Source organism: Thamnophis elegans, chromosome Z, assembly GCF_009769535.1.
Source record: "Thamnophis elegans isolate rThaEle1 chromosome Z, rThaEle1.pri, whole genome shotgun sequence".
Lineage (NCBI taxonomy): Eukaryota > Metazoa > Chordata > Lepidosauria > Squamata > Colubridae > Thamnophis > Thamnophis elegans.
Genome location: NC_045558.1, coordinates 112,297,996 through 112,362,256, shown reverse-complemented (window position 1 = coordinate 112,362,256; position 64,261 = coordinate 112,297,996). Strand labels below are relative to the sequence as shown.

The 64,261-nt window shown below is 38.2% G+C and overlaps 6 protein-coding genes across 6 annotated transcripts in view; all 6 read right to left on the bottom strand.

Moving 5' to 3' along the window:
• Positions 1-4,007: 4,007 nt before the first annotated feature.
• On the bottom strand, positions 4,008-4,922 carry LOC116520735 (olfactory receptor 14A16-like). Its single transcript, XM_032235063.1, has one exon. It carries the CDS (start codon positions 4,920-4,922, stop codon positions 4,008-4,010), a length of 915 nt encoding a protein of 304 aa, XP_032090954.1.
• Positions 4,923-18,969: 14,047 nt separating this feature from the next.
• LOC116523095 (olfactory receptor 14A16-like) lies at positions 18,970-19,884 on the bottom strand. Its single transcript, XM_032238277.1, has one exon. It carries the CDS (start codon positions 19,882-19,884, stop codon positions 18,970-18,972), a length of 915 nt encoding a protein of 304 aa, XP_032094168.1.
• A 13,113-nt stretch (positions 19,885-32,997) lies between these two features.
• Positions 32,998-36,216, bottom strand: LOC116522666 (olfactory receptor 5F1-like). Its single transcript, XM_032237682.1, has 2 exons — positions 36,203-36,216; positions 32,998-33,934 (listed from the first exon to the last, which is right to left on the bottom strand). Exons 1-2 carry the CDS (start codon positions 36,214-36,216, stop codon positions 32,998-33,000), a joined length of 951 nt encoding a protein of 316 aa, XP_032093573.1.
• Positions 36,217-39,100: 2,884 nt separating this feature from the next.
• On the bottom strand, positions 39,101-40,042 carry LOC116522954 (olfactory receptor 5F1-like). The gene has a single exon (XM_032238074.1). It carries the CDS (start codon positions 40,040-40,042, stop codon positions 39,101-39,103), a length of 942 nt encoding a protein of 313 aa, XP_032093965.1.
• Positions 40,043-49,080: 9,038 nt separating this feature from the next.
• LOC116521507 (olfactory receptor 14A16-like) lies at positions 49,081-50,016 on the bottom strand. Its single transcript, XM_032236172.1, has one exon. It carries the CDS (start codon positions 49,999-50,001, stop codon positions 49,081-49,083), a length of 921 nt encoding a protein of 306 aa, XP_032092063.1. The 5' UTR covers positions 50,002-50,016.
• Positions 50,017-62,482: 12,466 nt separating this feature from the next.
• LOC116521506 (olfactory receptor 14A16-like) overlaps positions 62,483-64,261 on the bottom strand; it is a 2,848-nt gene continuing 1,069 nt past the window's right edge. Inside the window, exon 2 of the mRNA XM_032236171.1 lies at positions 62,483-62,515. Within this exon, the coding sequence (XP_032092062.1) occupies positions 62,483-62,515 (33 nt within the window). The remainder of the gene's footprint in view (positions 62,516-64,261) is intronic.

Sequence of the window (64,261 nt, the reverse complement as noted above, 5' to 3'; positions counted from 1 at the left end):
CCAAAAACGTTGCACAGAAAAGAGAATTGTTTAGGCAGTCAGTTGGTGCAAAATATCAAATTTAGAGAATAAATGATTAATTAAGGAGGGAAATGCAATCAAGGCCCATGTACTTTTAGAAAAGCAAAAGCTTTTCATCCAAACTAGCCATATTACGGTCCAGCATTAGAGGGAAGGTATTTTATACAAGAATGGAAGAGAAAACCAACCCACATCATTTAAGGCTGCTCCGGATTTAAGATACTTCCCTCTTTTGCATTATGCCCTAAGCCTCACTTCACTAAACATCAGGAATTATCAACCTGTGGAATGCCAGTGCTGGCAAACATCCATATTTATCATCTGTAGAGTGCATTAAAAGTAATTTAGAATGCAGGACGTTTACTAAGCAACATATAGAGTTCTATGGTTCTTCTTTTTTGAGATTTTGGATTTGCCTTCATATCAACAGTCACTTTCTACCTTAATTCCATATTCATAGAAATAAAAAACCAGAAATTTCAGAACTGTGAACAAAATATAAATCGTATTAAAATAATTTATCTGTATCTCCACCGTTTAGAAAGGGCATGTTTGATATTTTTATTTCACATGCTATAGGTGATTGGATTGAGCAAGGGTGGAAGGAGGGAATATAGAGCAGTCAACCCAAAATTTAAGTAAGATTGTGTGTTAGGGGGAGGCCTCCCATAGACAAAACATCCACTTAATAATAACATAGACACAACTGTAAGGTGTGGGATACATGTGGATAAGGCTTTTTGTCTACCTTGATCAGAAGGGATTCTTAAAACTGCCTTGATACAATAATGAAAGTAAAACAGCCTAGTGAAGCAATGATACTGGGTATAACAATTCCAACCTCAACCTCAAGTAGATTTAAACCAGAGCAGAATAGTTTTAGCAATTTTGGAATTTCACAGAAGAATTGGTTGATCACATTAGAACAAAACAGAATGGAAAAGGTGCCAATGGTATGCAACAGTCCATACAGAAGTCCAGCAAACCACGTTACAATTATTTTTTCAGTGCTGGCTTTCCAATTCATCACGGTCTCATAGTGCAAATCAAAAAGGGTGAAAGCAGAAAAGAAGTATCTGGAAATCCATAGAAATGTAGTGGAATGCCAATGGTTAAACCCAAAAACCAGTGACATTTATGTGGGTAGCCAAAAAAGCAAAATAATTATTGCGCTGTTGAATTCCAATCCCTATTTCTTTGAAGAGTGCATTTGACTGCCTGATCAGACTGCAAATACATACCTAAAACAGGTCTCATAGAATGTGATGCAATATAAGCCTACAGATTCTTATAAAATAACTATAATAGATTACATAATCTATAATAAATCCACAGAATTTGGTAAAAGCTCACTGAACCAGATACACAGCAAATAAGATTTAGGAAGTGAGTTTATATATATATATATACATATACTTGAAGTGCATCCTTAATTTTAGGTAGAAATATTTTTGTGAGTAAATTGTTGAGAATTGATAATTGCAAATTTTTTTTCTTTTCCCTGTGTACAACTTCCACAGGAAAGCCAATTCAAATTCCATTACGCAAAATATCAAGAAACAAATTTCAGCATTTTTAATATTTCATAATATGAAATATTCAGAAGCAGTCACAGTAAGAATATATCTAGGAATAGATTGGTAGACTGAACCCTTTATACATCTGGCAATTCAGTAGTTTTGGCTGGGTTGAAAGGATCAAAGACATAGCTGGAAAATTAAGGGACAAATGTACATCCCATTGGAAGATCACAGCATGTTATAGAATGTACAAGGTTCTAATACTCTTCTAAGTTAGTAGAAAGAAAAGCTACACTTATTATTTGGCAAGGATGAACACAAGAATGGTTACATTGAAAGAAACACCAGTTGATTAATATTTTGATGCCACTCAATTGGTTAATACATACACTAAAGTCTTATATTTATATATGAAAGGGGTCGAAGGTAACCTTTTATGCATGTCACAGAAGTCTTGAATATCTCAAGAATGTTTCAGTTCCATCAGGTCTTATTGGTTCTGATCAACTTCATTTCTTTCTTGTTACAATTTTGGATTTAACCTTTATCTTGCTCATGTTTTACTAACCTTGCTTAAACACAACATCCCTTAACAGGATGCTTGGAAACAGTTGAAAACTATGCAGCATCAATGTCAAAAATGATCTTGACACCAAAGAAATGAGGAAAGCATTAAAAAAATCAAAAGGTATCCAAGCTGTTTCTCATCTGTATAAAAAGAAGAGAAAGGAAAACACAGCCAGGCTTCCAAGATTATAAAAGTATAATTCCAGTTAGATTTCTCCATATTAGGAAAAGTCTTAAAGTTTAGAATCCTTTAAAGCTAATTTTTCATTTTTCCCCATGTACTCGCTGAATAAAGGGGATGGGGAATTTTCACATAGTTTCAAAGCTCTTCATATTTGAAAAAGTCTATAACTTTTGGTTACTATCCAAGAGACTTGGAGATCCTCAGATGAAACTGGCATTAAAAAGACTCTTGAAGGGTATGTGCTCATTTCTATATGCCACACAAAAATATGAATATGAAGTATATGGATTACACAGTGATTCCCACACAAATTAAATAAAAGTTGAAAGAGTTTATTGAATAAAGCAGATCTAAGTAATAACAACTGCAGAGTATACTATAAACAGGAAATTACATAAATAGGGCACATAAACAAGAAAAGAACCATAAATGCAGGCAGTGGTGAGATACAAATACTTTAACAACTGGTTTGCCAAGATCCAGAGGTGGGTTGCTCCCAGTTTTATTACCGATTCTCAACCCACGTGTTGCGTGCATGTGTGCTATTCAATGTAAATTGTTCTTTGTGCATATGCAGAACAATTTACAGTGAACTGCACATGCACAATCACTAAAAACCAAAATGGTGGTGGCCCAGCAACAGCGAGGAACCAGTTTGGGGTGTGGCAGGCCTGGCTCGCTGCTGGTTCTGCCACCCAAGTCAGAATTCAACTACTGGTTTGACCAAACTGGGCTGAAACAGGAGCAATCCACCTCTGCCAGGGTGAGGTTGGCTGTTGTGAGAGGTATGGCCCATCCACATCCTCCAAATTCGCTGCAAACGTGGAATGAGCCTCCTGCGATGGCCAACCTGACCCTGGGTGAACTGGTTGTTAAATTTTCACTCTTTGCCAAAAGGCTGTTTCCTAGGGTGCTTTTCTGCACATTGGTATTGCAGCTGTTTTAGCATCTGGATGAGGCTCATTTCAGAGACGAGGTTTCCAAGGAATGAGGAGGGGGGTTACCATAGAGACAAGGAGTTAATGCTCCCAAGAGCTTGTGCAGAAAGGTGAAGAATTAGGGGAAGTGAATGGAGGGTTGTAGCTGTGTGCAGGGAGTATTGGTCAGTCTGTTTGTAAAAGTGAGAGGAGCAAAGAATTACGTTGGCAGAATGATTGAAACTGGTTCCAGGGGGGGATGCTAATTTAACAACTGTTTCACCTGAAATGATGCAAACCAGCTGAATCCCACCACTGAATACAGGTGCATAAATATAGATGAAAATTTTATATCCCTTTATTTTAAAGGTCTCATTCTCAAAGGAAGGTACTGATATTGCCTAGATGATGCCACTAAGCATATGGCACCTTCCAAAATATACTTCTATATACATTTATTTATATTCCTTTTGTCAGGTATTATACAATAAAGCATGTCTTATCTTTTCCAATTTGTATCAATTTAGTGTTAATGAAATCTTAAATGATATTCTATTTTGGTTTTGAATTATACATCTTGCTTTTTCATTTCTGGTGATTCCCAAAAAGTTATTGTAGTAGTACCAGCTTACTCATCCTGCCCACCCTGTTTCTCATTTTCCCAAAGGAGTTCAAAGGGAAAGAAAGAATGCTCTGGTGTGCATGTGTTAAAAACAGTTTAATGTAGAATTTAATGAATCAAGATTAAAACCAGATGTCAGTGAGGTCTGCTTTACTGGAATTGGTTAAAAGAATTTATTAAAACCTCCAAAGTTGAGAAAGGACACATTTGATATTCTTGTTTCTCATGCTATAGATGATTGGATTGAATAGAGGTGGAAGGAGGGCATACAGAACAGTCAATCCAATATCTAAATAAGATAGAGTGTAAGCGGAAGGTCTCAGATAGGAAATGCATCCACTTAATAGAAACATAAACACTACCGTAAGATGGGGAATACAAGTGGATAAGGCTTTTTGCCTTCCTTTTTCAGAAGGAATTCTTAACACTGTCTTGAATATCACTGCATAAGATACAAGTATAAAAGTAAAGCAACCTAGTCCAGCAATGATACTGGCCACAATAATTCCAAACTCAAGTAGATTAAATCCAGAGCATGATAGATTTAGCAACTGTGGAACATCACAGAAGAATTTGTTGACCACATTTGAACAAAAAAGTATGGAAAAACTGCCACTAGTATGCAACGTTCCATAAAGAATACCTGTAACCCACACTAGAAGAATTATTTTAGCACAGTGTTTCCAATTCATCACCATCTCATAATGTAATGGATTGCAAATGGCAACATACCGATCATATGCCATAACTGTAAGGAGGGATAAATCAGAAGCTTCAAAGCAGAAAAAGAGAAATACCTGAGCTGCACAACCAAAGTAAGAGATTTGTCTGGTGTTCAAGAGAGAATTTATCATGGATTTGGGGACAATGGCTGATACAATAGCCATGTCCTGTAGAGCTAAATTTGTAAGAAAGAAATACATGGGGCTGTGCAGTCGATTGTCAAAAGCAACTGCAGAGATGATCAGAAGATTTGTTGTTACAGTTGCCAGATATAACACAAAGAACAAGAAGAAATGCAAAAACTGCAGATGCCGATTATTTGAGAATTCCAGAAGCAAAAAATAAGGCACTGTAGTTTGGTTCTCCATCTTTTATTTATAACAAGGCTGCATTACTTCAAGGAAAGAAAGGAGGGAAATTCAGTTAGATAAAATTTTGGAGGTGGCATTTTGATATGTCATGAGAATAAAAAACATCAAGAAACATAAAACATGATTGCAATAAACAGACATTCTGAAAACATGGATGTAGGATGGGGATAGCAGATTACAATGTTTCCCATTTTTACCCCTCTGCACTTCATGACCAATCATCAACCTCACATTTTTTCTACTTTCCTCTTTTCAGTTGTGTTATCCCATGTAGTGATCAAAACCTTTGGCCAGGAATACAACAAAGTTGGTTTAGGTCTATTTTCATCAATGGAAGATTACTCTGAATAATCTGACCCATCATAATGTGTCTGCACTCCTACAGGATTGCAATAGTTGGAAAATTGGAGAAATCCAATGGATGATGCTTTGTGCTTCTGGGAGAAAGTGAGTATAAATCTACACAAGAAATATAAAAATGATTTGCTATATCGCTTACTTGGAAATCTTGAGAACAAACATTTCCCTTTTTGTATAATCTCTCTTTGTGTGTTAAAAAGGGATGGCAATGCTTTTATCTCACTTTCCTTACCAGATATTAGGCTAAAATAATATCACAAAAAGCTTTTAAACTAATACTTAAATACAAGATTATTAAACCTATATTTAATAGCATAGTATTAAATAGAAAATGATAGAGATAAAGCTACAACCTAACTGCTATTTTGATATCCACTTGGTGATAAGCACACAATTATATCACTGTTAAATATATTTAATCAAAGGAGCTCAAATATCAGCAGAATAAATTGATAAATCCCCTTGTCCAAGAATCAGAAGCTAATGAAAACTCATTTTGAAAAGGCAGTTTCCAATCCAATATAAAGCAAACACATTATTCTAGGATTTAGACAGAAAATGAGACACAACCTATTGCACCTTTTTACTCTGATATCTCACCATTTTTAACAATGTCGAAAGCCATGTTACCATATGTTCAACAATAATACTTAACTTGTTTAAAAACACAGACATAAAAAGACATTTTACTATGCATTTGTTTTTTTCATATACAAATAGATGATGAGGTGACTTTGCCAATGCTAATGCATCCATGTGGGATCAGTTCAAGCATGAAGATTTGCTCCAAATTTCTGCAAATTATAACTGCTTTTTATTCTTCATAATTATCATGTGGAAAATGTTAGGGTTAGGGTTAGTTATAACAATAACAATAGTTATTCAAATCCATTTTCAACAATGAAAGAATATAGGAAATATTGGTTATCATCACAATCCCTTAAATAAAAGTTCAGTATTTTTAAAATGTGAACCTAAGTTTTCAATGATTGAAAAATGTTTAAAAAGAAACAATAAAAAAGACATTTAGAAATATTACCATCCACTTCATTTCTCCATGTCCATGGAAATTGTGAAATGACTTTTAGATGACAATTTTCCTATTAGTAAACAGTTTACCTATTCAATTTCATTTCAAAATCATTTACACATATGAAGATGTGATATATATTTTTTGCAAATTATAGAGTAAAACATAACATTAATACAAAAATAGATAAATCTCCAGATTGGAGTCTGATTCATAAAAACTTAGAATTATGTATAAGGCTCCTATTTTTACCAAAAAATGTTAAAAATTGTCTTTCCTAAATAGCTTTTCTACCAGAACACTACCTTATGCAATTATTTGATTCAATTACCTTTATTATGGAAGAGTTATAAAGCTAACTTTGTTATTACACACAAAAAATATTGAAATACTGTAAATACCATTTTGCTCCTTTTCTGTTCAACTTTCAATTCATGTGATTTATTTGAGCCTGTAGATTATTTATCCTATGCTTTAAAAGAGTGTTAAATATCTCACCATTAAGTCAATGCTATCACACTAATTTTCATGTAGTGGAACATCTACAGTATCTACAAAGAATTCTATTCCAAATGTTTATTAACAACTGTTTTGTTTCCCTCAAGAGACTTATTTGCAAAACTGACTTCTGCATGCTTCTTAACATAGTTAGCAAACAAAAATAAAACTGATTTCTCTGTGCTTATTAATGCAATTGTTAATTAAGAACGCAAAAGATTCCCCTCAAATGCTCCAGGACTAGTTATAATATTGCATAATTATATGTCAGCTTGTTAACAGAATTGGGGCTACAGTCATACAAGTAGAACAAATTGTGAGCGAGAAACATGAATCAGGTGAGAAGAGTTCCCTGAACTACGTTTCATCACTTCTGATTCTCTTTCACCTCCAGCTTTCTGCTATTCTACGTTGGTACACATGTTTGTGTATTGGGGGGGGGGAGCTTGAACTAGGTAAGCGCACATAATTAATGCAAGGGTAAAAAATTTAACTCTTTCTGCAATTAAAAAAGGGCGAAAGCAGTATCAGGAAATCTATAGAAACGTAGTGAAATGCCAATGGTTAAACCCCAAAACCAGTGACATTTATGTGGGTATCCAAAAAGCAAGATAATTATTGCACTGTTGAATTCCAATTCATATTTCTTCGAAGAGTGCATTTGACTGCCTGATCAGACTGAAAATACATACCTAAAACAGGTCTCATAGAATGTGATGCAATATAAGCCTACAGATTCTTCTAAAATAACTATAATTTCATAATCTATAATAAATCCACAGAATTTGGTAAAAAGCTCACTGAACAAGATACACAGCAAATAAGATTTAGGAAGCAAATATATATAATCTAATCCCAGTAAGGGTATGGCTAATCCCAGTAAGGTATGGCTAGCTGATGAGAGCTAAATAGCTTGAAATAGATCTATACTAGTCTCCCTTTATTTATTTATCAACACAAATACAACACAAATGTAACAGAGGCAACAGTAAAAATATTGGGTTTCTGTCTGGATGGTCTCTTGTGACGAGCCGATGGACAGAGAATGGAAGCAGTTGACTTCCTCCCATGTTTGGGCATACCAGGGGTTGTGACTTTAAATACATACCTATTACCCTGGCTCAGCTGATAAGGAAAAGGACCTTGTGGCTTAATGGTTAACACATCTGCCTAAGATGCAATACAGCACAGGTTCTAATCCCAGTAAGAGTATAGCTAGCTGATGAGAGCTAAATAGCTTGAAATAGATCTATACTAGTCTCCCTTTATTTATTTATCAGTACAAATACAAGATATATATATATATATATATATATATATATATATATATATATATGTATGTATGTATGTATGTATGTATGTATGTATGTATGTATGTATGTTATATTTATGCTGATAAATAAATAAAGGGAGACTAGTATAGATCTATTTCAAGCTATTTAGCTCTCATCAGCTAGCCATACCCATGTTGGGAATCGAACCTGTGCTCTATTGCCTCTTAGGCAGATGTGTTAACCATTGAGCTACAGAGCTCGACTCCTTATCAGCCAGCCAGGGTGAGAGGTATATATTTAAAGTCACAACCCCTGGTATGCCCAAATATGGGAGGAAGGTCACACTTCCACTCTCTGTCTTCGGCTCATCACAAGAGACCATCCAGGCAGAAACCCAATATTTTTTTACTGTTGCCCTTTTGTTACATTTGTTATATTTATGCTGATAAATAAATAAAGGGAGACTAGTATAGATCTATTTCAAGCTATTTAGCTCTCATCAGCTAGCCATACCCATGTTGGGAATCGAACCTGTGCTCTATTTCCTCTTAGGCAGATGTGTTAACCATTGAGCTACAGAGCTCGACTCCTTATCAGCCAGCCAGGGTGAGAGGTATATATTTAAAGTCACAACCCCTGGTATGCCCAAATATGGAAGGAAGGTCACACTTCCACTCTCTGTCTTCGGCTCGTCACAAGAGACCATCCAGACAGAAACCCAATATTTTTTTACTGTTGCCTTTTTGTTACATTTGTTATATTTATGCTGATAAATATAACAAATGTAACAAAACAACACAACACCAGGTGTTGTGACTTTAAATATATACCTCTCACCCTGGCTGGCTGATAAGGAGTCGAGCTCTGTAGCTCAATGATTAACACATCTGCCTAAGAGGCAATAGAGCACAGGTTATATATATATATATATATATATATATATATATATATATATATATATATATATATATATATATATATATATATATATATATACTTAAAGTCACAAGTCTCCCTTTATTTATTTATCAGCATAAATATAACAAATATAAAAATATATGCACCTTTTAATAAAAATATATGCATAAATCTGAAATGTGCACGTTACATCTTTGAAGAAGCTTTATTATTGCAATACTTGTTATAGCATATGGGTACATCATTATTTCTAATCACAATCATCAGTTTGTCCTCTATAAAAAGCAAGATGCAAGAATAATTAAACTATCCATTTGATAACATGCTAATAAAACAAGCTGCCCACATAGATGGCTTGTGAAATTTAATAAATAAATAAATCACATAAATAAGCAAGTTTCACAGAGAAACCCCACACTAGGAAACTTCATCTATTTACATATATTACGCATCATTCTGCTTAATATCATAATTAGAGGAAGGAATACATTCAGGGCGCTTTGCATTACTTCTTGTAATTCCTTGTCCCCAACCAAGGAATTTACAAAAAGCAGCTTTGACATCTTTGTTCTTCATGCTGTAGATTACTGGATTCATTAGTGAAGGAATTATAGTATATAGCACAGAAAAAGATTCCTGCAAACTGGGCAGAAAGTTTGGCATCAGGTAAGCAAAGTGAGCTAAGAAGCTATTTCCAAGAAATAGGAAAACCACAATGAGGTGGGGGATGCATTTGAAAAGGCCTTTTCCCTTCTCTCAACTGAGGACATTCTTAGCACAGTGGAAAAGATCTGCACATAGCTGAAGATAATGAATGCAAGGCAGCCAATTGCTATGCACGAACCAAAGATAAGTGCCCAGGTTTCTCTGAGATAAAAATCAGAACAAACAAGTTTGATTAATTGTGGAACTTCACAGTATAAGTGATTGATGATGTTAGAGCAGAAAGGCATTGAAAAAATATTCCCTAAGTGTAGCAAAGTATGTAGAAATCCAACTACCCAGCCCCCTCCAGCCATTTGTAGGCAAGTGGACCACTTCATTATGGATGCAAAGTGCAGTGGGTGACAGATGGCAATGTATCTATCATAGGCCATGATAGTGAGAAGGAAGACGTTGGTTGTAAGGAAAAAAAGAATGAAAAACATTTGCGTCCCACATTCAGAGTATGATATCCACGTGGAGTTCATAAATGTGTTAAATACTGTTTTTGGAATTATGATTGATGAACCACCAAGATCACCAATGGATAAATTGATCAGAAAAAATACATAGGGGTGTGCAGATTACTATTGATTGCTACTAAAAGAATAATCAGAAAATTTTCCATCAAAATAAAAAGATACATAATCAGGAAAAGAATGATACATAAAATCTGAATGTTCTGACTTCCAGAGATTCCAAGAAGTCCAAAATTGTTATACTTGTTGTATTAGACAGGACTTTGTATTCTTTCCTGTATGAAAACAAAAAGTATGTGCTCATAATGTAATGTAATTATACAGTGTAATATTTATGTACTATACTGTAGTATATCATATAATATTGATCAGGTAAGATATCTTATGACCATCAATAGTTTAACTACATTTGAGACAGCATGATGTGTCATTTTGATATTATATACATATATGCATGCATGCATATATACATACGATAATATCAATTACAAAACAATATAAATTTTATAGTTAAATGTTTATGTACATGTGTTTATCAAAACTAACTATATGGTTACCCATCTCTTGGATGTGACTCTCGGCAGCTTAAACATTTCCAAACTCTATCTGGAGAAACTGTGGGATCTTCTGTAAGCAAAGTACATTCTTTATCTCTGTGTTCATCCTGTTTCCCTTGCCACTCATTACACTCTCATCTATATTTTAAATATATCTTTACACTAGTAGTAATTCAATCTTTTCACACCTCTACTACATGTCAGTTCTCTTTCTTTTCACTGAGCTGGACGAGTGGGGGTATTTACAGCGAACAGGGGGGCCTCCTGCCACTCCTCAGCCCCCCCGGGCTTTTGGTCCCCCCCAGACTTATAGGAGAGGGGGAATACAAGACAACCCCTGTATACCATCTTCTGCTGGCTTTTCAAGCAACATTGGTCTCTTGTTATTCTGGGCTCTGACTATCTGTCTCTCCTCAACTATATGCCTGGGGCATTTGGACTGGCTTTTCCAGCCCCAACTATTGCCATCATTACCTTCTCCAGCTGGACCTTTAAACAACAAGCCCTTATCTAACCACAATACCAGGACTCTTGGCCTCTCTGGACTGCACCCCCTCATTGAACTCATTGAACTCTTACCAGAACTTTTATCAGACTTACAGAAGAGAAGGTTAAGATTATTAAGACCTTTATATAAGCCTTATGCGTTCTTTGCACATCGCGCAATTTTTAATTTTTAAATTTTTAATTTTAATTGGTATGATGAGTGTATGAGATTGCATGTGATTGAGTGAATGCTCCCACTTTTTACTACCCTATATTGTTGTATTTATGTGTTCTTAATTATCACGTGGGGACTGTCTGAGTGAACGAATGAGTGTGTCTGATTCGGAGGGCCTGTCAGGGAATGCGGGAGCTATAGGTGTGGTTGGGGGGACCACGGACACGGGAGTGGGCCGGAGCATTATGGTCGTAACGGGAAGGGGCAGATATGGCGGGGACTTTAGGGCTGGCCATTACCGGGGAAGGAGGGTTCGCTACGTCACAGAGATCCCTCCTTCCGGCCCTATGAGTCCCACTCCGAGGCCAGATGGCGTGAGTAGTCAGGACCCTGATCTCCGGCTGTTGTCGCTAAATGCCAGGTCTGTTGTTCACAAGGCTCCCCTCGTCCGGGACTTAATTTTAGACGAGGGGGCAGACCTGGCATGTATTACTGAAACCTGGCTGGGCCCGGAGGGAGGAGTCCCCCTCGTAGAGATGTGCCCAGAAGGATTTCAGGTGCTTCATCAGCCGAGAGCTCAGGGAAGGGGTGGGGGTGTGGCTATTGTTATTCGGGAGTCTTTAGTACCTCGTAGGATCCCTGCTCCGGAGCTTGTCGGGTGTGAGTCCCTACTGGTGAAGCTGGACCTCAAGGGTCAAGTGGGCCTGCTGCTAATGTACCTGCCTCCCAACAGCGTTGCAGCAGCCCTCCCCTCGCTCCTCGAGTCGGTAGCCGAGCTGGCAATTGAGTTCCCCAGGCTTATGGTCCTGGGGGATTTCAATTTGCCTACGCTCGGTGAACACTCTGATGGGGCGCAGGAGTTCATGGCTTCCATGACAGCCATGGGCTTGACCCAGATAATTCGGGGCCCAACTCACTCTGCGGGTCACACGCTCGACCTCGTATTTCTTTCGGAGCAGTGGATTTGTGATCTTGGTCTGAGGGGTAATGAGATCATACCCCTGTCGTGGTCAGACCACTGCCTACTGAGGCTTGACTTCCGAAGACCAAACCCCCACTGTAGGGAGGAGGAACCGACTAAGTGGTTCCGCCCCAGGCAACTTATGGACCCTTTGAGGTTCCAGACGGAGCTTGGGGTTATTCCTGATACTCTCGCCCACAGTCCGGTAGAGACTCTGGTTGCTGCCTGGCATTCGGCAGCATCGGAGACCCTCGACCGGATTGCGCCACTACGGCCCCTCTGAGGCGGTGGATCCCGGAGGCCTCCTTGGTTCACCGAGGAGCTCCGGGAGAGGAAGCGCCGGAGGAGACGCCTAGAGCACCAGTGGAGGTCCGATAAATCCGAATCGAACCGAGCACTCTTAACAACCTGCACCAAGGATTACATCAGGATGTTACCCCCGGGGACGTGGACAAGGCCATGAGGGCTGTGAGTGCCTCCACCTGTGTACTGGACCCGTGTCCCTCCTGGCTGGTTGCTAACAGCAGGGAGGTGACACGGGGCTGGATCCAAGCGGTTATTACCGCCTCGCTTCGGGAGGGGCACTTCCCCGCTGCACTTAAAACGGCGGTGGTGAGACCCCTCCTGAAGAAACCATCTTTGGATCCAGCCGTACTTAACAACTATCGTCCAGTCTCCAACCTCCCCTTTATTGGGAAGGTTGTTGAGAAGGTGGTGGCCTACCAGCTCCAGCGGTCCTTGGAGGAAGCCGACTACCTGGACCCCTTCCAGTCCGGCTTCAGACCTGGTTACAGCACAGAAACCGCTTTGGTCGCATTGACCGATGATCTCTGGAGAGCCAGGGATGGAGGCCACGCCTCCATCTTGGTTCTCCTTGACCTCTCGGCGGCTTTCGATACCATCGACCATGGTATCCTTCTGCGATGACTGCGGGAGGTGGGGGTGGGAGGCACTGTTTTGCAGTGGTTCTCCTCCTACCTCTCGGACAGGTCGCAGTCGGTGTTGGTCGGAGGACAGAGATCGACCATGAGGCCCCTAACATATGGGGGTGCCGCAAGGGTCGGTCCTGTCCCCCGTACTATTTAACATCTACATGAAACCGCTGGGCGAGATCATTCGGAGGCACGGGATAAGATACCACCAATATGCGGACGATACGCAGCTGTATCTGTCCGCCCCGTGCCAACTCAATGAAGCGGTGGACGTGATGAACCAGGGACTTGAAGCTGTTAGGGACTGGATGAGGGCTAACAAGCTTGTACTCAACCCAGAAAAGACCGAGTGGCTGTTGTGTTTCCCTCCCAAAAATTTGGTTGGTGTTCCATCGCTCAGGCTGGGGGGCCAAATTTTACACCCCTCAGACAGGGTTCGCAACTTGGGAGTCCTCCTGGATCCGCAGCTGACCTTTGATTACCACCTGTCGGCTGTGACCAGGGGGGCATTTGCCCAGGTTCGCCTGGTGCGCCAGTTGCGACCCTACCTGAACCGGGAGGCTCTCACAACAGTCACTCGCGCCCTCGTGACCTCTAGACTGGAATACTGCAATGTGCTCTACATGGGGCTGCCCTTGAAGAGCATCCGGCGGCTTCAGCTAGTCCAGAATGCGGCCGCGCGAGTGATTGTGGGTGCACCTCGGTTCGCCCACATAACACCTATCCTCCGCGAGCTGCACTGGCTACCTGTTGATCTCCGTGTGCGCTTCAAGGTGCTTCTTACTACCTACAAAGCCCTTCATGGTAGTGAATCTGCGTACTTGGGAGACCGCCTCCTGCCAATCACCTCCTCTCGACCCATAAGATCTCACAGATTAGGCCTCCTCCGAGTGCCATCTGCCAGCCAGTGCCGGCTGGCAACTACGCAGAGGAGAGCCTTTTCAGTAGCAGCTCCGACCCTCTGGAACGATCTCCCCGTGGAGATTCGTACCCTCACCACCCTTCAGACCTTCCGCACAGCCCTCAAGATCTGGCTATCCCGCCAGGCCTGGGGGTAAGACCATAGTCCGCCCCCACCCGAATGTTGTATGAATGTTGCTTGGTTTTAATTATATATTGTGTTTTTGTGTTATTGTATGTCTTCCCCTCCCATACAAGTTGTTAGCCGCCCTGAGTCCCCTCAGGGAAAAGGGCGGCCTATAAATAAACTCAACTGACAACTGACAACTAACTGATCTATCAGTTCTTTTCTCAATTCACACCTTGCCTTTTCGAAGATGGATTCTTCTACCAAGAGGAGATACACTACTGTTCAACTATGGTTATTTTATTTTGCTCTACATTAGTATTCAAAATGCTTTAAAAATGATAATGGAGATACAATCGTCCCTTGTTAAGAAAATATAGAAATATTCATTCATTATATTTTTCAATTTACAGTGTGTTCTTTCAATCCAATATTGTAGATGTTTTATAGATAGGAAAAACTGGGTGTTAAAGCCATATCCAAAATTATATCTTTTAAACAAGAATTTCTTTAAAATGCAGAATTAAGCATTTTAAAGCATTTCCAAATTTCTCGGGGAAATATATGGTAGTAAACCATAATAAGGTCATGAAACTACAAATATGAATTTAATGAAATGTCAGTGCATTAAATATATCTCTGGGGTGTCATGTTTTAAGTTGGCTTCAACTAAACATACTGTAATTAACATGGCAGCAGAAGGAACTAAGTAGAAATGCCAATATTTGAGGACAACTGATTGAAAATAATGTAACAATGATACCTATAATAATATACAGTGTAATTGAAATTATTACTTAAGAGTTATTTTAAAATGGAAAAAGTCAATAGAAAAATTTAAACAGTTAAACAGAGAAGCACCAGGGAAATATAAATTTTGAAGATACAGATAAAATTATTATCTAGGTTAAATTATACTTAGTTAAATGTATAAACAGTTTAAATATTTCATATTATCTCATTCGGTCTTCAAATGTAACAAATAAAATTTTACCTCATGTCTTCCATTGCCTTTTTCTCTTTTGAAATTATTTCTATTTCTTACACATCTAATATATCCTCACAATGAACTTGGTGTTCAGAGATTTTCTTTCATTTCTCCAATACCTCAACACTAATAAGTCACAGTTAAAATGAGAGATAATGAGATTTTTAATTACAATGCAGCATACTCAGCAATTAAATTACAGGATGATCTTTCATCACTACATTTATTGCCTGTACTTATTATGCTGCAAAAGTTCCAAATTATTCTTATTTGGCTTTTCTAAAGTCACCTATGCACAAGGGACTCATTGCACAATAGTAAGTTTTGAATGTTGATGTAATTTTTCAGGTTCAGTCCTAATAATTTCCCCCTTCATAATAAAGTCTGAAGGCAAGTAAGGTAAATGGAAGATATGAATGATATTTGCTTATACTCCATTGATTAAAAGCTGAAGGGAAAGCATTCAAGAAAAGTAGAAAATTGTAATTTACATCAATTTGATTTAATAATAAATAATATATAAATCCTTTATTTACAGACTCAAACTTTATTTTTCTCTCTTAAGATTTCTTTATTCTTATAATGTTTTTAAGCTATCTATTTTGTCCATCATTTTTTCATACCTACTAATGGGCAACTTAAAACAAAAATCTTTAAATCTGCATTTGAAGTACTGCTTGCCATGTTTCATTTCATTTCATATCATTTATTAAATTTATAGGCCGCCCAATCCCGGAGGACTCCGGGTGGCTTACAATGAAAGAAGAAAAAAAGAAAAGCAAAATAAGTAAAAAAATAGTTTAAAATACACAACACACATACGTTCTAATCGGGGCTGGACCTTAACACTATGGTCAACAGACCCAGGCCTGCCAGAACAGCCAGGTTTTAACCGCTTTCCTGAAGGCCATGAGAGTGGGTAAGGTCCGGATCTCTGGGGTAGCTGATTCCACAGGGTCAGAGCAGCCACAGAGAAGGCTCTCCTCCGGGGACCCGCCAGCCGACACTGACCGGCTGACGGTATCCGAAGGAGGCCCACCCTGTGGTATCTTATCGGTTGTTGGGAGGTGTATGGCAGTAGGCGGTCTCGCAGATAGGCTGGTCCTAAGCCATGTAGGGCTTTAAAGGTAATAACCAGCCCCTTGAATTGCGTCCGGAGACCAATTGGCAGCCAGTGCAGCTCGTGGAGGACAGGTGTAATATGGGTGTATCTCGGTATACCCAATATCGCACGTGCAGCTGCATTCTGGACTAGCTGTAGTCTCCAAACGCTTTTCAAGGGTAGCTCCATGTAGAGCACAATTTTGTAATTTTGATTTTTACCATTATTTCATTTGCAAGTTTGCAAGGTAGTAGTAATACTAGATCCCACAAAAAATGTATTCTTTCTTGGGAAATCAGAAGAATGGTTAGGTTTGTATTGTTATTTTTTTGTGAAAATGGCACTTGACTTCAATTACATTTGATTTTTCAACAGGAGATAGTAGAACAGGGGTCACCAACCTTTTGGACTTCAGGGACCACTAAATTCATAATTTTAAATCCCGTGGACCATTAATATGCATTTTTTTAAAGTTAAATAGTATTTAGTGCAATATAAAATGCAAATAATTTTTTTTCAGACCTCCAAAATTTTCTCATAGACCACCAGTTGGTGACTGCTGCAGTAGAATGTCATGTCTAATGCAACATGTGCAACAGATTTTGTATTTGTTGGATTTTCTGGAAATCAATAAGTTTTATCCTGGTGGAAAATCTGTTTTTTTTCTGCTGCTGTTCAGTCAAGATCTGCATACCACTATATATCTTTCTAATTACTTTATCTAAATAGTAGTCCTCAACTTATGACCATTCATTTAGTGCCCATTCAAAATTATAATAGCATAAATGAAAGGACTTATTACCTTACTTAAAGTTATGGCAACTGCAGTTCTCCTTCATGTTCCCTTGATCCCAATTTGGTCTTTCCTGATCACAATCTGCCTTCCTTTACAGCTGACCACAGGGATATTTCAGCTTCCACCATGTGCCTATTTCAAACAACAAATAGGCAAAATGTGGAAGTTACATATTTTGACTTTTATAAAGAACCAGTTGATCTAAGATTCAAGAGTGAAATTCATAGGCATGAATCACACCTTACTGCCTCCATACTCAGGCATTCTGAGTTAGTGTTTGAGCTGCTAAGAATCATGTCCCTGAATTGGAGATATTTTTATCTATGAAAAGGGGTACTTCGGCAACCTTAAAGTACAAATTACCAATTCAAGAAGAGGAAAAAGTCTTTATTAAAGGAAGGGAGACCTAATAGGATATAAATAAATGACACATATAATTCGGTGTATGTGGTACATCTGAAAACAAGTGATCATACAATAAAAGACACTGGTTACTGTGAGAATTGAAGAGAAAACATTGATTCTAGAGAAGCTTCCATAAGTAGCAAATTGATAGGTTACATTAGTTTTTCCCAATTGGGTTTATATATTTCTTTAAAAAATGTCTGCATTCAAGGGCTTTCAGAATATGCTCTGTATTGTGTAGTTGCTGAAATAGCAAATTCTCACATAGCAAAGAAATTGGCTTGGTTAAGAAGAGAAAAATATACTTTCCTACAGTTAAAAAAAAGAGGTTGTCTGCCATATTAAAAATGCTAATGTCCCTTTTTAAAATGCTAAGAATGAAGGCAAAAATTTAAGGCAACAATCTGAGCTTGTTTCTAGCCAAGAAAAGAGCAGTAACCAAGTCTTGTATATATAGGCTGCAGCCTTCTATCATTCTTTGGAATGTTGTTGCAACTAGTTGTCATTAACAGGAATGTTTATTCTGTTGGTAGGCCAATAACCCAGTAGAACATCTGTTTTGTTCTCCATTCCAGAGGGCCAGGACGTTCAACTATTATTATGCACAGATTTTCCCAATGACCAGCTCTACACTATGTTGCTTCACAACTTCTCCATTATTGACAAGGCAAAATAATCATTCAGTGGCACTCAGCTACAATAGACATCATTTTAGAAAACTTACAGTGACTACTTTTGTTTCTATCATCAAAGGAGTAGAGTAGAAATGTGGGAATGGGATGGGCATGACCACCTCAATGTCACTCATGTCAGGGGCGCCTGAAGAGGTCTGAGTACTCTGCCAGTGAAAATGGGCTCCTGGGCTCCAACTTTGGCTGGGACAGCCTCCTGCAACCCTCTGCTAGTAAAAATGGAGCTTTGGAGAGCCACCTGCAGCCCTCATGAGCTCTGTTTTGGGCTTTGATGGCAAATATTTTTGGCTGCTGCTGGTGGCACTGTGGGCCAGTTCTTTGCTGTTTCCAGGGCGGCCCTGCTAGCCCTATGTAAATACCCCATGGGCTGGATGCAGGTCCTGGGCTTTGAGTTTGACTCCCTTGGCTTAGATCCTACATAGTATTGGAGAATGTGAGAAAGAGCAATGATATCAGGACCAGAGAGAACAAATACCACATCCTAAGTAGAATGAACTGCACACACAAAAACAATCTAGGTAACATTCTTTAAATTCTATAGATTTTTTAAAAAACAGCTATATCAGAATTAAACTGGAAAACTAGTAAAAACTGAAGCCAAAGACAAAGAATGTTCAATGCCAAATAATCAATTTAAAAAAAAAAGTAGATGAAGAAAAATGTCAGAATTTCCATAGTTTAGAAAGGGCAAGCTTGATATTCTTATTTCTCATGCTATAGATGATTGGATTGAACAGGGGTGGAAGAAGGGAATATAGGATAGTAAATAATAAATCTAAGTAAGTTGGGTTGCTAGAGTGGGGTCTCAGGTAGGCCAAGCATGAAGTTACCAAAAGAATACAAAAGATTATTAGGTGTGGAAGACAAGTGGAAAAGGCTTTCTGCCTTCCTTTCACAGAAGGGATTCTCAACACTGCCTTGAAGATCATGATATAAGAAACAGTGATCAAAATAAAACAACCTAATGCTCCAATGAAACTAGCCACAAGAACTCCATCCTCAACCAGATTGAATCCAGAGCAAGATAGCTTTAGCAAGTGTGGAATTTCACAGAAAAACTGGTTGACAACATTAGAACAGAAAGGAATGGAAAAAGTGCCAGTGGTGTGCAACATTCCATAGAGTACACTGGTAACTCCCACCGAAATCATTATTTTGGTGCAGGCTCTCCAATTCATCACCATCTCATAGTGCAGTGGGCGGCAAATGGCAACATACCGATCATATGCCATGACTGTTAGAAGAATGAAATCAGAAACTGCAAAGGTGACAAAGAGGAAAAGTTGAGCAACACAACCAAGGTAAGAAATGTGTCTTCTGTCAATCAGATAATTTATCATGGATTTGGGGACAATGACTGAAACACTGCCCAGGTCTTGCACAGCCAAATTCATTAGAAAGAAATACATGGGATTGTGTAGGCAATGGTCAAAAACTACTACAAAAATGATGAGAAGATTTGTTGTTGCTGTTGCCAGGTATAATATGAAGAATAAGAAGAAATATAGAAGCTGTAAATGCCGATTTTGTGAGAATTCCAGGAGCAGAAAGTAAGGAACAGTGGTTTGATTCTTCATATTTAACTTACAACATAACTGCAAGAAAGCACAAATAAGAAATATTATTAGAGAAACACTATGCATGTATATTTTGAATGTCCCTTGATCAAAAAAAGACAATATATTTCTAAAATATATACATAAGATGCACCTGCACTCACTCATTCACTCATAAAGAGATACAGTGACAGAGGCAGACAGAGAGTAGCAGTATAGTTTTTGGGAAAGATAAGAGGTTCATTTGTAAAGAAATCTGTTAAACAATTTGCATTTTTTCTCCCAGTTTACTTCATTTATTCATGTTTTTATATGGCTGACATTTTGTCTTTAAAGTATGTATGTAGCAGGTGATATGAGGAATAAAAATGAAATATTAAAAAATCCTCTCTTGCAAGCATCTTTACTTTTAGGAAAGAGTAAGATTAGGTTGAAGTTGGCTTTCTCCCATTTCTACCTGCCAGCTTTCCAAGCATTAAATGAAGACTCTAAGATCCGATTAACCTATTGTCATTTCTTTATTACAATGGTTCTATTTAACTTTCTATTTAACTACTAAAGTTTGACCTATGAAAAAAATGTAATGACAAAAGAACTTGTTTATTTGGACCAAAAATTAAGGAATATAATGATTGATCTTCAGACAGAGAGTTTGTGAAAGATACTTTAATTGGGAACTGCGCAGGGATCAGGGAATTGAATTCAATAGTATAAATCACTACCCCTGTTCTTGGATATGGTTTTTCAATTTGTGATTGCCATTCATACATTTCTCAGTGATTCTGTTTATTACTTAGGGTATTTTATTGCAGTATAATAATGTGCAGCCTTAATGGTGTATTTTAAAGATAATTCCTTGCCAAATCATTCATTGGTAAGTGTTGAACTAGAGGTATGCTTTCTTGATTTTTTTCCCACAGGCACTATATAATTCTGATTTTCTATTTCTCTAAAAAAAATTACAACCCTCCCATCAAATATAATAAAATAATGGAGTTTTTGGCCCATAATTTTTAGCTAAAAATTAATTTCACATACCCTGCTACAACCATAACTTTTTAAAGATCAGTATTCTTTTGAATGTTACTCAACCATTTGTCAAAAACTAGACAAACAATGGGTCATTTTTCTTTACATTTACAATGTAGGCTTCCACTAGCTCTGCACACCTAATGTCTATCAGAAGTGTCCCAGCGAAGCCATCTCCTCCCTTTTGACTGACCAATGGAATTGCCTGGGACTTTGCTGGAGGAAAGGTACTTTTCTTATTGAATTCCTTGATATCTTCAAAAATGGCAGAGCTTTTAATGTACTGCCTTCACTGGTAAACTTATTAAAAATTCAAGGTTTTTTGGTTACATTTTCTAATGAAAAGAGCAGAAAATAGTCCATGTTGAATTGATTAGTGAAAGTTCAGGATGGTTTATGACATTTTGTATTATGTCATAAAGTGTTTTATTAAAATGTCACATTTTAAAATAATTATTTTTATAAAATTTGCCAAATTTCCGTTCCATGGGAACTGAATGATTTTTGGATACATTCTGTAAGTTAGCCCATTTGAGATACCTTAGTTGAAACTGTTTTGCTTACAGTGTACAGTTTTGCCCAAATAGAGGTTATGGGAATAAGAATTTTAATAGTATATAAATGAAGAAGGAATTTCAGAAATACCACCATATGTTGTCCCTTAAATCTAAATAGACCTAAAAATAAAGTCAGAGATATTAACTTAGCTATTAGGGATCAGATTTTCCAATAGTTTCTACATTTCTACACCCTACAAATGTATTTTTTTTAGATATCAGCATAAGAGAGATATATTATCATTTAAAATATACTTTAGTTTTATTGCTTAGGAAGCATATAAAATCACATATAATATATTAAATCAGTAGGTTATGTTATTCTTTTTTAAAAATTCTCTTCCCAATGTTAACATTATAGAATTGAGATAACAAATAGTCAAGTCAGAAATATTTAAGTAAATGACAATTTGCTCCTGGAAGCAGGATATGTCTTTTCTATTAAATGTTCAGTATAAAAATAACTTACTACGTTTCTTCATAGAATTTTCAGCTTTGATGAACGCTTTTTAGACTGTGAAGTAAATCTTCAGTATTGGATAAGAAATGTCCAATGTTTGTTGGTCACAGATGTACTGATATATCATCAGTAGGAAAGATCAAATGTATATTTAGCAAGCTTATTGATCATTTTATTGTTTCCCTCAGGACTTCATTACACAGAATAAGAGCGCACAATCAAAATTATACAAAATATTAACATAAACATCTTGCTAATTTAATTAGCAATTAGCAGCTTCTGTTATCCAAGTTCCAATATGAATTGTGAGAAGTTCTGTGTGAGATATGTTCTACAATATGTCTCATTGTCTAGGGTTCTATTTTAAAGTTTTCTTTTAAGATATTCCATCCTTGTCAGTCTTTTGAGGTAGACTAGATTAGGAAACATCCTCTACATGAAGATCAGATTTACAATGTACTTTACAAATGGAAAGGAATAGTTTTACATACTTCTTGCACCTAATATAAAAAATCATCATAATCAAGATTTTTCAGAGTCTGATTAAGAGATTGCATGAATTACTTCATTTATAATTTAAGAAATTGACTTCTGATGTGAATAATTATTTCCCATTTAGATGTAGTTTGTCTTCCCTTTTAATTAAAATATATGCATAATTCTGAAATGCATGTATTGTATATCTGAATAAGTTTTATTATTGCAATTGTTCTTTGTAGCGTATAGACACACCATTATTTTTAAACCAAACCCATCAATTAGTTTTCTATTGAAAGCATGGTACTTTCAACAGAGCAAATTTATATTAATAAAAGCAAAACAAATTTATGTTAATAATACAAACTGCCCACAGATGAATTTTTTTCATTTATTGATTTATTTAAATCAATCAATAAAAAATAAAACACAAAAGAGTAAAACAAGGAAACAAAATAAAACAAAACAAAAGCATACTTTCAATCCTAAAACAACAGCAACAACAAAAAATATACACAAAACAAAGAAAAGTGATCAATTTAATTTATATGTGTATGTATACACACCCACACACACATGCACACACAAACACACAGAGTATATACACCCACCCACCCACCCCCAGCACACTGCTCAGCCTCCTGCTCCATTGTGGCTGTGAGCAAGCAGAAGAAATGGGAAAGTGGCTATGTGGGCTCCTGTTGTACATGGTTGCCAGTGCTGCCACCATGAGACAGGTGTTGGGATGTGGATGGCCTGGATGTGAGGTCTCTGAGATAAGCCGATGCAAGGAAAATGGGGCAGCCCCACCACCACTCTGCCTTCCTTTGAGGTCGTGGCACCACGGGCAACCAGACAGAATGGGTGGGTGGCCAGCTGTTCAGGCTCTTTAGAGCTTATTTGGGGATAGGACCTATATTAGGCACATGTTAGGGATTATTTTCAGGGTAGGGCTTATATTCAAAGAAACAGGGTACTTTTAATTCTCTGAAATAATATTTCTGTCTGCCCTTCCATTTAAAGAACACATAAAAGCTAGCTCAGCTTGAGTAAGCTTTTGAAATGAAAACATTCTTGTTTTAAACTCTTCTCCATTGAAGTTGCATTAAATATTTGGAAAAGGAATTAAAACTGAAAAATAAAGATCCTCTTTTAAAAGTCTCTTCAAACATGAAACTCCCAGGCTTATTAAGGTGTATTATATAGTACTTTGGAAAACAGATCTTCAGTAAGAATTAAGTAATACTAAAGTTAAAATCCTATAGTCACTTACTTGGCAGTAACCCATCAAATGTAGTGACAGCTACTTACCAAACAAAGAAACATATCAGGACTATTCTATAATTTATAATATACTATAATACTATTCATGATGTTGGCTTGCTTAAATTTAAATGAGTTCTGCAAATTCGGTTTTTTTTTTTTTATAATATCTTTCATATATTGCAGAAAACCTGCACTCTTCCTGAATTTCTATTATATCTAGACAGGTATAGTTGTTTTGCAAACTCAATATTCCCTGGGGTTACATGGAAAAAAAATCCTATTTTAGAGAAGGAAACAATTGGGGTTGTTATCACTAGTGTTTCCTTGGTGAAAACAGTGAATGAAAATAAGTAATCATTGATATTTATGACTTTGAGAGCAAATACTTTGACAAGGTTAAGAGATTTATCAATAACTGTAAACATAATAAATTAGTCACAGATAATAAATAAACTACAGCTTACATAAAGCCATAAATATACATAATCAAATTCTTATAAGCTTACTAAAAGAATAAATAAAAAAACTAAGAATGTTTAAAGTTTAAAAGTGGGGATGAAATTTATGACCTTATACTGCAAAGCCTTTCTTCTTCAGTTATGCAGAATAAACCTGAGGTGACCATCGTTCATTTTATCTTCAGGAAACTGACATGGGGATAAAGTGTCAGCAGATATTTCTCATACTCAAGCAGGCAGCATCATCAGGGCATCACAAAGGATAGTTTTGATTTCTGTGCAAAGTTTCATCACAAGGTAAGCTGAACCAGCAGTTCAGAAACTCATCTGAATAAGTCAGGGCTTATACTTTTTTAGTTGAAGATTGAAGACAAGGAACAAGAAATGCTGGTAGGATTTTAGATTATGTTAATAGTTTACAAATCTCTTTTCAGATCTCTGAAATTTTTTATACTTTATTAGTTTTTGCAATTTAGAAAACAGAATCTAAAAGTGATACTGAGTTTGTAAATAAATATATTTACATTCTTATAATTGTTTGCATTTGCGTTGATCCAACTCAACTTCTGCAATTAAATTAAAATTTTATTACAGGGCTTGCATTGAATGTAGAGAAGCTTTCAATGGTTAAAAGACATTAACCATTAAGAGAAAGAAGAGGAAAAGCAGGACTTATCATCTCCATAATTATCTTCTGCATAATTATACAGTCACATTATTTTTTATCCCTTTTGATCATTTTACAGTGGAATTACCTAACCAAAAGTGGAAAAATAGTATTAAACAATGAAAGCTAATTCTACTTCATAGTACCTTATTGAAATCAATGGGACTTTATTCATGATGAAGCTTAGTTGAATTGAAATCAATCTCAGTTATTGTCAAATTTGGCCATTAAAAATTTAGGATAAGAAACTTTTATTCATTTTAATAGATACAAACTAATAAATTTAATCCTGGAATGACATCTGATTAAACTGTAAATGACATTGGAAATACAGACATTTATTCAATCATGAATAATAATAATAGTCAATGAACTTCTGTGCATCTATGTATTTCCTTACAGTGTAGGCAAATACAACACCCTTGGCAATTGTTGAAGAATTACATCACCCTCACCCAAACTTCTTTGTGTAATCATTCCCTTCTGCACAGATGCCATTAGCATTGCCTCATTATTCCATGTGGGAGTTATTTTAAAATGTTGACGTTATTCTACATGGTCTCATGAAATTTGCAACATGATGACATAGACAAAAGTTCTGTATGTATTTATTTGGACTCATATGTTGCTCCATCTAACCAACTCTGATACAGACATCAAAGGTAACCTTAGAGTACATATTCTGAAAATGGTGTGTTACAGTTAGAAAACACAACTCTTTTGCTCACTTTTGGTTTTAACTATGGTCTATTAGTGTAGGGGGTACTTGGAGAAATGAGAAAAAATATCTGGATGTTAAGGTCACCAAGTTAGCCATCATATGTCTATCATTCACTGCTGCTCAAAACTGGCTTTCCTAAGTGTACAGCTATGGAGTCACATTGAATTCACAATAAGAAATGTGTTGCTTATACTTTGTTGAGTGAAGGCTGAAGGGGAGCATGTAAGGAAATATGGAGCATGCAAAAAAAATCTAGAAGTAAATCTACCATTTTGTATGCATTAATTTGATTCAGTTTAGGGAAAACTTTCCCTATTTTAGGGAAAAAATATAACTATTCAAGCTACAGCTAAAATTCTGTTTTTCTTTTAAAAACTTTCTAATCCTTCATTCTATTGGTTTGAATATTTTTAAAAGTATCATTTTTTTCCACCAGCATATATTTCTTGATACATATGATTTTAAAACAGTTCTCTGCTATTTTTAAAATTACTTGCATTAGGCTATTGAATTTGTTTTGCCAGTTCTCCTGATGGTAGTTCTTTACAAAAGTCTGAGAAAAACAGTTTCCCACCCCCCTCGGGGAGATCAGAGACCTGCTTAAATTTGTGTTGTTAAAATTCTTGTGAAGATGGCACTTGCAGTGATGTGCAATTAAACACTGAACACTTATAACATTTACATTATATGCTCTCCTTGTCTACCTGGGAAAGAAAATATAACAGATCAGATGAAAATTTGGGAGGTCAGTGAAAAAAGAATTATCACATATAATCGAGTAAAAGAAAAGGTAAGGCAAATGTGGGTTTATGGAGTTATACTGAATTTAAAAAAAACATTTAAAAAACATTGATTTTAATATGGTGTAAGCCATTTTTATAGTTATATCTTCTCAAAACATATACTGTACTTTAAGCATATTAGAAAAAAGTAAATAGAGAATAAAAAGCTCTTATTGTTCCTTTTAGGTGGAGTTAGTCTTTCCAATGTGAAAGAAATGATATATAATTTAGTTTTCATCTTTCTACAGGGGTGGCATAATATCATGACTAACACTACAAGCATACCATATTTTGTACTTGCTGGATTTTCTGGAAATCAAGAGGTTCAAATTTTATACAGCACTGTCTTCTTGATAACATATCTCTTTGTCCTGGCGGGAAATCTTCTGATTATTTTTTTGATACTGTTCAATCGCTACCTGCATACCCCAATGTATTTCTTTTTAATCAATTTAGCTATTGGTGATCTCGGTGTCACCTCTGCCATTATGCCCAAATCTATAGTTAATGCTTTCATGAATTCCAAACTGATTTTGTATTTTGATTGTATGGCACAAGTGTTTTTTTATGTTTCTTTCCTATCATCAAATTTATTCTTTCTCACTATCATGGCTTATGACAGATACATTGCTATCTGTCACCCATTACACTTTGCATCCATAATGAAGTGGTCCACTTGCTTCCAAATGGCAGGAGGGGCCTGGGTGGTTGGATTTCTGCATTCAGCTTTACACACAGGGAATATTTTTTCAATGCCTTTCTGCTCCAATATTATCAACCAGTTCTTCTGTGAAGTTCCACAGTTAATCAAGCTCTTTTGTTCTGATTCTTATCTCAGTGAAACCTGGGTTCTTGTCTTTAGTTCATGCTTAGGGGTTGGCTGCCTCTCATTCATTTTGTTGACCTATGTGCAAATCTTTACTACAGTGATGAGTATGCCATCAGTTGAGAAAAAAGAAAAGGCCTTCTCCACTTGTATCCCACACCTCATTGTCGTTTCCCTATTCATTGGTAGTAGTCTCTTGGCTCACCTGATATTACCTGCTAAATCTCCATCCAGACTGGACCAAGTATTTACCACACTATATACTATGGTGCCTTCACTGATGAATCCAATAATCTACAGCATGAGGAACAAAGACGTGAAAGCTGCCTTTTTGAAATTGCTTGGTTGGAGATTATTTTGCAAACAATGTTAATTCTCATTTGTTTGTCATGTTAATTTTGAAGTTCAGTTTATGTTAACTGATTAGGCATTTCCTGTTGAATGTATATTTTTGGTTTATTTGATGTATTATAAATTATGATCTGTTGCATCTGCCAAAATAAATGTTTTACAATATTGAGCCTCCCACAAAATCAATTCTATTGGGATCATGAAGATATATTTCAATAAATTATTTTAATTGGTTATAGTTTCACAATTGACTTCCTAAATAAATTTTGGAAATATAAAATTGTAATCAGGAACAAATTAATGCAACTAATTAATGTTTAAGGGAAATGTGTTTTAAATCAAACATTACATCTTTGGTTTTAAAGTCTGATTTTAACTTTTTATGTTTTAACTGTATATGTAACGGTAAGATGTCCAGAGTTACCCTATGGTAAAGTGGGTGTTCAATAAATTTTATAATAATTTAAATAAATGTAATGTGGGGCAATAAAAAAAAAAGAATTAGTTACTTTATGGGATAATTGTGTGCAAAAGATATTTAAGGCTAGTGATGTGGAAAAGATTTCTGACTTAACCAAAGATTGGCAAAGATATATGTTTGTTTCTTTGAGTATGAGTACATAATCAGGAATATCAGGAATAGCTACCAATATATACAGGTCTCCTAAACGATTTCAGCTCTTGACATCAAAGATGGGCTTTCTTCTTATTGCTTTTTTCTAAGGAATATTTTTGCAAATTTGTGCCCTTCTAAAAATATTAGTTTCCCATATCAGGATAGCTGCTTCTGTGGCATATGATGAGATGTCAACAAGCAAGAAATTGCCTTGCAATGCAAATTGTGGCTTGCATCACATCATTTCTGCAATCTTGCTTTTTTTAAAACCACTCCCTGAGATCAATGCTGAATCAAAGTAATGATTTTGTCATTACTGAACACTTCAAAATTAGAAAGATATCTGCCATTGTTTTCATTTATTACCCATACAGGCAGATTTGCCACAGTAGTGGCATCCACATCCATACTATAATATTGCTAGTATGAAAACCTAACACTCAGTCCAAAAGCTGAGCCTTTTTTCAAATAGTTTTAAATGTTGTCTTTCTTTCCAAAATAGATAAATGTCATAGATATTTGTCTTTTATAGCTGTGATACATGCATATGTTAAGTATTATAGAATAATTGCTTGAATGAGATAGTAGAGTCACTCCCTTTCATTCTACTATGCACAGCTACATTTATGGGAATTGATGAAAAAGCAGAACTGCTTACAGCAAAATGTTCAACTTTCCTGTCTAACTTTCAATCTTTCTCAGAGCTATTTGTTGGCAACTACCTGCTAGTCTCTCTTTCCCCTCTTTTTTCCATCTCTTCTTTTTACTGAGAGAGTGATAGGAAGGCATTCACTAAGGTTTCTTTTTATGTGCCAAAAACCTATCTTTAACTCTTTTTAGACCTAACCCTCAGCTGCCCCTCTGGGCAGATGTGGTGTGATGTATCTTCCTGTGTGTCTCTTGCTTAGTATTACCCAGTGTATGTCTTCCCTGAAGGCCTCATGCCCCAGTCTGCAGGGAACTGGCTCCCTCTATGTGTTTATTCTTTGGGTTTGCATGAAACATGCCCTTATTTCTAGGTTTTCATTCATCTTCTCCTGGAAAAGCCTGCAGCTGATGTCGTCATCCTCTTCTCCCACTGGCATCAGGAATGTGCACGTCCAAATGCCAATTGCCAGCAGATCCATAGTGACGTCTCTTTCCAACCACAAAATTGCCACAATCAGTCCAAAGACATTTACTTGATGTCTCAAAACAGCTTGGAATAAAATTAGGCAATCTCTCTTTTTCTTTTATCTATTTCTTTCTGTTTTTTTTCAGCTTAAACCAGCAGCAACCCTCAGCAACCGAGGAAAGGAGTTTTCTCTCAGGCCTTTAAGCCTAAGCCCATGCATGCAAGGTTTGACCAGTCAAAATGCTATCTCTATTTTCTTCCACCACAGTCCTTGCTAGTTGCCAGATCATCTCTCCTCCCTTGTCACATCTGTCTACTGAACCTATTCTCTACATTTTGTTTTCATTTTATTTGCTAACTCATATCAGTACATTAGCAGCCAACTTGGAAACAATACATATATACGACACAACACACATATATAAGGAAAGATCTTTTTATTTCTACTGAAATTGTATTCATTTCCAGTAAAGTATTGTTGTAGTGTTTTTCTGGATTGAGGCAAATAACCAATATTCACACACATTGGGACACTTTTAAATTATTTGTTTATGTGTCAGAATAAGGAAAAAAGAATCAAATTTCACTGTGTTGTTATTCAACAACTGTTTTGTCAAACCATTGGCAATGGTATGTGTGGTCTGTATTAGGAGGACATAAAATATTCTAATAAATAGAAAACAATGTCAAATCTTGGGCATTTAGCAGTGCACCCCCAAAGCGATGACACATTTTCTCTCAAAAAAAGTATAAAACATTACATTCATTAGTTGGGTTCTTGAGGTTCACTCAGCAATATATACATAAACACACACACATACACACACACACACACACACATGCACACATGCAGACACACACATGCATGGGCAAATCTGTGAAAAAGATGGAAATATTTGGAAAAGGCAAATGTTACACCTATTATAGTATATCAGGAGGTCACTGTGCCTCAGACAGGCGGGTGTGAGTCCCTGTTTGTGAAATGGGGCCTTGGAGTTCAGGTGTTACGTACCTGTCTCCCTGCTATGTTTCATCGGCCCTGCCAGAGCTGTTGCATTTGTTGCCTGGATTGGCGGTTGATCCTGGGGGATTTCAATCTGCCTTCCATTGGCGAGACATCCGAGTCAGCTTGGGAGTGCGTGGCTTCCATGACGGCTATGGACCTAACTCAGTTAATTCAAGACCCCACCCATAATGAGGGACACATGCTCGACCTGGTTTTTGTCTCTGGGCAGTGGATGAATTATTTAGATTTAGGGGATATTTCTATCCAACCCTTGTCATGGTCGGATCATTTCCTCATCAGGCTTGACTTCCATACTGCTACCCCTCACTGCAGGGAGGCGGAACCAACTAGATGGTTCTGCCCCAGGCGCTTGATGGACCCTGAAATGTTCCTGATGGAGCTTGGGACTTTTCCTGAATCCCTTGCTCACAACTCGACCGAAACCCTAGTGGAAGCCTGGGATAGGGAGGCCACTGGGGCCTTGGATCATGTTGTGCCTCTGTGGCCTCTGACCCGGTGTCGATCCTGGGTAGCTCCCTGGTTTACCGAGGAGGTTCTGGAGATGAAATGCCAGAAAAGAAGCCTAGAGAATGGTTGGAGGGCCAGCTGTCTTAATCTGATCAAACACTAGTCAGAATTCATATTAAATCCTACTTAGTGGCAATAAAAGTGGCAAAATGGCAACATTTTTCTGCTCTTATCACGTCCACAGATAATTGCCCAGCTGCCCTGTTTAGGGTGACCCGCTCCTTACTTAACCAAGGAACTGGGAAAGACCCCTTGCAGGATAGGGCTGAAGAAATTGTTCAGTATCTGCAGGATAAAATCACTCAGATCCGGCTGGATTCTGACTGGGTAGATTTGGGTGAGTCAACGGGAATGAATCTTGTGGAGACCATCTGGGATGAGTTTGACCCTGTGACCCCTGAGGGCATGGACCCGTGTCCCTCTTGGTTAGTCTTGGCTTCCCGGGAGGTGACACGAGGCTGGCTCCAGGCGATTACCAACGCTTCGTTGAGAGAGGGGTTCTTTCCCACTGCCTTGAAGGAGACAGTGGTGAGGCCCTTCCTTAAGAAGCCTTCCCTGGACCCAGCTTCTTTAGCCAACTATCGTCCGGTCTCTAACCTTCGCTTTGTAGCGAAGGTTGCCAAGAGTGCGGTAGCACGTCAGCTTCCCCAGTACCTGGATGAAGCTGTCTACCTGGATCCATTTCAGTCGGGTTTCAGGTCCGGATGCAGCACAGAGACGGCATTGGTCATGTTGGTCAATGATCTCTGGCAGGCCCGGGACAGGGGCTACTCCTCTGTCCTGGTCCTATTAGACCTCTCAGCAGCTTTCAATACCATCGACCATGGTATCCTATTGTGACGACTTGGGGGTTGGGAGTGGGGGGCACCATTTTGTGGTGGTTCTCCTCCTACCTATTGGATCAGTCACAGTTCGTGTTGACGGGAGGACAGGGATTGACCCCGAGATGTGTCACTTGTGAGGTGCCCCAGGGGTCGGTTCTCTCACCCCCGTGTTCAACATCTATATGAAACCGCTTGGCGAGATCATCCATGGTTTTGGGGTACGGTATCATCAATATGCTGATGATACCCAACTTTCCATCTCTACCCCAAACCACCCAAACGATGCCCTCAACGTGACATCCCGATGCCTAGAGGCTGTGTGGATCTGGATGGAGACGAACAGGCTCAAGCTCAATCCCTCCAAGACTGAGTGACTGTGGTTTCCATCATCCCAATTTGTGCATCTTGTTCCATCTTTGAGGATAGGGGGAGAAATTTTAGCCCCCTCAGAGAGGGCCCGCAATCTGGGAGTCCTCCTGGATACATGGCTTAATTTAGAAGAACACCTGATGGCTGTGACCAGAGGGGCCTTTTACCAGGTTCGCCTGGTATGTCAGTTGTGCCCCTTCCTGGATTGGGATGCTCTGTGCACAGTCACTCATGCCCTCGTCCTTTCTCGCCTGGACTACTGTAATGCTCTCTACATGGGGTTGCCCTTGAAGAGCATCCTGAGGTATCAACGGGTCCAGAATGCGGCTGCACCAGTTATCATGGGGGCACCTAGGTGCTCCCATGTTGCGCCTCTTTTAGGCTGTCTGCACTGATTGCCGGTTGTCTTCTGGATGTGATTCAAGGTACTAATTATGACCTTTAAAGTGTTCCTTGGCTTAGGCCCATGATACCTGCGAGACCACCTACTGCCACTGGTAGCCTCCCACCGTCCAGTGCGATCCCACAGAGTTGGCCTTCTCAGGGTGCGGTCGGCCAGACAGTGTTGGCTAGCGACCCCCAGGGGGAGAACCTTCTCTGTGGGAGCTCCTTCCCTTTGGAATGAGCTGCCCCTGAAGCTTCATATAATCCCCGACCTCTGGTCCTTCTGAGGTGCCCTAAAAAGTTGGCTTTTCCAGCAAGCCGGCCTGGCCTGAACAAAATAAAATAAATGATTGATTATTGTTAATTTTAATCGAATTTTTTTAAATGTTATTGTTAATCTTAATTGGGTTTGTTTTTGGATACTCTATTTTTTTTTTAACTTTTGTAATATGTGTTTTTTTTAATGTTGTACACCACCCTGAGTCCTTGGGAGAAGGGCGGCATATAAATCCAATAAACCAAACCAAACCAAATCATTAGCTGTAACAATAAATACCATATGTAATCTATTGTGAAGTTAGTTTCTTTTATTATTTAAACTGCATTATTACAAAACAATTAAAGGTAAAGCATGATTTTTTTACATCAATTATTTCAATGATTTTGTATGGATCTTGATTCACCTGTAATTACTTCTAACTATAATTTGCTCTTTCCAAGAGCTTTCCAAAGAGCCCCCTGTACTTCCTTGTTTCGTAAGCTATAGATCAGGGGATTAAGCAGTGGTGTAATGATGGCATATAGTACTGAAACAAGGGGATCTTCTTCTGTAGAGTGAGCAGATGAAGGACGTATATAAGTATAGATGATGGTGCCATAAAATATGCTCACCACAGTGATATGTGATCCACAGGTGGAAAAGGATTTCATCCTACCATGAGCAGTGCGAATTTTGAGGACAGAGAAGACAATAAATGTATAGGAAAGAAGGATCAGGCTGACTGACACAATCATAATGCCACCAGACAAGGTGAAAGTCACCATCTGGCTGATGAAGATGTCAGAGCAAGATAAGCGCAGTAAGGGAGGAATGTCACAGAAAAAGTGTTTGATTTTATTGGAATGACAGAAATGTAGGGAAAAGACCATGGCTGTAGTAATAGTGGAATTCAAGAGACCAATACTCCAGGAGGCTGCCAGCAAACGTAGACGTATTGTTTGGTTGACTAGAATAGTGTAGTGCAAGGGTTGGCAGATAGCTACATAACGATCATATGCCATGGCTGAGAGAAGGACACATTCTGTAGCCCCTAAAGCACCAAAGAAATACAATTGTAGTGCACAACCTATGTAGGAGATGGTTTTGTCCCCTAACAAGAGATCCCACAGCATTTTAGGAAGAGTAGTGGAAATGTAGCAGATCTCAACAAAAGAGAGATTTCCAAGGAGAAAGTACATTGGACTTTGGAGTTGTTGATCTATCCTAATCAATGTAATGATGATTAGATTCCCAGTTAAAGTAAACAAATATAGAATCAGACCTATGACAAAGAGAAGAGTCTGGTTGTTTGGGTCCATAGAGAAACCCATTAAAAGAAACTCTGTGACACTTGTCTGGTTCTGATTTTCTGTCAATCTGATGTCCATCTTTTATCAGGTTATTTCAGCTTTTTGGACTTGAAGAGTTCTCAGATGTTTTACCAACCAATGCTGGTACTCCCCCAAAAGTGACAGTGGCAAAAAAGACTGTGTTGATTAATAATTCATTTATAAATCAGTTTTGTGCATTGCTTCTTATCCTCAGAGCAGCTTCACATGTAAGCAGCAGATCTAGATCAGGATAAAAAGTCAGCTGTAGTGAGCTGGCAGGCCACTGGCCAATTAACACTTAAACATTGCAACCCCCTGCTTTGCAGATTTCTTGTCAAGAGGTTAAACTGATCAAGAAAATTGTTCCTGTTCTTGATGAATGAGTCACAGCTACTAACAGAAACCAGTAAACCCTAAACAATATGAAGTAATGTTAGAAAACCTATTCATTTCAATTTCTTTCAATTTGTCATTTTCTTTCAATTTGTCATTTTTGGGGATATGTTGCAACTGATTCAATGAATTTGAAAGTTTTATTCTACATTACATATTAATACTTATCTGTGTTTTCTTTATTGGTAAATTTGCAAGCCATACACATTCAAAAGCTTTCCTAGATAACTCTATTTATGATAATGTCTAGAAAGCTAATGGGGGGGGGGGTAATTGACTATCCGGAGAAGGATATTCCAAAGAGAGAGACAGAGACAGAAAAACAGTGCTCATAAACTTCTTACCTCCTAAAAGTGAGAAACTGCTGGCAGATTCCTCCAGAACCTAAATGTTGGGCAGGAGGATATGGAATATTTAATCTTTAATTGTATAAACACAGCATCTTAGTGTCATACAGTAATTCTAAAAAGTCTCAGAAACAGTAAACAGAGCTAGATCCATTTCCCCTCTTTTGATTTATTGTAGAAGTATAACAGAATAACAGAGTTATGAGGGACCTCCGAGATATTCCAGCCCAACCCCTGCTCAAGCGGAATATCCAATATTCATTTAAGGCAAATGGTTGTCCAGTTTCTTCTTAAAAATCTCCAATATTGGAGCACTCACAACTTCTGAAGGCCAATTGTTCAACTGACTAATTCTTCTAACTGTCAGGAATTTTCTCTTTAAATTCTAGGTTGGTTTTCTCTTTCATTAGTTTCCATCCATTGCTTCTTGTCCTGGCTCCAGGTGCTTTGGGCAATCTTATAATTTTATTATGAAAAGTTATGATGATAAATGTTTGGAATAGGTAAATGGGGTCCACCACTCCTTAAGATCCAGGTCCCAGGGCTTGAAAAACCAAGTCTATTCTGAAAAGAATTATATCAGATAGAGATAAAATACAACAATTCCAGCGGCATTTCATTATGGTCTACTTCTGTTCCATTAAACCAGTGTTTCTCAACCTTGGCCACTTGAAGAATGAAGCATGGCTGGCTGGGGAATTCTGGGAGTTGAAGTCCGGAGCTCTTCAAGTGACCAAGGTTGAGAAACACTGCATTAAACATTATAATTCCCAGGTTATTTTTTGAAGCAGTTCTGGGACAGAAGAGAAGGCTTTAAGAGGAGCTAGCTGTAATGCTTTCAGTAAGGGAGGCCAGGATCAAAGTATAGGCTACCTTATAATGTAATTACAAAGATAAAAGATGTATGAAAATGTTAGATTTCTTTTAAAAACAACAAGAAATAAATATAACAAGAAATAATATGACAGACAAAAATCATTTTCAGCATTGGCAATGGCTAGAATGATTGTTATACATAATGAAAATTGGCATCAGAGCCATAGAGAGCTGCAGTGGGAATTGTTCCACGGAATTCCCATTGAATGGGAGATGTAGAAAAGGAAGAAGTTACCATCCAGAACAAGAACCCCAATATTTCCCTTAATAAAAGAAGTATCTATAATGCAGGCATTTTGCATTAGAAAGGCACACAAATGAACAAAGTATGTGAACAGTTTCTGTTGATTCCAAGATTTGAATTTCTTTTGCAGATCCAGCATCTTAATTAAAGACTTCTTAAACATAATAGTGGAGAATGTAGGTAGCTCAGGGTTGAATTATTGGTTTGTTGTGATTAAGTAATACTTGAAACTCTTCCTCAAGTGTTTCTTGCCTTGGTATGCAAATTTGCTTGATGCTGTTTCCCTCACTGTGGCTTTGCCTGCTGGTAGCCCTAAAAATGGAAGAAGCAGAATAATACTGCTAATTGGTTATCAGCTTTTTTCAAATGACTGTCCAGCTGCACTTAGATTTTCCTTTCTGATCCATTTTCCATAAATGTAATTCTACTTAGTATATTACAACATCCTTACTACTTGTCAGTGGCCATCATTGATATATTAGTTTACAACTCATGGTTTGACAGCACATTACTGTTGTGATCTGAACCTTATCTAATACGTATTACAATAAAGACATTTGACCCTCATATTGATGGATCAAATATTAAGAAGTAGGTTCTCAGATTCATACTTGTATTAAAGATCAGTTCAAGATCAAAAGGTTTAAACCTACTGTGCTGTGCCATCTTTACTTAATGACTGTAACCTGTACAGGTTTCTCTAAATCAAAAATACATTTGGGAATACTTTATTTTCTGTATTTTACACTGCATACTTCTGTTTTATTTCCTCTGAAAGAAAGTAGATTGATCATAGAAACTCAAAGCAGTCAACCTTTTTACATTCAATTTACTGAGATAGTTATTTCTTACTGCATTTATACTTTGTAATAAGAATTATGAGTGGTTAAAATCATATTGTATATTACCTTGCGTTAAATCCCATTGACTTCAGTGTGACTCATTTTTAAGTAGAGATGTCAAGACTTATAAAATGTACTCGGCTTTCCTTTATTTCACACTATCCTTCACGCCTCACTTAGATTTTTTTTTGTTTGCATTTCTACTGTATTTCTTTTATATCTATAATTATGCTGTAGTTGTTTTTCAGTGTCAATTTCCCTGGGGCTACATTAAGTAATTAACATTTTTTAAAAGCCATTCTTATTATCCTTGTTTCTTAATAAAAACAAGGAGTGGAAATAAATAACTCACTAGTGTATATTCAAAACTTTGAGAGCATCTGCATTTACAAAGCTTTTAGACTTACCAGTATTAGCTGTACAACTCATACTAAGATAGATAACATCAGCATGGCATCATAAAGGGAAATCTGTTGTCTCCATGCATATGGCTTCATTACAAACCAAGCTGAACTAGCAAGTCATTAATCCAACTCAGTTGAAGACTTAATTTATGGTTATGTGGTTTTAAAGAAAGTAGATCAGGCAGAATGATCAAAAATGCTGGTAGGGTCTCAGATTATGTAATGGTTTCCAGATCTGTTTTCTGAAGTTTTATATTTTATTCAGTTCCAATATTATAGTAATCAAACTTTAAAAGATGACACAGATTTATCAGTTTTACAAAATATTACATTCTTGTGTTACAATTACTGCTTTGATGCAATTACAAAGTTTGAGTTAAATCTAGATACGTTTTCAGTTTTGTCTTTTGATTTAAAAAAAAAAGTAGAAACAGGATTTATCTTCTCCATAATTAATTACAGTCAAAGTTTATATTGTATTACCTCTGAATTCTATGACCAAGAATTGAAGTGAAGTAGGATTATATTTCACTGGTTTGTGGGGAAACTAGGAGGCAGGAGATAAAATACATCATTATATACCATATTATATTTCAAAGACAGATAGTTAAATTTTAATCTTAGCATCTGCTTTCAATAGAAGACTAAAATTAAGATTTGAATCAAAAAGGATGTTATATGAAGATGTTTTTCAGCATTGTGGTACCTATAATAAATATTTATATGTGTATATTTAATAAATGGGCAGAACACATTATTTCTAAATGGATAAAAATGATTTCACATTTTCAGTCACTTTCAAAAATCATAGATGAGCCAATGCACTCATAAACCCACTCAATCTCTGGAAGGATGTGCCAATTAGATATTACATGTAAGTTAGTTGAGTTAGCTGTTCACGGTCTAGATTTTAGGGGAAGTCACATTGATCAGTTTTTCCTTCATCAGATGGAATTATGGTGACAACATATAGATCAGTAAGTTTCATTGCAGACCATATGAGCATGCAGCTGGTCTTTCCTCTCCAATTTATTTATGCATGGTCCAGGTTCTCATATCCAAACAGAGGTATCAGAATATACACACTAATCATAATTCACAGTGCTGTTCTTTCTTGTTCGGTGCATACCATCAGTCTGACACAATGATAATTCTCTAAACACCAGATAGAAAGTATAATCAGACTCTAAGCTCTAGATCATGCCTTCATCTCAAGTTAGAATAGAGATAGCATATTTGGCCTTCAAAATCTAAACAATCAAAAACCAAACAAAATGTTCAGTTTCCTATGTCATGCTGCTTCAGAACCAATTATGGCTTCTTTTCTTTCCTCTAGAATCTCTCCCAGCCTAAAACCAATTTCTTATTTATTATTCATCAAACACCAAAAACATATCCCAACTCTACTACAGATAGCCTGTAAAATATGCTATTTCACAGAATACATTGACTATTAATAATTTTATTTCATTCTTATTTCAGAGTTACCTGAAGCATTAATCACTACTAATTTCATGCTTTTTCTATCATAATGTTTTTCCCCTGTGGATACTACTGAATTAGAATTATGATTCTGGCGCAATCAAGATAAATTTCTGCACCAAAAAGCATAATCTTGGTGAGCTGTCAATATGCTAATGTATTACTAATAAAGGTAGGCATTATATTCTTGCATGCTTCCAGAAGTTAAACTGTTTCTGGAAGTTTTATATTTAAGCCTAGGCCTAAGGCTGAGACACACATACACACAAACACACACACACATGCACACACAAACTAAAAGTTTCACTTTTGAAAATATATTTTTTTCATTCAAATTTTATTTCCCTTGCATCATTCATACACTACAGTTCAGCAGATAGTTCATTAAGAAATAGGAGTGGAAGTAATTACGAATTTTATAGGAATATACTTACTGACAAACCAATTTCCTTTCCTTCTTTTCCTATTGTATCTATTAACGTATACCAAAACACTATTTTTTTTACTCTCAAGTACTGATTTAGAAAGATATAGGTGAAAAGGAAAACAAGCAGTCAAACTCTCTGTTATTCATGGACATTTTACAATGGATTACATCAATTCCTTTGATTGCTGCAAGAATTTTTAGAGTTGAAAATTTTGTTTCTTTCCAAGCACATTCAAAAATGCTGCTTGCATTTCCTTATTTTTGAAACTGTAGATCAGAGGATTTAGCAAAGGAGTGAGTACTGTATAGATCAGAGAGATTAAACAGTCTTGTTCCATTGAGCGACTAGAGGATGGATGCATGTAAGTAAAGATAGCACTGCTGTAGAAGATGCTAACTACGGTAAGGTGGGATCCACAAGTGGAGAATGTTTTGATTTTGCCCTGAGTTGTCTGGATTTTCAGCACTGCAGATACTATAAAAAAGTAGGAGAGGACAATGAAGGAGACAGTGGTTACCATAATGCTTCCTGAGACAATGAATGTCACCAGCTCAGCAAGGGAAATGTCAGAACAGGATAAACCCAAAAGTGGTGGAATGTCACAAAAGAAATGCACTATTTTATTGGAACTACAAAAGTTGAGGGAGAAAACAAAGGCAGTATTGGTAATGGCATTAAGATTTCCAATGGCCCATGAGCATGCCACCAGACAATAGCAGAGAGGCTGACTCATAAGTAAAGTGTAGCGTAATGGTTGGCAGATAGCTGCATAACGATCATATGCCATGACAGAAAGGAGGGCACCTTCTGTGGCAGCAGTAGTCAGAAAGAAGTACATTTGGAGAAAGCATCCAGTAAAGGAAATGGACTTAGTTTCTGAGAGCAGATCCCACAACATCTTAGGCATGGTAGTGGTGATATAACAGATCTCTGTACATGACAGATTGCTCAGTAAGAAGTACATGGGAATATGGAGGTGCTTGTCAATTTTTATCAAAATAATTATGATCATATTCCCTGTTAAAGTGACAATGTAGATCAATAGTCCAGCAGCAAAGAACATGATTTGAAGATTAGGGTCATCTGTTATCCCCAAAAGAATGAATTCTTTAAGATTAGTATGATTCTTTGTTTCCATTTTTCTACCGATTTCTTTCCAATGAATATGACAGGATTCCTTAGGAAGATTTTATAATCAGGGAGAAACAAAAACATAGTAAAATTATTAAATATTTATGGCCATCAAGTTGGATTTAAATTTTGGACAACATGTTGAGAAACTATTGAATAACATAGATCTGCACTTTACTAGGATTGCCATTAAGAGTAGTAAATCTACCAATAAATTTATTTAATGTTGAGCATCTGATCAGGTAGGATTAATTTTTCATCTAAGGAATTTGTCTATGACTTCTTAAGATTTGTCTAGCAACTTTGTATATTTCTTTGAATTTTTTGAGCAACTGAAAATCAGGTGGTAAGTTACTATGTTTTTAGATAGACAAATAGACAGACACTATTGATCCACCCACCCATCCTCATTGTACAATTACAAATTTAACTTCCTTCTGTACTAATATAAATACACAAGGGATAATAATGAACACAATTTAATATCTCATTTATTTTCATTCGTATTAAAATACAAGTTTTTATGGGCATTTTAAAAAATAAAATTCATTTTAGTTCTTTTTATGCTAGCTCTTTTCAAAGAACACACATAGAATACATTTGAACAGCTTTAGCTGGGGCTTTAGAAATTAATTACTCTTAGCAAGGAATAAGAATATAGCCACAGTTATATCAAACTCTACCTATGTGAAAGGACAACAGGAATTCCTCAAGGACTACTTAATTTGATTCATGTGAAGACTTAAATTGTTTAAGAGACCATTTCATTCTATCTAGTCACAGCTGAAGAAGCTTCTTGGATGAGAAGTGAAATGTCTTCAAAGAAAAACAAGAAAGTCAAGAGACAATGAAATATCAAGAGAGAAACAAAATGAGAAGAGGAAAAAATGGAAAGAAAGAAGGTAGGAAGGAGAGAGGGAAGGAAGGAAGAGAAAGTTGAGCAGAAGACTTGAATTATTTATATGAAAAGTGCATGACTTTATAAAAAAAAACTGTAAACTTGGGGGATGGGGAGGGATAAAGCAAGCACATGAATAACACCAGCACACATAACATTTCCATATATGCTGGAGTTTTTTCAGGCATTCAACATTCCCTCATTTCTACTCCCACAGTACTTCACTGAACATTCTGACATTGATCTACAATAACCCTTTAAACTTTAAACAATAAAAACTTATGAAAAATACCATGAATCAATGAAGGAGGAGGAAGAAGAAGAGGAGGAGGAGAAGGAGGAAGAAGAAGGAGAAGAAGAAGGAGAAGAAGAAGAAGAAGGAGAAGAATAAGAATCATACAGCTATATCTAAAGTTTATGTTATGTATATTTAAGCAAATAATATGAGAAGTTTTGTATCTAAGGCAGAGAAACACTCTCCAACAAAGCTGGCATTCCTTCTATTTTTAGAAGGGCACCACAATGTTCTTCTTTCAATCATGAAGTTTTTCAAATAACTCTTATTGAGATGGTAGATTATGATACAGAAACCTTTACATTAATGTGTGCATGGAGAGGGAAGGAGAAGAGTAATGGCTTACTTGAACTTGGAGGAACACATGAGTGAGGCAAGAATTTAAAGTATGCAATTTATTTAACAGAATATAAAATTATTTTTTTAAAACATACATTAGAAAATTGTCTAGAAAGATGATGAGTAGGTTAAATGAGAAATGTTTATATGAACAAAGGAAAATAATCCCATTCATTGTTGCAACAATTTGGAATAATTTATAAAATATGCTTTCCTTACCTGAGGTGGGTCAGAGAAGATGCTAAGCCAGAATTAGTTGTAGCCAATAATAGGAAAGGGTTGAATCACCAATACAAGAACAAGCCATGCATAATACCAAACTTTGCTTGGATTCTAGATAAACTGATGTTATGTTAGGCCAAAAACACGACTCAATTTTCAGAATAAGTCAATAACATGATGGTAAGCAACAACAACAGAATGACCTTTGCTGTACCCAAATGTTTTATATCAGAAATCCCAGGGTCAACCCTAATACAATTACAGCCAATTTGAATCTTTCTCAACAAATTTGATATAATTAATACCTGAAAGGGCAGAAGTTTAATTTCTAGAATAATAGAAGGTCACAATTTTGAAGTCATGAACTTATCAACCTTTCATTTTTGGTGGCTTTTGATTTGCAATTCTCTTATTTTTCTGCTTGATGATTAATATAAGCAAGAACTTGGGATATTTCTGGGGATCATTAAATCCTCACTACTTATTAATATGGTCTCAAGTGGAAATGGTAGAAAGGGAGTTCTAATTACAAACATAATACAGCCTTTGTTTATGTTATGAGCAGATATCGTCATCTTCCTTTATACTTTTCTATTTTGAGTTAGAATCAATACAAAATTCAAAAATGTAAACTAATTTAAATCAAGATAAACTAAATTAATCTCAACTAATCTAAACTAATCCAACCTTTTTAATTATAATTTTAATTATGACCATATTTTATTGCAGACATTTTTTTATAAAACATTATTTTTATAAAAAATCAGAATGGTACTCTGTGAAACAACAGAGCAAATATGGTAAAGGAATTCTTTTCTATCAGCTTGAAAGTCAAATATTCCAAATGCTGAACGTTTATAGAGATTCTCAGTCATCCAGGTCATGGTTGTCCCAAAGTGCTTTTTCAGGAGGCAACTGGAGTTTTTTTGCTTTTCTTTGAAGACATTTCATTTCTCATCCAAGAAGCTTCTTCAGCTCTGATTAGATGGTAGGGAATGGAAGGATTTATACTTCTTGCAGATAGCTGATCATTTGCATTCTTTTATAGAGTTGTTAAAACCAGTTGGAGGTTTATCTGTGTCCTCAAGATCACCTGAACAATGCAAATGGATGTGAGCCTTCTTGAAACTATCCTTTCTGGTATTTGGTAATAACATGATATTAGCTTCTTTCCAAGTTTGAGGTATCTCTCTCCCTTGTTATACATCATTCATTATGTTCTTAAATGACTGAAGAAGAACTGATACTCCATTTAAACTGATATCCATGGCAGATGGATATCTCCAAGTTTATATGGCAAGGGAGAAAAAAAATCAAGAATTAGATACAAATTGTTACATCACTATGTGTCCTGCCGTAACCTGTCAATCAAGAATGTCGCAAGATGATTGGACTAGGCACGTTTTGCATTTAGGCGGGAAATTGGAGGGTTGTCATTGGTTAACACACTGACAGCTGGAAGTATAAAAGAGCTGTCAGATCGCAGAACCTTGTTTTGTTCTTTTTGCTTAGTTGGTAATAAAACGGTTGCATTAACTCCGAGTCTGCTTCTTACCTCAGACTCTCAGTACATTTTACTTGGTGACAAAGGTGGGATCCTGAGGAAAAGGTCCCTCCCAAATAAGAGCGTTATTTCAAGAAGCAGTCTAAATATCTGATCGAAGTACGATGGCAGCTACAACCCCATTTTCTGCTTTCATGCCTGAAAGAGAATTTTGGGAATCATTTATTCAATGATTTCAATGCTTCCTATTCGCAAATGACTTTAAAGATATTTCAGACGAAAGAAGAACGGGGTACTTTCTTAACTCATGCAGGCCGGAGATGTTTGCTACAGCCTGAGCTTTAGCCATCCCAACTCAAGTTTTTACAGTGCCTTGGGACACATTATTAGCAAAACTAAAAGGGCACTATGCTCCAAAAACCTTCCCATTTTGCCAGGCGGTATGCTTTCCACCAGTATATTCAAGGGGAGACTGAAACTGTGAGCCAATATGTGGCAGCTTTAAGAAACTCCGCCATTCACTGTGAATTCCCTGATCTGGATGATGCGCTATTAGAGCAATTAATTTGCAGAGTGAAAGACCCTCATTTACAATGCCGGTTACTAGTCCATTCAGACTTAAATTTATCCATAGCCATGGCTGAAGCACGAGAAGCCAAACAATCTGGTCAATCAGCTGTCAAGATTAAAAAATATCAATCTTTCCATAATCCACCTGTTCTACCTCCTACGGTGAATCAACAAGAGGTGGATGGGAATAAAGATTTCTGGCTACCTGAAGAGGTGAGCCAGCTGAACCTGCAAGTAGAAGGAGACTCCTGGCTAATTTACCTCAGGCAGGCTGCCTCAGTTGTGGAGGAAACCACTTACGGTCATCCTGCCAGGTCAAGACAGCGGTTTGTCGATACTGCAATAAAATGGTGCACCTTGACTATGTGTGTAGGGCCACCCTGCCTCCATCAGATATTGCTGTTAAACCATTTAACCATGCTGGTGGCAGGCCTGTTAATCACTGGGCATCCAGAACCACTGATGACTGCTATGCCATTGACCCAGTTGTGGAGGAAGATGAAGCCATCAACACTGTGTCTGCCACTACGGGCAGCAGAAAGAAGAAGTACATCACCGACCAAATTGAGGGGGGGGGGGGCTTGTGATATGAAGATTGACACCATGTCAGTGAAATCCATTATCGTACGAGACACCCTGAAGCGGCTGGTACCAACGTTCCCAGAAAAGCGCCTGGAGAAATGCCCTTGCATTTTAAAAGATTATCAAAATAACCCAATTCCTCTTAAAGGAAGCGGTAAATTTTTGGTAGAGCATGGCCAATTTAAAGGCAATTTGCCTATGGTCATGATGGCAAACCCCTTAGCCACTCTACTAGGGCTAGATTTGTTTGAGGCTTTGCAGTTAGAGATAACGGGATTTCACTCAATATTGGATACAGGAGAATTCAATGACCTCACCAAAGAATTCTGTGAGGTGTTTAATGATTCCTTAGGTAAATATAATGGGTCTCCTATTTCTTTTGACTTAGATCCTAGCGTCTTGCCAATCCGCCTTAAAGTGAGAAGAATTCTTTTTGCCTTGCAAGCTAAAAGAGATGCAGTTTGATAAATTGTTAAAACAAGGGATATTAGAGCCTATAGATTATTCAAGGTGGGAAACCCCTATAGTGATACCAATGAAGTTGGAAGGATCCATTAGGATCTGTGCTGACTATAGGGCGATGATAAATAAAGCCTTGCAAGCACACACTTATCCGGTTCCCGTGGTGCAGCATATGCTGCAATCGCTGGGCCAAGGAAATTTTTTTGATAAGCTTGACTTAGCTCAAGCTTATCAGTAATAAACAGTGGATGATGCGACGGCTGATGCTCAGATGATCGTCACCCATCATGGGGCATTCCGGTGCTGCAGACTCCAGTTTGGAGTCTGTGTTGCGCCCAGAATTTCTCAAAGTATTATGGAAAGAACACTGCATGGGATTCCTGGGGTCTTATCCTACTTTGACGATGTACTTAAAGCTGCTAATAATAAGAAAGAACTGCTACATTTAAGATCTGTTCTTCAGCATTTTAAAGAGAAGGGTTTAAAGAAAAAAAATCTAAATGTCATTTTGGAGTAACGTCCGTGGAATTCCTGGCCTTTCATATTGATGCTCATGGCATTCATCCATCCCAGTCCAAATTAAAAGCATAAAGAATGCACCAGCTCCCACTAATAGATCTGAACTACAAACCTTCCTGGGCTTGCTCAATTTTTATCCTATTTTTTACCCCATAAAGCTTCCATCACAGACTGCTTGACAGCTTTACGTCATGGAGGTGGGACAGCTGCGAAGAACATGCATTCATGGCTGTCAAATCCCTTTTGACATCTTCTGCCATTCTAATGCAATATAATGAATCCCTGCCATTCATCTTAGCTTCCGATGCTTCTCCTTATGATATGGGGCAGTTTTGAGCCACAGATGCCCAAATGGCAGCGAAGCTCCTATTGCTTATTTTTCTGCTCCTTGTCCAAAGCAGAAAGAAATTATAGCCAATTGGACAAGGAGGCTTTGGCAGCCATGGCAGGAATCAAACAATTCCACCACTATTTGTATTCATTATATTACACTATTCATTCCTCCTACAAATGGACTATAAACCCCTTCTAAGTATTTTAGCTGATGACCAACCAACACCTGCTATACTATCACCATAAATGTTGCAGTGAATTGAATTCCTTGTGGCATAGTCATACCGTGTGGAATACAGACCTGGGAAGCAATTGGGTTATGCGGATACATTAAGCTGTTGTCTGCTTCCTGTTCTGCCCGAAGGCCCTGCTCCTGCAAGCACCATACTACTTATTTATGAACTGGAGCTGCCTCTGCCGGCAACTGACATTGCAGCACATTCAAAAAAAGACCCTATTCTATCGAAAGTATTAGAATGGATTCACCCAGGTTGGCCCATTGACCAACTGTCCTAAGAGTTCCTACCTTATTTTAGAAGATGGATGGAACTATCTGAACTTAAAGACTGTTTATTATGGGGTACAAGAGTAGTGGTACCACCTCCATTATGCACTTCAATATTGCACCATTTACACTTAAGTCACCCCGGCATTGCCAGAATGAAGGCTTTAGCACGGGGGTATGTGTGGTGGCCCAAATTAGATACCAACATCTCAATCTGAGTTCTTGCTTGCCTTCCTTGCCAAACCCCTAGGCAAGCTCCACTGACAGCTCCTTCAAAGGACTGAGACATGCCAAGAGGACCTTGGACCTGTATCCATATAGATTTTGCGGGCCCATTCCAGGGCCACTCTTTTGTAGTAGTGGTTGATGCCTTTGCTAATTGGGTTGAACTCTGTTCTATGCAGTACACCACAGCAGAATCCACAATCCGGGTATTGCAACATTTATTTACAACACACGGCATACTAGACACGATAATGGCCCACAGCTGACCTCTGCTACTTTCTAATCTTTTCTAGCTAGTTTAGGTATTAGGCATGCACTACTGGCCTCCTATCATCTGGCTAGCAAAGGCTGGGCTGAACGAGCTGTACGATCTGCCAAAGAACATTAGGCAACATGGGAGGGGGACCATGGGAACAAAAATTGAATACATACTTGTTATCGCAACATACCACACCTTGCCCTATTTCGGGGAAAAGTCTACCTGAATTTCTTATCGGTCAGTGTCTGCACACAGTACTTGACCATTTGCATCCCACCTACCAATCTGACACACCACCACAATTTAGTGGTACACAAACTTTGTTTTAAATATATTTTTATTTTCAAAACAAACATACAAATCCTCCTTCTTTACATACTTTAGAAAGTGTATCAGTTGGTTACAAAAGGCTTTTGTGCATCTCTTCCACCGTCATCAAATTTAATTCATATTAACACTAATATCTTCACTCGGATATTTATTATATTACCATCATCATACCCCCACTTTTATTTGACTATGATTATTTAAATGTCCATCATAAAATTTACCAAGATTTAAAACATAGCCACATACTGGCATTTCATTTACTTATTTATAAAATCCTCCATTAACATTAAATCCTCATACATTCTAGCTAAACATCCATAATGTTTAATACCAAAATTTTCTAATCCTTCTTTCCGTTGGTACATGAACTTTTAAAATGGGGGAAGAGGTATTTGCAAGGAACTGTATTGGAGATCCTAAATGGGTTCCAGGCCAGATTATACAGGTAACCGGAACATGTTCTTATAGGGTCCAGTTGGAGGATGGCCATCAGTGGCGGTGCCATGTAGACCAGCTGCGGCAATTAACTTGTATCCTCCTTTTGTGCTAAGGAGTCCATCAAATCCCACTGTTACCTGTCCTGCTACATACTGACCAGAATGCACCCGGACGTAACTATTGGTCCGTCAACAACTGCCTCGTTCTCGCCAGATAGTTCATCTGCAAGTTCCAGACACATGGGGTGGGTGGAATCTTCCAGAGGCCTTGACTCGTCCATTCCATTCACCGGGGAGGTGCCTGAGCGACAACTGTCACCAGCTGCTGCAGCAGAACCAAGACGTTCTGGAAGAAGCCATCATAGACCCACCTACTTGAAAGACTATATCTGCACTAACTGGGTGGAAGGAGTGTTACATCCCTATGTGACCCACCCTAGCCGGTCAATCAAGCATGTCGCAAGATGATTGGACTAGGCACATTTTGCATTCAGGCAGGAAATTGGAGGGTTGTCATTGGTTAACACGCTGACAGCTGGGAGTATGTCTTGTTCTTGTTGTTTAGTTGGTAATAAATCAGTTGCATTAACTCCGAGTCTGCTTCTTACCTCAGACGCTCAGTACATTTTACACATTATGGCAAGATGCTAAGGAAAAGGAGGTTTAGGTTTACTGGATTTGAAAGCAGAAAGATAGTGTATTTTGATGCTTGCTGTTTGGTATAGCTAAAAGAGTGAGTTAATCTTCAAAATAAGAGGTTACTTGATTTAAATGGCCATGAATTAAGATTTGGCTGGCACAAGATATTTATGGTATGACAAGGTTAAAGTAAATGTTGATTTTAATAATCATTTTGTTATGTTTGTTGTTATAGAAATGGATAGTTTATATTATTATGTAAAAGTAAAAAGTTGAGTTTGATGTTATTATCTTATTCTACTGCACCAAAGGGAGTTGAAAGTCAGTGCCTTTTCTTTCTGTCCCTTGCCTCACATTTTCCCCTCCCCTTTTCCCTCTCCTATTTTTCTATTATTTTCTTTCATATTTTTGTATTACATATTATAAACAAATAAATACAATTAAAAATATTCTGTGATATTTATATTAAGGTACAAAGATACAATCGGAGGAAATTGAAATGAAATTACATTTAGTTTAAAAGTGGCTTATAAAGGTTAAATTAACATAGACTTGTTGTGTTTTGTAGATAGTAGAGTTTAAAACATATAGATAGAAGTTCTCTGGAAAGACATTTAAGTTCATATTTAATAGAAACACGCCTGTATTAAGATGTGGTCAGTAGGGGAATAGCCTGAACAGGAATCTTTCTGTATAAGAAGCACCCAGCAGAAATTGAACCAGTTTAACACAAAATGAGACAAAGCCTACCCATAGATACGCTGGAGAAAACATACTGTAGAATGTTGAACTGAAATAAACTGTGTGTGTGTGTTTGTGTGTGTGTGTTTGTTCAGTTAATATCCTGCTTTCCACCACTACATACAATGTTACACTCAATTCTCTCTCTTCCACATACATCTGAGGAAAGTGAATGAAGGAAAACATTAAACCACCAAGAGGGTGAGATGGCTAAAGAACTTCCCTAGAGCAGTTTGGATATCTTTATTCCTTATACTATAAATAATTGGATTCATCATAAATGGCACAGAACAGTAAATCATAGTAATTACCAGGTCAAAATCAGATGGACATTTTGAGATTGGCTTCAAATAGGCAAAGGTGCAGATGCAGATAAACAAGGAGACAACAATTAGATGAGGCAAGCAGGTAGAGAATGCTTTCTGTCTTCCCTTCATGGAGGGTATTTTCATTACAGCTCTGAAGATTTGCGCATAAGAAATTATTATGAATATAAAACAACCGAAAACCAGAAAGGCACCGAAAACTAGAATCCCAATTTCTATGAGATACAGTTCAGAGCAGGAGAGCCTTAGTATCTGTGGGATCTCACAAAAGAACTGGTTGATGACATTGGAGCAAAAGGTGATAGAGAAGGTGCCACCAACATGGACTAATCCATAGAGAAAACCACTGACCCATGCAATTATTGTCATTTTCACACAGGATTCCCTGCTCAGCATGATTGTGTAGTGTAATGGATCACAAATAGCAACAAATCGATCATATGCCATAACTGTGAGGAGAGAGACATCTACAGCCATAAAAAAGATGAGAAAAAACACTTGAGCAGCACATCCAGTATAGGAAATTTTTCTGGTGTGAGTCATGGATTTGGGAATAGTGACAGAAATGGCACCAAGGTCAGCAACAGAGAGGTTTACTAAGAAGAAGTACATAGGAGTATGAAGGTGGGGATTAAGGACTATGACAGTGATAATTAGAAAATTACCCATCAGGGCTACCAGGTAAATTGCCAAGAATATAACAAAATATACAGTTTGAAGTTCCTGGATCTCGGAAAAACCTAGAAGCTGGAATTCAGTCACTGTGCTTGTATTGAACATTTCTTCCTTTGAAAGTTTCAGGGACCTATAGAGAATCAAATAGTATACAAAATAGAATAAATGCTATCATATTTCTCAATCTGAAGTTCTTCCCTGTCATGCTACAGTACTTTGCCCTCACTTTTGAACTGGTGAACACATTTTCAATTTTAAGAGCATGTTATGTGACAGTTCCATAATGTTGCCATCCATCCATCTATTCATCCATCCATCCATCCATCCATCCATCCATCCATCCATCCATCTATCAACGTGAACAACATAGCTATCAGAAAGAATCATATTTGAAATATACCTATATTCATTTGGCTGCTTTACTTTGCATTCCCTGGAAAAGTGAAAAAGTGTGACAAATTTAATCAAAACAGTTGTATAATTATATTACAAAATTATATTATATTCCAGGAGTGCAAATTATCATGATTTCAAATTATTAACTCTCTCTGTGTGTCTGTCCATCTGTCTGTCCGTCTGTCTGCCTGCCTGCTTCCCTGTCGCTCTGGTTGGTCCATCCACATTTATCCAATCATCCATCCATTCAGCTAACTATCATTCATCTATGATCTGTTTTGCTTCCAATTTTTTTATTTTAATTTTTACCTGCTTGGAGTTGCTCCATTGTAGAGTCTTGTCCTGGAAAAGAAAAATTCTCTGTGACAAACTGAGCATTTCTTTAGCTTCTGTCTCCCTTCAACATAACCCAAGTTATAATCTTCAATCTATACAAATATTCCAGGGAGATATACCCAGAAGAGTTGAGTTGATTGATGTAATCTGTATTTAGCATCACAGATTACTTGTGAGAATTATGAATTGGAATTATTTCTCTAAAGTTTCTATTGGACAATATCAGAAACCAAACATGATTTACATGTATAACATCCTTATGAAGAATAAAAAACCAACAGGTTTATCTTCATTATCCAGTTGTTCCATAACGAAAATGACCAATATTTATTTCTTTAGGATAGGAGCAGAAAATATCACTTTGTATGAATAATCCACACTCCATGAAAGTGATGTGTTTTATGCTTTATTTTTGAAGAAACATTTCTATGTTATATCTCAAATAACATTAGTTTGATGTAGGCTAATCTCAGCAGTCCATTATGCCTTTAACTAAGGCACTGCTTATCATGTTTTTAAATGTATTTTAGAGCTATTCTTACCATTAATATATTAGTAGCACAATGGCTCTAAGATTTCTGAATTCAAAACCTTGTGGTAAATCCTTTTCTGCCCCCCCCCCCATATTCCTACATTTTCTTTGGTAAGTTTTTAAAAAATCCATTTTAACTCTTAGTTAATAAGCAATATTCAGGACTTTTATCTGACACCAGTATCTCTTGTCCTTATTTCTCTGGTCACAAGATTGCAAATCAGATTATTTTGGATTGGGAATAAAAGTATGATAAAGCAGGGCTCTCCACAGTTGTCTGAACATCCCTCCTCTTTTTTAAAATACAAGAATGAAAGAGATTAGCAGGTTTAAAATGAGGTATAAGCTTCTAGACTTTTCTGAATATGAAAGAGAAATACACATATATCACCAATTCTTTGAAATATAATGAGCTTCTGCAATGCCATTGCAAGGCACTAACCAGCCCAAATAAAAGTTATAGCATTAGTATATTTGAAGTCTTTTTCTACTAATAAGTGTGTTAGCGTTTGCAGCAATCCATCCAGCACACAAGTAAATAATTCAGCAGGATTCATTTATATAAGAAACTTATTTATATGCAATAATACAAAGCATGATGCATATATATAATACCCATGTAGCAGAAGCCGGGATCTGAACTCAAAAGACAGAAACACAGAAGCTATATAATACAGAGGCTCTATTGCAAAGACAAAACAACTCTTACAGTATATACCCGGGATGGAGAACCTATGGAATGTGTGCCACAGGTAGCACGTGGGAGCCATTTGTCAGGACATGCGAGGCGCTGCCCTGTCAGCTGGTTACCGCGCATGCGCGCGCTGGCCAGCTGAATTCGCCATTTTTTGAAGCTATTTTTCACTCTCCCCAGGCTCCAGCATGGCTTAGCTTGGCTGATTTGTATATACCAGAGATGGTGAACCTTTTTTGGCTCGTGTGCCATAAGTGGGGGTAGCGCAGGTTGCAATGTGTGACCCCCCCCCAGTGCACATGCACACCCTACAGGTGCTGCCCCCATTTTTTAAATGCTCTTTCCGCCCTCTCAAGGCTCCAAAGGCTTTATAGAAGCCTGGGGAGAGCGAAAAGAGCCTTCCCCGCCCCCCTGGAGGCCTTCCGGAGGCTTCATGAGCTTCCCTGAAGCCTCCGGAGCACTCAAAACGATGTTCTGACCAAACCAGAATTCATTTGGTCAAAAAAAATAATCTGTGGATAGGCCATATCTGTATAAGTTATAAGATGGGATGAGACTCTGTTTACTGCCAAGTGTATTGCTCCCTTTCAATCAACATCATTTGTTCTTTCTTCCACTCTTCAAGTTTCTCTTTGTATTTTGTAATGCCTTCTTCTTCAGATACTGGTAGTTTCTTCTCAACAAGTTAAGTATTCAGGGTTAACAGTTTTCTAGACTCCACCTTGCCAAAGGAATAGAGTTTAGGAATGTAATCTAATGGTTGGGTTGGCAATATATAAATCATGTAACAATGCTATACCTGTTTCTTTAAATCATACTGTAAAATGTGATTGGTTGCTGTTTTCCTCAATCAGCCATAGGAGGGAGCCAGAATGACTGTTAGTTCTCTGTTTGTTAGATACTGGGCTGATCTGATCTGAGTGCCGTGAGCTATTATAAGTTTTGCAACTGTTAGCAAACTTTGTGTACTGGACTGTTTATATGATACTGGACTATGTTATTTGGATTATCCCTTAACTGAAAGACATTGATGACTATCTTATCCGTGTATGACTTCAACTGTTTGATGGACTCTGATACCTCTATTTCCATGAAAGTAAAAGCCATTTAAACTGCAGTGTCTCTATATGCTGGTTTGTGTGTTCTCCAACACAACTCTCTCAATGCTTTGCTGAACGTACTCACTCTCCCAACCGGGAGCTTACCTAATACTGATTATGGGCCCAGAGTGGTACCAGATGTAGCTAAAGGAGATTTGGTGTTGATACACAATACTGCATACAGACAGCTATTTATTGTAGTGATTGTTACTATCCTGGAGAAGATGGCGAGTGATCTATCAACAAGCCTATCGATGATAACCCCATTGGATGGAACAAACTATGTTTCCTGGTCTATGAAATGCAATCTACCCCCACGTATGGAAGGTTTATGGGTGCTGTACAGAATCCACTGGATGTAACTGCTTGGAATCTAGATAACGATAATGATGCCCAGAAGATAGCAGATTTTCAAGGTTATTACTGTAGTTACTGATAATGGGATGGAGTTTACCAATTATAAATTCCAAACAATGTTAAGAACAGCTGGAATCGAGCACAAACATTCTACTCCGTAAAGGCGACAACATAACTCGTTTGTAGAATGAAGGGGGCAAACATTACAGGCCATGACTTGAACTATGATATCTGATTCAGGTTTGCCGGAAACATTGTGGGGTGAAGCTATGATGTGTAGTAACCATATTTTAAATAATGTGGTGAATACAACAACCAGTGAATTGCCATTCAGGTGGCATGGCAGAAAATTAGATTTGAATTACCTACATACATTTGGAGCCCCAGCATAGGTACATATTCCATCACAAGGGAGACTGAAAGGGCAACATAGAACTTAGCATAGTTATTTTTCGTAGGTTACGAGGCCAACCATAGAAGGTTTAGATTTTGGGAGAAAGGCATAACTAAGTTTCACTGTAGTGCTAGTGTTAAGTTTATAGAACACGTGGGGTGGAATAAATTAGAACCAACTGATGATGTAATTATCAACACCCAGGTAGTCCCTAGTGATGAAATAGTAAAACCAGCAATTAAAGAGGAAGTACAGGTACAGGAGGAACTAGAAGAATGGGAGCAGGTGAAATAGGAGAGTCCACTGGTGAGCCCTGAGTTGCCTAGACATTCAACCCATGTAACACAACCACCTGACAGATACCAAGCTACTATTGCATATCGTAGATAAAGTTCCTGCTACTTATCATGAATTAACCCTGTATCCTAAGGAGGAGCAGATAGTTTGGAAAACAGCAATGGAAAAGGAACTGAAATCCTTATAAAAGTTAGAGGTATATGAAAATGTAAGGTTACCCCCAGGTAAACATGCCATAGGATGTAAATGGATCTACAAGATTAAAATAAATGTAGAGGGGACTGTTACCCAAAAAGCCAGGTTAGTTGCACAAGGGTTTGATCAGTTAGCCAATGACTATGATGAGGTATTTGCACCTAGTTTAAAGGCTATAACATTACATGCATCATTAGTTTGGGCAGCTAAGCATGGATATGTAGTGAATCATTTAGATGTTGAGACGACATATCTCCATGCACCGTTGCAACATACTTTATATTTAAAGAAGCCTTTAAGGTTAAACACTGGAAAAATGGTTTGCTGGAGGTTGAAAAAGAGTCTGTATGGCTTGAAGCAAATAGGATATGAATGGAATCAATGTATAGTTAGAGAGTTAACGAAGGTAGGTTTCAAAACTGGAATGGCTGATCCATGTTTGTTTAAAAAAGAAAGTGATGGTGTGATTTCATTGTTGCTATTGTTCGCTGATGACATAGCATTAATCACTAAAACTGAGGAAGAAGCTATAAGGATTATAACACTGTTAAGGATGAAGTTCAGTATAAAACATTTCGGTGATATAAAAAGACTATATAATGTATTAATACAGATGGACTCCGAAACAGAATTAGTTAAAGATTGTATGATAAAGTGAGCTCAAAATATTGAAGAACCAATAATGCTGGATACATGGGAAAGGATTTGGGTAAGAAACATAAAATTTACACAAGCCCAAAACTTGAGAGAAAACTTTTTACAAGATGTTTTATAGATGGCATTTAGATCCTAAAAAGTTGGCTTCTATGTATCTGAATTTACAACCTAAGTGTTGGAGATGTGACTCTAGGGACACTACATATTTTCATATATGGTGGACCTGCAAAAAGGTTAAGGCATTTTGGATAAAAATATGGTGGATTATACAAAATGTTCTTAAAAAAAGGATAAAGTTTACCTCCCAGTTATTTTTGTTAGGTATAATTACTGATTGTACAGCTGTAGAGATTAACTTGATTTTGCACTTAATAACTGCAGCTAGATTGTTGGTGGCACAATACTGGAAGAAGGAAGATTTGCCTACTATTCAAGAATGGACATTGAAAGTCACAAATTTAGCCGAGATGGCTAAAATATCTGCATATCTTAAGGACTACTCAAACGAGAGATATAAACGAGACTGGAAAAAATGGATTGATTATACTCAAAATAAATATGGGACTAAGAAATTCCAGATAGCGTATGATTAAGATTAGGAAGGATATAAATTGTTTAGTGTTAGCCTAGCAAGGAGAAGCTGTTCAATTTAAAGATGTTATTAATTTCTTATTCTTTTTTGAAACATATTTTAAACTGTTTTTGTTAAAGACTTATACCGTGTATTAGTTCTGGGAAGTCAGGGGAGGGAAGGTTGGGAGAGGCTGGGGGGCAGGGTGGGAGGGAGGGAAGCATATTAGGCTTGAGGAGGGGTGTTAGGTTTTAAAATAATATGATTGTACATGTATACTGTTTTCTCTTATTTTCTCTTTAAAACCAAGATATGTCATGTATATTGAAATGGAAGTATAAATACCATCAACACAGAATGGAGTTTGCTCAGAAGCTGAAATACACCAACTGAATGAGAGGAAGAATGGGAAGCAGAGGAGAGAAGAAAGATAGGAAGAGAGGGATAGGAGAGAGGGAAAGGGGGGGAGATGAAGAGAATAATGAGGAGTGGAAAGAGGAGAGAGGAGAGAGGAGAGAGGGGAAAGAAAGGGGAAGTAGAGTAGAAAAGGATGATGGAGGGAAGAAAGGAAGTAGGGAGGGAGAGGAGACAGGCAGAAGAAAGGGGTGGATAAGGCACAAACAGGGTGTATGGAGAGCAGAAAAGCCAATAATTGGTTTTCATTTTTTTTATTTCCCTTTTTTTTCTTTGCCCCCTCCCCCCCTGGAGTTGATGGCAAGATGAACTGATGTAATTAATAATTAGTACAATATGGCATTGGCTATGTAATAGTATACATGTGATTATATGTTGTGAAAATGGAAAATAAAAAAGTTTTTTCTTTAAAAAAGAAGCTTCTTCAGCTCTGATTAGATGGTAGGGAAGGATTTATACTTCTTACAGATAGCTGGTCATTTGCATTCTTTTATAGAGTTGTTAAGACCAGTTGGAGGTTTATCTGTGTCCTCAAGGTCACCTCAATAATGCAAAAGGATGTGGAGCCTTCTTGAAACTGTCCTTTCTGGTATTTGGTAATAACATGATATTAGCTTCTTTCCAAGTTGGAGGTATCCCTCTCCCTTGTTATATATCATTCATTATGTTATTAAATAACTGAAGAAGAACTGATACTCCATTTAAACTGATATCCATGGCAGATGGATATCTCCAAGTTTATATGGCAAGGGAGAAAAAAAATCAAGAATCAGATACAAATTGTTATGTCCCTACATGTCCAGCCCTAGCCTGTCAATCAAGCATGTGGCAAGATGATTGGACTGGGTGCGTTTTGCATTCAGGCGGGAAATTGGTTAACGCACTGATAGCTGGGAATATAAAAGAGCTGACAGATTGCAAAACATTGTCTTGTTCTTGTTACTTAGTTGGTAATAAATTGGTTGCATTAACCCCAAGTCTGCTTCTTATCTCAGACGCTCAGTACATTTTACTTGGCGACGAAGGTGGGATCCTGAGGAAAAGGTCCCTCTCAAATAAGAGTGTTACTTCAAGAAACAGTCTAAATATCTGATTTAAGTACTATGGCAGCTACAACCCCATTGTCTGCTTTCATGCCTGAGAGAGAATCTTGGGAATCGTTTATTGAATGATTCGAATGCTTCCTATTCACAAACGACTTTAAAGATATTTCGGATGGAAGAAGAAGGGGGTACTTTCTTAACTTATGCAGGCCAGAGATGTTTGCTACAGCCCGAGCTTTAGCCGCCCCAGCTAAAGTTTTTACAGTGCCTTAGGGACACATTATTAGCAAAACTAAAAGGGCACTACACTCCAAAACCTTCCCGTTTTGCCAGGCGGTATGCTTTCTGCCAGTGTATTCAATGGGAGACTGAAACTGTGGGCCAATATGTGGCAATTTTAAGAAATGCCACCATTCACTGTGAATTCCCTGATCTGGATGCAGAGTGAAAGACCCTCCTTTACAATGCCGGTTACTAGCCCATTGAAACATTTATTCATAGCCATGGCTGAAGCACGAGCAGCCAAACAATCTGGTCAATCAGCTGCCGAGATTAAGAAATATCAATCTTTCCATAATCCACCTGTTCCACCTCCTACGGTGAATCAACAAGAGGTGGATGGGAATGAAGATTTCTGGCTACCTGAAGAGGTGAGCCAGCTGAACCTAAGTACCACAAGTAGAAGGAGACTCCTGGCTAATTTACTTCAGGCAGGCTGCCTCAGTTGCAGAGGAAACCACTTACGGTCATCCTGCCAGTTCAAGACAGCGGTTTGTCGATACTGCAATAAAACGGTGCACCTTGACTATGTGTGTAGGGCACCCTGCCTCCATCAGATATTGCTGTTAAACAATTTAACCATGCTGGTGGCAAGCCTGTTAATTGCCGGGCATCTAGAACCACTGATGACTGCTATGCCATTGACCCAGTTGTGGAGGAAGATGAAGCCATCAACACTGCGTCTGCCACTACGGGCAGCAGAAAGAAGTACATCACCGTCCGAATTGAGGGGGGGGGCTTGTGAAATGAAGATTGACACCGGATACGTGAAATCCATTATTGCATGAGACACCCTCAAGTGGCTGGTACCAACGTTCCCAGAAAAGCGCCTGGAGAAATGCCCTTGCATTTTAAAAGATTACCAAAATAACCCAATTCCTCTTAAAGGAAGCGGTAAATTTTTGGTAGAGAATGGCCAATTTAAAGGCAATTTGCCTATGGTCATGATGGCAAACCCCTTAGCCACTCTACTAGGGTTAGATTTGTTCGAGGCTTTGCAGTTAGAGATAACGGGATTTCACTCAATATTGGATACAGGAGAATTCAATGACCTCACCAAAGAATTCTGTGAGGTATTTAATGATTCCTTAGGTAAATATAACGGGTCTCCTATTTCTTTTGACTTAGATCCTAGCGTCATGCCAATCCGCCTTAAAGTGAGAAGAATTCTTTTTGCCTTGCAAGCTAAAATAGATGCAGTTTGATAAATTGTTAAAACAAGGGATATTAGAGCCCATAGATTATTCAAGGTGGGAAACCCCTATAGTGATACCAATGAAGTTGGAAGGATCCATTAGGATCTGCGCTGACTATAAGGCGATGATAAATAAAACCTTGCAAGCACACCCTTATCCGGTTCCCGTGGTGCAGCATATGCTGCAATCGCTGGGCCAAGGAAATTTTTTTGATAAGCTTGACTTAGCTCAAGCTTATCAGTAATTAACAGTGGATGATGCGACGGCTGATGCTCAGATGATCGTCACCCATCGTGGGGCATTCTGGTGCTGCAGACTCCAGTTTGGAGTCTGTGTTGCGCCCAGAATTTTTCAAAGTATTATGGAAAGAACACTGCATGGGATTCCTGGGGTCTTATCCTACTTTGATGATGTACTTAAAGCTGCTAATAATAATAAGAAAGAACTGCTACATAAGTTAAGATCTGTTCTTCAGCGTTTTAAAGAGAAGGGTTTAAAGAAAAAAAATCTAAATGTCATTTTGGAGTAATCCCCATGGAATTCCTGGGCTTCCATATTGATGCTCATGGAATTCATCCATCCCAATCTAAATTAAAAGCTAGAGTTTTACAGTTTTATTAGAATTTGTAGGCCGCCCTTTTCCCTGAGGGGACTCAGGGCGGCTCACATAAAACCGGGGAAGGGGAATACATACATCAAGATAGAAACTTATAATAAAATGGTAGGCAACATACATTCATCATTCGGGAGGGGCAACTATCCTTATCCCCAGGCCTGACGGGCGAGCCAGTTCTTCAAGGCTATGCGGAAGGCCTGGACGGTGGAGAGGGTACGAATCTCTACGGGGAGCTCGTTCCAAAGGGTCGGGGCTACTGCTGAGAAGGCCCTCCTCCTTGTGGTTGCCAGCCGACACTGGCTGGCCGATGGGATATGGAGGAGGCCTAGTCTATGGGATCTTATTGGTCGCAGGGATGTAATTGGCAGAAGGCGGTCTCTCAAGTATCCAGATCCACTGCCATGTAGGGCTTTATGGGTGATTAATAGCACCTTGAAGCGCATCCGGAGATCGACAGGCAGCCAGCGCAGCTCGCGGAGGATAGGTGTTATGCGGGTGAATCGAGGTGCACCCGCAATCACTCGCGCGGCTGCGTTCTGCACTAGCTGAAGTCGCCGGATGCTCTTCAAGGGCAGCCCCATGTAGAGCACATTGCAGTATTCCAGCCTAGAGATCACAAGGGCCCGAGTGACTGTTGTGAGAGCCTCCCGATTCAGGTAGGGTCGCAACTGGCGCACCAGGCGAACCTGGGCGAATGCCCCCCTGGTCACAGCCGTTAGGTGGTGGTCAAATGACAGCTGTGGATCCAGGAGGACTCCCAAGTTGCAAACCCTCTCTGAGGGGTGTAAAATTTGACCTCCCAGCCTGAGTGATGGAATATTAGTCAAATCTTTGGGAGGAAAACACAACAGCCACTCGGTCTTTTCTGGGTTGAGCACAAGCTTGTTAACCCTCATCCAGTCCATAACGGCCTCAAGGCCCCGGCCCATCACATCCACCGCTTCATTGAGTTGGCACGGGGCGGACAGATACAATTGAGTATCGTCCGCATATTGATGGTATCTAATCCCGTGCCTGCGGATGATCTCTCCCAGCGGTTTCATGTAGATGTTGAATAGTAGGGGGGATAAGACCGAACCCTGAGGCACCCCATAATTTAGGGGCCTAGGGGACGATCTCTGCCCCCCCACTAACACCGACTGCGACCTGTCCGAGAGGTAGGAGGAGAACCACCGTAACACGGTGCCTCCCACTCCCACCTCCCGCAGTCGTCGCAGAAGGATACCATTGTCGATGGTATCGAAAGCCGCTGAGAGGTCAAGGAGGACCAGGATGGAGGGATGTCCTTCATCTCTGGCTCTCCAGAGATCATCAATCAATGCGACCAAAGCGGTTTCTGTGCTGTAACCGGGTCTGAAGCCTGACTGGAAGGGGTCTAGGTAGTTTGCTTCCTCCAAGGACCGTTGGAGCTGGAAGGCCACCACCTTCTCAACAACCTTCCCCAAGAAGGGAAGGTTGGAGACTGGGCGATAGCTATTAAGAACAGCTGGATCCAAGGATGATTTCTTCAGGAGGGGTCTCACCACCGCCGCTTTCAGTGCGGCGGGGAAGTTCCCCTCCCGAAGGGAGGCGGTTACAACCGCCTGGATCCAGCCTCGTGTCACCTCACTGCAGTTCGTGACCAGCCATGGGATCGTCCAGGTCTGCAAATTCCAGGGGTGGTCTCCCCAGTTCCACAATCCCCCTGTAGGCAAACGGGGGGCAGGGGTGGGGGAGGCGATGGAGATGCCAAAATACGATGCCACTGCCACCAAATTGATATTCCCCCCCCTCGCCACCGAACAGCTGATGCAAATGAAGCAGCACGGAAACTGCCAGAATCGCCCAAACCTCCGCAATCCGCAGCTGCAGCATCCTGACGGCCCGGAGATGGTCCTGGGGGTGGATACACAGTCGTGGGTCGCTCCACGACTGCATAAAGAATGCACCAGCTCCCACTAATAGATCTGAACTACAAACCTTCCTGGGCTTGCTCAATTTTTATCCTATTTTTTACCCCATAAAGCTTCCATCACAGACTGCTTGATAGCTTTATGTCATGGAGGTGGGACAGCTGCGAGGAACATGCGTTCATGGCTGTCATATCCCTTTTGACATCTGCCATTCTAATGCAATATAATGAATCCCTGCCATTCATCTTAGCCTCCATCAAACAATTCTACCACTATTTATATGGCCATTTATTCCTCCTACAAATGGACCATAAACCCCTTCTAAGTATTTTAGTCGATGACCAACCTACACCTGCTATACTATCATCATAAATGTTGCAGTGAATTGAATTCCTTGCGGCATAGTCATACCGTGTGGAATACAGACCTGGGAAGCAATTGGGTTATGCGGATACATTAAGCTGTTGTCTGCTTCCTGTTCTGCCCGAAGGCCCTGCTCCTGCAAGCACCATACTATTTATTGATGACCTGGAGCTGCCTCTGCCTGCAACTGACATTGCAGCACATTCAAAAAAAGACCCCATTCTATCGAAAGTATTAGAATGGATTCACCCAGGTTGGCCCATTGACCAACTGCCCAAAGAGTTCCTACCTTATTTTAGAAGATGGATGGAACTATCTGAACTTAAAGACTGTTTATTAGGGGGTACTAGAGTAGTGGTACCACCTCCATTATGCACTTCAATATTGCACCATCTACACTTAAGTCACCCTGGCATCGCCAGAATGAATGATTTAGCTTGGGGATATGTGTGGTGGCCCAAATTAGATACCAACATCTCAACCTGAGTTCTGGTTTGCCTTCCTTGCAAGCTCCACTGACAGCTCCTTCAAAGGACTGAGACATGCCAAGAGGACCTTGGACCTGTATCCATTTAGATTTTGCGGGCCCATTCCAGGGCCACTCTTTTCTAGTAGTGCTTGATGTCTTTGCTAATTGGGTTGAACTCTGTTCTATGCAGTACACCACAGCAGAATCCACAATCTGGGCATTGCAACATTTATTTACAACACATGGCATATTAGACATGATAATGGCCCACAGCTGACCTCTGCTACTTTCTAATCTTTTCTAGCTAGTTTAGGTATTAGGTATGCACTACTGGCCTCCTATCATCTGGCTAGCAAAGGCTGGGCTGAACGATCTGCCAAAGAAGCATTAGGCCACATGGGAGGGGGACCATGGGAACAAAAATTGAATACATACTTGTTCTTGCAACATACCACACCTTGCCCTATTTCAGGGAAAAGTCCACCTTAATTTCTTATGGGTCAGTGTCTGCATATCATACTTGACCGTTTGCATCCCACCTACCAATCTGACACACCACCACAATTTAGTGGTACACGAACTTTTTTTAAAATTTATTTTTATTTTCAAAACATACAAATCCTCCTTCTTTACATATTGTAGAAAGTGTATCAGTTGGTTACAAAAGGCTTTTGTGCATCTCTTCCACCGTCATCAAATATAATTCATATTAACTCTAATATCTTAAGTCGGATATTTATTATATTACCATCATCATACCTCCACTTTCATTTGACTATGATTATTTAAACAACCTTCCTCATAAAATATACCAAGATTTAATACATAACCATAAACTGGCATTTCATTTACTTATTTATAAAATCTCCCATTAACATTAAATCCTCATATCCTATTCTAGCTAAACATCTATAATATTTAATACCAAAATTTTCTAATCCTCCTTTCCGGTGGTACATGAATTTTGAAACTGGGGGAAAGGGGTATTTGCAAGGAACTGTATTGGGGATCCTAAATGGGTTCCAGGCCAGATTATAGAGGTAACTGGACCATGTTCTTATAGGGTCCAGTTGAAGGATGAGTGTCAGTAGTGGCGCCATGTAGACCAGCTGGGGCAACACTTAACAAACTTGTATCCTCCTGTCATGCTAAGGAATCCATCAAATCCCTCTGTTAGCTGTCCTGCTACATACTGACCAGAATGCACCCCGGACCTAACTACTCTTCTGTCAACAACCGCCTCATTCTCGGCGGATAGTTCATCTGCAAGTTCCATATGCATGAGGAGTGCAGAATCTTCCGGAAGCGTTGACTCATCAATTCCATCTACCTGGGGAGGTTCCTGAGTGACAACTGTCTCCGGCCGCTGCAGCAGAACCAAGCCATTCTGGAAGGAGCCATCATAGATCCACCTACTTGAAAGACTATATCTGCACTAACTGGGTGGAAGGAATGTTACATCCCTATGTGTCCCACTCTAGCCTGTCAATCAAGCATGTCGCAAGATGATTGGACTAGGTGTGTTTGGTATTCAGGCAGGAAATTGAAGGGTTGTCATTGGTTAACACACTGACAGCTGGGAGCCTAAAAGAGCTGTCAGATCGCAAAACATTGTCTTGTACTTGTTACTTAATTGGTAATAAATCAGTTGCATTAACTCCGAGTCTGCTTCTTATCTCAGATGCTCAGTACATTTTACACATTATGGCAAGATGCTAAGGAAAAGGAGGTTTAAGTTTACCAGATTTGAAAGCAGAGAGAAATTGTATTTTGATGCTTGCTGTTTGGTATGGCTAAAAGAGTGGGTTAATTTTTAGAATAAGAGGTTACTTGATTGGCCATGAATTAAGATTTGGCTGGCACAAGATATTTATGGTATGACAAGGTTAAATGTTGTAAATGTTAATGTAAATGTTAAAATAAATGTTAAAATAAATGTTAAAGTAAATGTTAAAGTAAATGTTGATTTTAATAATCATTTTGTTAGGTTTGTTGTTATAGAAATGGCTAGTTTATATTATTATGTAAAAGTAAAAAGTTGATTTTTGATGTTATTATCTTATTCTACTGCGCCAAAGGGAGTTGAAAGTCAGTGTCTTTTCTTTCTGCCCCTTGCCTCACATTTTTCCCTTCCCTTTTCCCTCTCCTATTTTTTTATTATTTTCTTTCGTATTTTTGTATTACATATTATAAACTAATAAATAAATACAAGGAAAAATATTCCGTGATATTTATATTAAAGTACAAAGATACAATCAGAGGAAATTGAAATTATGTTTAGTCTAAAAATGACATATAAAGGTTAAATTAATATCAAATAGACTTACTGTGTTTTGTAGAGAGTAGAATTTAAAACATATAGATAGAAGTTCTCTGGAAAGAGATTTAAGTTCATGTTTAATAGAAACACACCTGCATTAAGATGTGGTCAGTAGGGGAATAGCCTGAACAGGAATCTTTCTGTATAAGAAGCACCCAGCAGAAATTGAACCAGTTTAACACAAAATGAGACAAAGCCTACCCATAGATACGCTGGAGAAAACATACTGTAGAATGTTGAACTG

What these genes read in the sequence shown, in the direction of transcription:
- LOC116520735 (XM_032235063.1), bottom strand. Translation starts at nt 4,922, where the DNA reads ATGGAGAACCAAACTACAGTGCCTTATTTTTTGCTTCTGGAATTCTCA.
- LOC116523095 (XM_032238277.1), bottom strand. Translation starts at nt 19,884, where the DNA reads ATGAAGAATCAAACCACTGTTCCTTACTTTCTGCTCCTGGAATTCTCA.
- LOC116521507 (XM_032236172.1), bottom strand. Translation starts at nt 50,001, where the DNA reads ATGTTCAATACAAGCACAGTGACTGAATTCCAGCTTCTAGGTTTTTCC.
- LOC116522954 (XM_032238074.1), bottom strand. Translation starts at nt 40,042, where the DNA reads ATGGAAACAAAGAATCATACTAATCTTAAAGAATTCATTCTTTTGGGG.